Consider the following 71,771-nt stretch of genomic DNA (forward strand, 5'->3'; position numbering starts at 1 on the left):
TATTTTTACATAAACACAATCAATACTCTTCTGTGTACCTGACTAAAAAACTGGGCCCTTTATAGATGCTATAGTAAAGATGCAAGATTCTGTTTTTCTTGTGTTGCTCTATGAGGGAACAAGAGCATCAAGATAGAACAACACTGTACACAATGCAATGACTTTTTCTTAAAGGTCACCACTTATGGCTATTCCCTTAAGATGCAATGAGTAGAGGCAGTGGAGGTAGACGAGTTTAAATACCTGGGGTCAACCTTTCAAAATAACCGACAGTGCACGAGTGTGGTGAAAAAGAGACTGCAGGGAGGGTGGAGTGGGTGGAGACGAGTGTCAAGGGTGATTTGTGACAGAAAGGAAGCAGCAAAAGTGAAAGTGAACATTTACAAGATGGTAGTGAGACCTGCTATGATGTATGGTTTGGAGATAGTGGTGCTGACAAAAAGACAGGAGGTAGCAGAGCTGAAGATTTTGATTGGGAGTAACCCAGAGGGACAGGGTTATATCAAAGGAACAGCTCAGTTTGGAATTAGACAGGAGGGGAAATAGATATACTGAAAAAAGGGTGCTGAAGATGGAGCTGGAAGGCAGGAGGGGAAAAAACAGCATAAAGAAGATTCATAGATGTGGTGAGAGAAGACATGCAGAGTTGGTGTGACGGGGGAAGATAGGGTGAGATGGAGGCAAATGACCTGCTGTGGAGACCCCTAAAGGGAGGAACTGAAAGAAGGGAAAAAAGAAGATGAACTTATCTCCATTCCCCAAATCCAGTATTGACAATAAGCTGCTGGTTTCACAGTAAACATTTGTTCCAATGCAGAAACGCCCATAGTTTTATTCAAGAATGTCCTATAACCAGGAACTTTGAGCAAGGCATTACTTTGTAATGCTTAGTCCTAGCAGCCTGTAAGCTTGTCAACAACCTACCAAGTAAGCACTCACTGACCCTTGACCCATATTTAATCAATACATACAACAGAACAGGAGCCAGAGCAGAAAAGAGGCTTATACTAGAAGTAAAAAGCAAGAAATGACTAAAGCAGACAATATGACTGGGATATGGATGCATTTTATGCATCTGTCATTTTTATTGGAAATGAGTAATGCCACTGTATCAAAATCATTGATTTCAACAGGTCATTTACAGATGATGAAGGAGCAGAATGTGCTGCTCCTTCACCTCTGGACATCAACATGATTTTATTCAATTCACCCACAGCCTTCTTGTTGAATGCGGCACTCGTTAACTCCCCATTGATCCCTCTGTTCCAATACGGCGCCCGAACTAAATCGTCACCCCCTCAAACACTGCATTAGCGCCCGGGGCCAGGAACACACGCACGCACACCGAGTTTCGATTTACCTGATCTTTAATGTGAAATCAATGCTACGGAGGAGTTTCTGTCTTCTGCAGCTGCTGGAAAAAAAAGACGTACAATATCCACAGCTTGCAATTAGTGATATCTCGAAAATCAGATGAGGCAAGTCTGTCTGGGAATCACCGTCATATGACCACTTGAATAATTTCCCACTCCAGTCATCCTGGCTGTTTTTGGACTCTCTGCTATTCTTCTGAAATATTTCAGAGTTCAGTCACGTGCTGCATGGCACTCAGATGCACTCCAAAAATCAACCAAGCTATGTGTGATACCAAAGCTTTTACTTTTTTCCCCTCTAGAGGCACACACTCCATTAACCTCTATCCATTTTTTTTTAAAGTGCATTGGCACTTTTTACCCAAATAGTGCAGAATGCACTTCCTAGCAAGGATGCAAGTTTTACATCCAATGCACATTCACTTAAAGCTATCCTATACCTTCTAGAAAGCGCATACACGAAGCTTTCACTTAAAGAAAGACAGCATATTTAGAGTTACCTCTAAAATATTAAAAGCTAGAGATGACAAAACACGATGCCATGTGCAGGGAAACAAAATAAATAAATAAATATTTTGTGGCATGTGAAAGCTGCCCAGTGTTCATAATGAAAGCAGGATTAGTTTACTCATTAATGCATGAAGAATTCTAATCACCCCTAAAATGTAAGCAGCTACCACTGACTGTGAACAAACTGCAAGTTGTTAAAGCCAGGCAGCCCTTATGTGCACACATCTAATAAGCAAACCGCGATCACTCCTCGCGCCGCGGCTCACATCCTGATTGCTCCGAGCTGGATCTTGTTATAGATATCAGCGCTTCCCACTAAGCTACAAGTGGGTTGTGCCGTGTCCTTGCACTCGCCAGTAATTGCTTTGGTAATTTTAGTTTAGTTCAGTGTTGGGGTAATTAAAACAAATTGAGGAGATAGTGTAGACAGAGATCTCTTGTGGCTCCTTGCTCGGAGTGTGGAGAAGTTTAGTGAGGTCATATGTTGCGATGTTTTCAATTAAGCACCTCTGTACTAATGAGGGTGCTCGGGAGCTTGAATATTTATGCAAAACAAGGCTGCTAAGTAGCCAAAACATCTATATTTGATCAAATGTTGGCGTTTTGAACTCCACAAGTTCATTTTTTTCCTCTTATTTTTACCTGAACTGATCACAAAGACAAAAGCCTTTTGATGTCAAATGAAATTAGATAAGGTGACCAAAGGTGTTTATTTTGTTTATATTTATATCATGTAAAAAATTATACAACGTGTTTGAAAAAATAACTAATACTTTCTACATATTGTGACTGTTGCAATTAATTTGAGTAAATTACATTTTTCCATGAGCAATATTAAAAAGCAAAAACAAAAAAAACCAACAAAAAAACACCAAGGAACTGATGTCACATCATTGAATCTGACTGTGTCAGAAAAAGAGAATCTCTTCATTTAGTCTTACTCCACAACAACTCACATGTCCTAAAGTCAGCCCTGCTGACTCTCCATGATAGCAGCTTGTGGAAAGGGCGGGAAAACATCAGATGACCGCCAATCAGGAAGTTCAAACGCGGCCCCGCTGGAACTGTGTATCAGGAATTTACAGAAACAGCTGATGGGGTGCCGTTGCACATCAAGATGGCTGCTGAGCTGTTCCCAGCAGGTGGAGACACAGCAGGTTTAGCATCACGAGGACTACCACCAACACAATGAGAACCTTCTGCAACCACAGGGTGTTGTCCAGCTTCTGCTCCAGCCGTGAGGTGCAGGCTGTGACTCGCATTAGCTGGTGAGACAAAAACTGGTTGAATGACCTCGTTTATGCTTCTAAAGTGTTTTTCAAACAGGTCGTGGAAACATGTGTGCAGGGAAAACAGGAACAGCTAACTGTTACGGTAAGAACCTCTCTTTGCTGACAGAAAAATTTTAGAAAATGAAGTCAGCATGTTCTCCATGTGTCTGCGTGGGGATTCCAACTTCCTCCCATAGTCCAAGAGCATGCATGTTAAGGGTGATTCTAAATTTGCTGTAGGTATGAATTTAGCATGAATAGTTGTCTGTCTCTCTGTGTTAGTCATTTGTGTGATGAACTGGAGACCTGTAGTGGATTTACCCAACTTTTCATCCTACTCCAGTCTGTGCTGAACTGAATAAATGGATGGATGGATGAGTGTCTGTTGCTTAAGTGGTGTACACACAGGTAGACATGTGGCGACCAAAGACCAAGAAATGCCAACAAAATACAGGCACTGTTAGCAAACTAACAGTTAACTGTTCCCACGTTAAACTTGAAAGATACTGTTGATTGCCATGTGACAGGGATGTATATTCATTAGATGGCTACCAATGGAGCCAGAGTCTGAAAAGTCTAAAAACTGACCAAGATTTCTGTATTTATTTATTTTTTACACCAAAACTCACCGCTATATTTAACTCCTGCTGCTCGATTGGCATTGTCTCCATTGGGTTATCCTTAAAAGATTTAATTGCTGGTTTAGCACTCTCCAGAACATGACAGCGCAATCTGTAGGAAAGACAATCTAATTAGTGTAGGATATCAGGAGGATGCAATCATTGGTCCACAGGAGTACTGTGTGGCAGAAACATAGTCCATCTTCATTTATTTCCATCATTTTAGACTTCAGTTAGCAGCTGTAATCCTTGTTCTGCGCTATACCCTTTTTGAGCTCGTCACAATAGCACACAAACTAGTTTTCAACTTAACTGGCCCTACAGCTCAAAGCTGATATCCAGCTGCAGTGTAAGTAGGTGGAGTTCCACTTCCACCACCTTTGGGATAGGATCCACTTTAGGGAAGCAGCTGAATGATATTGAGGCTGTTACATTAGCAAACTGGCAAGTGAAACAGCTGGTAGTGAAAATGAGACAGGAAGGGCTGGGACTAGCAGGTTAGTTGTGAATTAACTAGAAAAAAATAAGTCAGACAAGGATTTCTTCTTTCTCTCAGCGAATTAAACGAGCACAGAATCTAAAATAAGCTGCCAAATATACTTGGGAGGCATGCCAAAGTAAAAGCTTGGCATTACGTGTGGCCAACACGTCACTGCAGACCTGTGTTCCATGATTTTGGTTTTCGGTACTTCTTTCCAGAACTGTGAAAGATCTTGTGATCCAGCATTTTCCATCTCTGCAGCCATAATCAGAAACCTGTCCTGTGGAGAGGCCTGAGAACCTGCACAAAATCAGGCAGAGAAAAACAAAAAAACAAAAACATTAACGTAAGCACAACTCACCGAGACAGCTGTTGAAAACTGAATAATTCGATTTTTGTTTCAGAAAATGCAAAAATTTTTTTTAAATTGCTCTTAAAATCAACAACAAAACTAGTGCAGCTGACTGATTTGGTTCAGACACAGAAACAGAAGGACTATGTTCACAGAAGCCAGTGTTAGATGTGACAGTTTTGGGGAGAAGAAACCCCCCCCCCCCCCCCACCACAGCATAAAAGCTGGGAAAAAAAGAAACCCAAAATAAGCTGCACTGGTTCCTCTGAGCGAGCTATGTTCAGCACATCATAACCTACAGCTGACATTTCGGTGCTTGAAGGGCACAAGCTGTTTCAACTCACGCAGCACTGTCAGTTGTCTGATGGTTTGTTTTGTAGAGATGATTCTTTTATCAGTCTTGAAATATGCATGTCAGGCAGGAGAAAGTGGCTGCCTGCACTTTAGGAAGGTAATACACTGAACCTCTTGATTATTCTGAGGTTCAGCATTTAGAAACATCTGCTGTGAGAAGAGTGCAGAGCTTAAGTGCAATACCTCCATGCAGTGACACAACTATGTCTACTGAAGCTCCTGGCTCACAGCAGCTGCTGCTCGGCTTCACTCTATACTTGTCGGGCGCCGTGGTCCGCACCTGTGAAGACATTAGAGGAACATTTAACAATGCTTTTTTTTCTGTCTCCTCAATTTATTGAATACATAAACGCAATAGTTAGTCTGTGAACTGTGAGATCAAAGGGAACTGGTGCATGAATTAACTGTAGCAAGTGCCACACGCTTTCAGACTCACCTTAAAGGCCACCTGATTTTTGACCACATTGTTCAGGATAATTAAGCTTTTCTTTTCAGTCTCTCCAGAACCAAAGCTGAGCTCCTCTGCAGGGCTGAACAGAGAGATAAAGAGTAAAAAAAACCTCAGAGTGTAGCAGGAACTACATTAGACCGCTACATAGGTGGAAACCTGAGACACAATTTTATTCTTTTTTATTAAAAATGTAGCCAAATGTTTTGACAATGGAAACCTCTAACAAATTACCTTTTCCAGGATTTTATTTAACTGAATGAAGAATCTGCTTCTTTAATTCACTGTAATTAATTGTTAACAATTTTATCATTGAATTAAAAAAGGAAACATAATAACAGAACACTGTGGTACTGAACGAGCATGGTACATCTAAACCAACCTTTACTTGTTTACTGTCCTCTTTAGCCAACCTAAACAAGTTATGTTACCGGCGCTCTGCTACAGCCCTTTTGAAAGTTTTATGACTTGTTCAACAAGCTTAGCTGCAGGGCAAAATCCGGCTGTTTTGTAAGTTATAAGGAGGAGACTTCAGCATGGGTTGTTTTTCCAAAGTCTGTTGTGTACCAGAATATCAAGAACACTGATGTTACTGCTACAGGAAAATATATTTAAAATAAAGCAATCTAACTTAGTATCCGGAATCAAGCTGTCCATCTTACTAGAGGGAGACCTCCTGATATTATGACTTGGATTAAAAAATATGAAATAAAATGAATCCCTTCTAGCATTTGATTTAGTGAGATTTGTATGACGTTGCAAAGGAAGGAACGAGCCATAGGAAACCTGTAAGGGGTCACGTATGCTTTGCTTGTCGTTAGCTCACACAGTCTAACTTGGTGATATATATATATACATGCAGCATGCGATTTGATGAATTTGGCCTTGGTGCACATTGCATACTTATTACAGCGGGATCATATTATCTGCTATGCATGTATAAAGCTTCTCAATGATGCAGCTTGGCTGTTTTATGAACTAAGACCGCTAAGAACAAAGATTTTTTTCCCTTTTTTTCCTTTTCCATGTCCCTTATGGTAGGGAAAAAGAAAAAAAAAAAGAGTAAAGCATGCTTGATCTCAAAGTGAGTCTTTGGGCTCTGCAAACCTCTGGCAAACACAAGATCAAAGACCCCTACTCTCTCCTAAAGCCCCCAGTCTCGAATGAAGGCTAACACAACTCCCAAACATAATTGCATTTAAGGCTCATTTTAATCTGTTTATCAGTATAATTCACAGCCCAGAGCTGTCAAAATCCTCACATCAAAGCTTTAGCTTTGTAAACACAGAAATCAACAGACATTATTCATGAAAATGAAGAGTACATGAAGAGTACACATTATATACGCAAAATATTTACCCACGAAACAACCAGATCATTATGGGATTGTTGTACTCCATACTGAAATGCATATCTTCTGAACTCAGCAATCAATTTGCAATTTAATGAAGGTTCAATTAAAATATATGTTCTGTTTGACAATGTGTAGGAGGGGGACTAGCACACCTTTCTTGAAGATAATTGATCATTTGCCAGTGTTTCTTACTAATTAGCATAACACCAATTCATCTCTAGTCAATGAGCAATTGACTGTCAGCATCCTTAATTCCTGCCTCTGTTTGAACAGATCAGTTGAGCTATAAAGGTACAAAACATCAATAATGACTTCAGATGCAGTTAATCTTTTTGCATATGGCTCTTCAAGACATAGACGTGCGAGTCAACTGGTTATACCTAGTTACACGTATATTACAGCAAATCTTCCTTGATGTAAGGGTCCTGAACAAGCTTTGGCATGTCTTACCCAAAGGGAATTGGCAGAAATATTGGAAACATGGGACAGACTCATAGATGAACCCATGTAAACTGTGTAGAACATCAAACCAGTTACCTTTCGGTGACCAGATAACACTTCTGGCTTTAGGTCTCCCAAACACAATAGAGTTGTCGTTGCAGAACAAAGAAGCTGGCTGGTCTGTGTATTCAACCCAGGTCCACATCAGCTAGACTGATGCATTCACAGCCAACCTTTGCTGTTTGCAGTTAAAACTGATTCTGGCATGTTTGCCCGGTTAGTGCAGTTTTTTTTTCAGGCTGCAGGGAAGAAGGCCAAGCAAATTCTGAAGCAGCTTAAACAACTAGGCTGGGTGCACCTGCAGAGAAGCAGAGTATGCTAGGTGCAGATCAGACCCCAAGAATGTTTTACGTGTTTGTTTAGGGTGAGGTTCATTTCTAAAGCTAGTATATTTTTAGTTTAGCTTGTGTGAAACTGCAATTGAATCGTGGTCCAGAGTAAACAAATAGAATTAATATTGGTCCATATTGGTATACTCTGGTGTGGTGTGGAGTTTGTGATAGCAGAGGTGGGAATTTAGCATGATTTACAAAATTACAAAAAATATATCTAGTATTACCGTAACAAAGGGAAGGAATCTGCAAAAGCAATATATGTATATGTATATATATAGTCCTGATCAAGTTTAAGACCACTTGAAAAATGACAAAAAAAATGCTATTTTGCATGGTTGGATCTGAACAAGGTTCCAAGTAGAGCTTCAACATGCAACCAGAAGAAATATGAGTGAGACAAAACATTTTTTGAGCATCCAATTTATTGAAAACAACACTTAAGTTTAGGACCACATGCCTTTAAAAGGCCAAATCTGTGCAAAAATGTGGATTCATTGTCATTTTCTGTCGGGTAGTCACACTGTCATGACGTTCTGATGGCAAAAGCAAAAACTCATTCCCTTTTTGAACAGGTCGGGCTGCTGAACTGCATAAGCAGGGTCTCTCGCAGTGCGCCACCGCTGCTGAGGTGGGATGCAGTAAAACAGTCATTTGGAATTTCTTTAATGATCCTGAGAGTTATGGAACAAAAAAAGTCAGGAAGACCCCAAAAAATTTCACTAGGACTGAGCCGGAGGACCCAATTGGCAATAATGTACCTTGATGGTCCTGATGGCTTCCAACGTTACTGATCAGCAGTTACTGATCAGCAGATCCCACCTGAGATTTTTTTCTGCGTGCCACAGTGGAGTGGACGCCATAATGGATAGAGCTTCAGGAGGTGCAGGGGCGTCAAACGGCCGCTGGCTATGCACAGATTTTGCAGAGAGCATCCCTCATGACTGAGGGCCCTCATCTGTGTGGTAACAACTGGGTTTTTCAACAGGACAACACTGTTGTTGCATTTTGAAGCGCTACTTAAGATCCAACCATGCAAAACGTGATTTCTTGCCATTTTTCAAGTGGTCTTAAACTTTTGATCGGGACTGTATTTCTGCAGAAATGTTAACCATGGAAACAGGAATGCCTATTAGCACATGAATGTGGGGATGCTCCATTGCTGGACAGTATCCTACTCAATGAAATTTAGTAGTTCATTAGGTCCATTTAAAAGTAGCTGATAGTGGAATTCCCATAGTAGTAACCCCCTCCAAGACATAATACCAATAATTATGGTATTATTCATCAAAAGAGAAAAAGGAAGCGCTGCAGGGCTCTAAAGGCCTGTCTGACAGGTGATCTTCATTAGGGTACCAAAGAAAGGAGGAGCTGCTGAGGCACATCATTTTTTAATAAAAATATTAGAACATAGAATATTAGTTCTATGTTAGGTTTTTCCCATGAGCTTTGTGTGATACATTCAGTAAATGTAAACACATAAAAAGCATTACAGTGCTGCATGACCCGATGGCTGTTCCCTGAATATGATCTCGCCATGTAGTCCACAACACTGATGATGCAGAGTGACATTCAAAAAGCTTTCCAACCCATCAGTTACTTGTCAGTCTGCAAGACTTCATGGTTACTCCCTTAAGGTGTGTTTGCAAAAAGCTAGTTTGAACATGAAATGATCTACAACTAAATGGCTGCAATTGTTCTGTCATTACTATTACACTGCTCAGCAAGCACTTAGCTACTGGGATTCTGTTACCTGTATTTTAACAAATTTTATTTGGTGATTCCTAATCTGAAAGCAGGTGCTATATTGCCACTGAAAATACACTTTCTACATGTTCATATCGACTTTTTTCTACCAAATTTGGCTTTGAGCGTGTGAAAACATTTTGAACGAACAATATCATGGAAACCTGAATACAAGCATGATGGGTGACTTCTGTTGGTTCTTCGCAAAGAGAGATGGGCGTTGTGCAAATTCCCTGCTGACTCGGCCTCAGGATGTCTAGAGGCAAGAACCAAGCGCACCCAAATGAGCGCACCAGTGATCATGTGCGCATCACGCAGAGGGAGAGTGAGGGACGAAAAGCAGCAGCAGAGCATGGCAGTTGTAGTATAAGCGCAAAAGCCAAGTGGCTGCTCATAAGGGGTCGTCTTGTTGGGGTTTTATCTCACATGTTGTATGGTCTTGAACAGTGTAGTATTAGAATACAAAGGGAAAAAACAGCAGATGTCGCCTGCCTGTGACAAAGTTATGGGAACTCTTAAATGGTAAATGGCCTGCATTTGTATAATGCTTTTCTAGTCCCTAAGGACCCCAAAGCGCTTTACACTACGTTCAGTCATTCACCGATTCACACACACATTCACACACTGGCGATGGCAAGCTACATTGTAGCCACAGCTGCCCTGGGGCGCACTGACAGAGGCGAGGCTGCCGGACACTGGCGCCACCGGGCCCTCTGACCACCACCACCTTAAATTTAGGTGTCCAAACTAATGCAATCTTGATGAGCTATAACCTACCTAACATCTAACAGAGAACCTTTGAAGGTGGTCAGCGGCTTCCTGGCACCTTTGGTCCTGGCGCTTGCATCTCCTTTATCGTTGTCCTCTGACCTCAAACTTTGTTCCAGAAAATTTACCTGAAAGAACAAAAAGCATTTGATTAGAGAGACACACAATTTTTGTCATGTGACCATTATCTGTTTTTTTTCCCCTAAAAATGAAATGTGTGACCTTTGGCATTCATACAGAGAAAGCCGTCATTGGATTCATGTACTGGCATTGATGAATAGTTTTTTTTAAATGCTCAGATAACGCAACTTAATATAATTTTGCATGGGAAATTCCTATGATGATCCCTGACCGTCGTTCCACTTAGCCTCCAGAGGGAACACACAACCACAATTAGCATGTCCATGAAGATGAGGAACCAAAAGTGATCCACAAACTTGTGACTTCTGACAAAACAAAACAAACGAAAGTAACTGAGGAGTCACAAGATGACTCATATACAGCTCATAACGTCAGCAAATTGCTTAAACTTCGACCCAAATTATTCACACAAATCTCAAGACCACACACCAGCTGACAGGATAGACGTTTCAAAATGGCTGCATAAATGGTAGTTATTTTAAAGTAGGTCAGTTCGGGAAATGGATGCTTCATGGTGTGTAAAACAGTTTGTGCAGCAAGCACAGCAGGTGAGGAATCGAGGGGGGAAAGGAAGGTGGGCAGGGGCAAAAGTGAGCAGACTCTACACGTGACAGTATTTTCTGTGACTCAGAGAGGAAGGGAGCTTAATTTCATGGCTGACCATCATGCAACTGCCAGAATGAAGACATCAACCGCTGATGAAATGTCTCAATTTATTTATCCATTTAAAGAGCAAGCTTAACAAAATGAAATGCGAGTAGAAAAATGTAAAACATAATCAAGTTTGAATTAAAAAGTGAAATGTTTTACTGTCTCATACAGATAGTGTTTAACAGTTATTTTAGTGATAATATCATTGGCATTATTTCTACTAGATCCATACTCATACAAAATCTCATTACTTGTTAAAAAGAAACAAAAAGGTAATTAATTTTGAAAATTACATTTAAAAGGAATACACTGCCATAGCTGGGTACAAGGAATTAAACTAAAATTACAGAAATATGTGATTTCTACACATTTTGTAAGGCACAGAAGGGACTGACAAATATAATAAAGTAAGAGCTGATCGGAGTGTTTTTTGGTGAAACAGTTCATATCAAGGCACAAAATAAGATTCTCTGTGTGATTAGCAATGCTAAATAACAAACTTAAAAAGAGATAGTGTTAGAGGACAAGACACAGACGGCTTTTGTGAAAAGCTGCCTCAAAGGCAGGCAGGATTAAAGATTTAGTGCTATGGGTTAATAAGTTGGTCTACTGTAATATAACAGTAATTACCTTGGCAGTTTTTTCAACTGAGAAGATACAAATAATGTGAAACTGCTAATGATCAGCAGTGAGTGTGCTACGCTTTCTCCACAGCTAATTAAACTGTGAAATGACTGTCCCACTTGGTTCGGCGTTTACAGGACATAGTGCAAATGATAAGCTTCTCATTATTAAGCTGACATGCCTTGATAACAAGGTCAGAAATGTTATGCTTTCAAACGGAGGGTCAAATCGAAATGTAAGGTCCAGGATAGGTCAAGGGATGAACATGTCCAGGGGTGGTGATGACATCAGGAGACTGTGAGGGAGGTGCACTCACAATAATTCGACCCACGTGAGTACACCTGCCTTTCCAGCCTGCAGAAATCTTCCGGACATTGAGCTCCTTGTGTAGGCGAAATCCTACACTTCCTTACCACATCCAGCCCTTGTTTCAAAACAGAAAGAAACTCAATTAGCTTTCTGAGGCCAAAAAGTTGTGCTAGTGATTACTGGTATCCAGAAGAATGCAGGTTGAGGTGCATGGTGCTGATGGAGGAACAGTCTTGTATAGTGACACAAGATGGTTGAGGAGCAGAAACGTCTGCACAAGCACTAAGGAATGCGCTCAGACGGGCTTGAAATTCCAAGAGTTTCCAACTGTAAAAACACAGTGATTCACTCATAGTATGGACTACCAGAAATCAGGTGTAGCAGAATTGAAAACATGATGAACCCTACTGAGCAACCTGCTGATGCACAAGCTCTCATCTTAACATTGTCCACTTCTGATCCCATTCAAGTGCTTTGCTTTTATTCTATTGTGCTTCCTTTATCTACCCAATTTGGTCTTTTTCCAACAGGATAATAAAGCAACACAAAAATAAGTGCTAAGTGGTTATTATGCAGGTGCTGTGGATAATATGCAAACCTTGAATAAAGATGCCCGAGGCTCAAAAGGGAGCGATGGTGAATAACGTTTGCAGACTTAATTTCTAATGGGGTCTGCAACCTTAGGCGAGTGTCAAAATTATGCTTAACAACAGCTTACATGAATTTTTAATTACCATTACAACAAATTACCTGTCAAAGTGGAACCACTACTCTCTCACCCTGAATATTCACAACACCTAAGAAGCCATATTCAGATATTTCCTCCGTGTGTGTAAAGTGTCATCTCAGAGTGATTGTGTAACTTTACTTTGTCAGGCAAGCCTCAAAAATATCTTCAACTTTTCCACAGAGCTGACGCAAATGTTTTGATATGAAACCGGCCACCTCAGAGGCCTGCAGTACAATACCAACGTTTGGGAAATAACATTACGCAATTCATGGGATCTGTGCACGTTTTGATTATGTGAAGTTTAGGCATCTCTAGTCAAAACAATGGCTGAGAGTTTGAGGTGATCTCACTTGTTACACTAAGGACATTAAAAAGCATCAAACTTGTGACTGGAAATGACTGTCTGATGTGTATATCCCAGCTCTGAAAATCTAAACCAGTGTGGTATTTATTAAAACACACTAATACAATGTAAGTGCAACTTTCTTTAACAGGCGCTTTCAGATAATGAGTATATGCTAAAGTAATCCCTTTGATAACATCCCATCTTCTTCCAGCCAGGCACTTTTTGCATGCTGCTCACTTGAAAATAAGCAAGGTTGACTTGGAAGGGTGGACTTAACACTCATTTGCAAAAGGTGCTGTACAAGAGGGAGAGGGAGGTGATGAGGGCTCCAACACATTCAGTCTTTGGGGCATTTCAGCGATGGTGCTCCATCCTGCCAGGGAGAAGGAATCCAGTTCCAGCATGGAGTGGCTTAAGCAACAAACTCAACAATCTTTTAGTTCCTTGTGTGGTTGACAAAGACTGCTGAGTTTGAGTTTGAGTGGTCCATCTGTGATGCAAGAGCTTTGGATATGCCTGCTGCCAATTACATTACAAGTCACCTTCACAGAGGCAATAGGTAGCAGCTCAATGTTTACAAAAATCAGAACCATTACCTGCTGGAAAGGAACCCAATTACATGTTGTTACCTTGTGTGCAGTTTAAAGAAACTGAGTGAAAGAAGGCACAGGATGAAATAATCAGTGACCAAACCTCACCTAATCTCCCTAGAAGCAGAATGCTTCACTACCCAAATCTAAAAAATGTTCAGAACTCAGTCTCAGCTGACATCGCGTACGTATTATTGTAGGGGCTATCTTACAATATAAAGCACCTTGAGGCGACTGTTGTTGGGATTTGGCACTGTAAATAAAATTCAATTGAATTGAACTTGAGAGCAGCTACTCTAATAACAACAGAAACACTAATCCTGCCAATTATATTAGCATCAGCATTAAAGATCACATTTATTTATAGGCAATCAGATGCGATCAAACTAACTACACATATACTAAGTGTTGAGTGCCAAAGTACAGACTTGCACAACACCCAGGGAGCAGTTTTACTTTATACTGTTGTGTAATTAAATTGTGTACAAAGTTGAAATTATTTTTATCCACTATTTTTTTTCCTTTGTTAAAAAAAGTATATTAATAACTAAAATGGAAAGAAAATGTACCTTTTTGGGCTTTACTACAACATCTGAAGTGAAGCTGGACTCAAGGGCATCTTTAACATCCAAGTCACCTTCTTTGCTCTCCCTGTCATCATCACTAACAATGGGCCCGTTGTCACAGATGGGTGTTTGGAAGTCATCGTCAGGAAGAGGTGGGTAACTATACTTGAAGGAATCCTAGAACATAGCCAAATAGGTTAGGTCACCACATGCATGGTTATTAAAGAGTAACACTTTTTCTAACAGATTAATCAGTAAATATGATTTTGGTTATGTAAACAAAGAAGCAAAGTAACTAAACTTGTGTTTAATATTTAAAAAAGTTAGATTTCTTCATCACTGGCAAGAAAACTAATGCAGATACAGAAGGGAATAAAAACAACATTTAACCCAGTGTTGACCTTAACGCTTCACACTGCATTTGAATCCTAATCTTCTACATCATGGTCCACTTAACATGTTCCACTGTTACTTTCTAATAGGTCTTTTTAGATTCTATACAAAATGGTAGCATTCACCTGATCTGCTCTGAAAAGGATGTGACTCGTGAAGTTTCCCATCACATGTTAGATTTTCTAAAGCCTAAAATCAGAGCCCAGAGGGGGTAGAAGACTCTAATTCCCTCTCAGACGACTTGAATTACAACCTGCTGAAAGATTATTATGGATTTTCTTTTGCTAAATCACACCCAAACCATGTGGCCTACCCCAGTTTTTAATATTTATCACACTATAATCCCACTGGAGTATTGACCATTCCATTGCTAATGCATCTTTTGTTAAACTAATTAACGCATAATTTAAAACCATTTTAAAAAGCCATAACATACCGTTCCACCCATGTGAGGTGGCAAGTACTCGGGGCCTATGTATGTCTGGACCTCAGATTTGGATGCAAACCTAAGTTTGCTGATTGCCTCTGGACCCAACCACGACTTCACAATCTTCCACGCAGCTGTAGCAGACACAAATGTTTTATTGTTGAGACGTCAGAATTGTAAAAACTAGTAAGGACTGCTTGAAATTTGGAAGCCACAGTCTTACCATTCAGAATCCAAGGCATATCCACTATTATCATTTTGGCTGAAATGATTAAAAAAAAAAGGAACAAGTTAGTAAGAATAATGTTTCAAAAGATTCAGATGACTTACATGACTTTTGTAACTTACATAAAAACTTTGGATAATATACTTTGAAGCAATTAATGATGTACTTCACAAACTCCATGTCCTGAAACACAAAGTGGAAGAAAGAAATTTGTGATTAATACCACACAAAAGGCTTAAAAAATAAAATATGCATCAACAAACCCCTTTTGCTGGGGAAATTTTTTTTCCCTCTCTTAACAGCCTCTACATCTGAAGCGACCCACTTAATATTATATGGAAATTCATTGCATGCTCCCCTTCTGAGTGATCCCCTGCTCAGCCTCTGTCAACCATTGTCAGAGAAAGTCTTAAGCACGTTTTTTCTCCATTTCTGAACGGCAATATTTTTTTTCACAAAAATTGAATCTTTTCCATCTAGCTTTTTTATGCCATTTTGCCATTACTTAATGGTAACACGCACATTTAACCCTCAACTTTTATCATTACACAATGCCTTAATTACACAATCCTGCAATCCTGCTAAAATCAAGTTACGTAAAAAGAGCTCCCAAATGGCTCAGATTACAGTGCATTTTCTCAACATAAATAATAAAAGGGCTTCTGATTAAAGCCCCTTAGACAGGCACAAATTTTAATCTCCAAGTCAAATGTTCAGTCACGTTTTAAACAATTTTAGATAAATATGAAAAATCTTAACCTCATTGTTTTATGATAATTTAAATTATCAGACAAACAGCAAATACGTCAATAGTAATAACCCCTATATCGCGGCTCAGCTTTACAATTGGCTAGAAGCCTCATTGCTATGCAGGAAATTCACTCCCAACCCATAATGAGATCATACTGGCTAGCTTTGCGCTGGCTCATACTGTGGTTCAACGGGCCTCAATAAAGCTGCTTTCCAAACTGATCATCTAATCTACTCATTTTATACAGGAGCTGCATAGCTATATATTCTTTTTGCCTTGTTTGTGTTGGTTTATTTGTCTTTAATTGAGCAATTTTTCTAGGAGAGAGCCAAGCCAATGAAATAAACTCGCTGACAGAGCCCTCCATCAAGGAGCCAATGCCTGTGACACAGCGAGCCTAAGGATTAGACGGCCCGCTCGAGCTGACCATCAGGATTTAAAGGTTACTTTAATCTCTAACGTGTAATACCATTGAGGAGTATCAGCCCCTGCAAGTCCACAGCTCAAGAAGCAAGAAGTATGAGGAAGGTAAACAACATTGCAGTGACAGTAACAGGAAAGCAACAGACTTATACCTTAGAGGAAAAGACTGAAAACATAATGTGAGTTTTGAAGACCTGGATTAGACTAGAGCACGAACTGTAAATTATTTAAACACAAAAGACTTCCTCTTAAAAATAACTTTATGGACTTACTACATTGCTGAGGCCAGAGTCCGTCATGTCAAACACAACGGTTAGAGGCATCCCAGGTTCCTTCTTTGCATACCTCTCCAGCCAAAAGGCAACATACTTTTTCTTGTCTATGACAGTCTTTGAATCCTTGACATGCAGCTTTACCTTAAACCAGACTAAAACACAGGAAACAAATTTTAAGTTATCATATTTCATTTGTATTTTTTTTTCTCAAATTGGGATCAAACATTTTTAGTGGGAAAGATAAAGTTTCTAACAAATAAAGGCTGAGCTGAAGAATCTCTTTTAATAGAGCAAGTGCATACAGAGTTTGTTGCCCTCTTTGTCGTAGCCATGGAGGTAGACAGCCCCAGTTTCGAACATCCATCTGGGAATAGTGCTCTCATTAATGTCTGAAACACACATGAGGACACTCATTACATTGTTATCCAGTGCTCTCATTCAAAGAATAACAATATGCAACATGACATTTTAGGCAAAGGGAAGAATCTGTCTTGTATCTTTTAGACTACTGCTGCCTTTAATTTCTTTGCCTCAAGGCGCAGAAAATCTTTAATTTGATTATTTTGTGTTACCCTAGTTATTAACAAATAAAACAGCATAAAGTGTATGAAATATACTGTGCTAAATTTCTGAATCACTGCATGGTCCTTTAAAGAAGGTCACTAATTTGCCACATTTTAAGAGTATTATGAAGTCTTGCTATTAAGGGACCTAGATTCCCAAAAGTAGGTCTTTCTAAAACTTCCAAAATTGATGGAAAATAGCAAATTTTCTGTTAATGGATATAAATTCACCCCAGCCCCCCCTTAAAAAAAAAAAAAAAAGGCGAAGTCCTTGAATACCTTGTAGACTTTACTGAAGGAAACTTTCTAAAAACAACTGTTGACAAATAGAATTTGCTATTTAAAAAACAGACAGTTACTCTGAAAAGTTCCTCACAAGAAACAGTGGGGATTGTTCTTGGGTGTGTGGAGAAACTGGCGTTTCCCAAACAATTATGTTCTGTCTGAACTAATGCCAGGGAAGCACAAAGACAAGCAGCGGTTTGTACTGCGGGCTTATAGACATCTCAAAATGGTAATGTCAATATTTTCACTTTTAGGAAGGGCTTATGATTTTTGGGGCTCAAATATAATATGCATGTAGCACTGGGAATCGAATATTTTCCTAGTATTGAAACTATAAATTGTAAGCATTAACAACAGTGAGGTTACATTGTTATACTGTGACATATTGCATATCATATCAGCACCTTACCATTTACCCCATACTCTTTTCTCCAATGAAGACTTTCATCAATCATTTTCAAGGCATCATCAACATTATAGATCCTCCATGTCAGGTAGCCCTCCACCAGACTGTCATCTGTCTGAAGCCTTTCCACGTCCCTGGGGTCATACTTCTCTGTTGAATCTGCAAACATTTACACGCAGACTGAATCACATGACAACTTCAAAATCGGTTTCAATTTCAAAGACTTAAACTTTCCCATTTAAAATTCTCATAGACCCACAATGTCCACATTGTGCCGCAAACTCAAATAAAGCCCCCAGGAGGCCATGGTGTGACGGCTTAGCCTAAAATTAGTCTAAAAACTAAACTGCTACTCGGGGCAGTAAAGAGCTAACGCTTATCTGGGCTCTGGGTATTCGGGTCAACGTTTAAGCAACAGGGCGTAAAGTAACAGTTAACTATTTAATGTACAATATCTGAATGTATGCAAGCTAGATGACAGCAACCAAAATGCATTCAAAAGCAAGATATGTTATTGTCAGCTTGCCCGCAATAACTGTGCTACCTTGGAGCAACTCATTGTTGAATCTCTGCCTTGTCTCTTCGATTTTCTTTTCAAGGTCCTGTCAAAACAGAGTTGGTTCAGGTTAGAGTCGTCTTTGGCTTTAATCGTATAGTCATTTATGACAATAAGTGATCAAAAATAAATAAATAAATAAATAACGGTTATCAGCGATACCTGCTCTCCTTCGTGTGGCTCAACTTCAGCCATGTTGAGCTGTCCACTGGTCTTTGGCAGTTCCGTGTACTGAAAGCGAGTTAGCTGACTGTTGTTTGTATGAATCAGTGCGAACTAACTGGGAAACTGACGCCCTGTCGTTGCCATGTTGGCTCTACCGGTTTAGCCACACCTCTTCGCGTGGCTCTTTGTTCGTAACCGAGGGAGTGTTGGATTGTGTCTAAGACCTGTTAAAAGCCTAACTACTCCTACAACAAGTCTGTTTAGATAAATGTTCCAGGTAGCGACACATTTCAACTTCCGTGTCGGTGCATGGCTGTTTCGCTTACAACTCTCACCCACAATGCATTTCGTCTGACAGGAAGCGTTCAGAGACCGTTGGCGCGCTACTTCGAGTGTGACCTCGGTGTAAACAAAAGTTGACACAAGTAAAATTAGCGTGTATTTAAACTTGTAACACCACCGTAATGAAAGTGACAGTTTCGAAGTTTACATTAACGTAGACTAAAGGTCTCAGAAGGCGGAAACGGACCCTTCTCTGCTGCATGATGGAGAGTGTGCTCTCGGAAGATTTGTATCGAAATCCCCATCGGCTCTCCCACTGTGGAAAGACTATCTCATTTAACTGCAAACGGGCTCCGGGCACAAATGACAACGAAGGAAGCGAGTTAATATTCTGCAGTCTTTCATTTGAACGGGAAGGGAACACGTTTCTGAAGGCAGCTGACGGAGCGGCTGTCATCAGCAGGAAAAGATTAGCTCATGTGGATATTGTGAAATGTAAAAGCGTCACGGACGCTCAGAAGAGAGCCACGGCGCCATGTGTTTTAGTGATAAAGAAGAGTGAGAAAAGAAGCAGTTTTCAGTACAGTCTTCTCACACTGAGCTCTTCAAACCGACTGGAGCCCTGTGTGGAGTTTAAACTCCCTTATCAAATGAAGGGGGCTGTGTATATTCTCCAGGGTCCAACTGTGTTGTGGAGGCATGAAGGTGGTGTCCTTTATACATCCCCGCAGGCAGAAGGAGTGAGACAGGTTCCCATTCATTTCTCCCACTGTGTTGTAGGTGAACTCCCTCTCCATAAAGGACAGGTGTTTGTTCTCGGACTGCAAAAGCTTCCAGAAGAGTCCACTAGCCAAACCCTTGGCTATTTTGTTGAAGATGGACAAGTGTTTGATGGCAGTGTGATTTTACCTCATCTATACATTAGCATCACACAGTGCATCTTGGTGGTTGCGGCTGACAGAGTGGATGGTGTGCTTAAATGTGATGTAGTTGCAGCAACATCTAATCGGCAACTTGTTTATTTTGAGAATGGAGTAGTAAAAGATGTTTGTCAGTTACCCTTTGAGCAACCTGAAAATATTCAGGTAGTTAACACAGGAAGATATGGTTCTCTGTTTGCTGTATCCTTTTGTGAGGGGCATGTTTGCACCATATGGAAGGAAACTTTTCAGGTAGGTTTCATGATCTTTTTACAGTCCAAGTCTCTTGTCTACCCCTCATTGTGCTTTAAAAGTTTTAATAAAGTCTACTTTGTTAAACCATCTTCTCCAGATAGCTGCCCTCTGGTCAAGTGTCACCTCCATCCATGTGGATGACTTCCTGGGGTGTGGAACAGACCAGATGCTGCTGGTTTTTAAGGATCGAGTTATAGCATTGGAAGAATTCCTCATCACTGACCTTTGTGGTGTTTCATTTTCTGTAAGCATATTTTTCTTCTTATGAGTGATGTTCTTCTTCCTATTTCCACCAATTTCCCTTTCGGGGGCGTGGGGGGCAAATGTGACAAGCCGATCTATCTGTGATGGATAGGCACCAGCAACACACAACTTTTGATTGGATAAGCGTTTAAAAAATGTAATGAATGAATGGAAGACTTAATGTTTTAGTTTACAGGAGTTTTTAGTTTAGGAGTTTTAGGATTTTTTTTAAGTATGTCTAACTGAAAATACATGTTTCAGCATGGCCAGGACACTGAAGCACCAAAGACATCCCCTCCTCCACCAGAGAACTATCTCCTTACACTTAAAGCTTTGGAATCAAGACTGCAGGTGAGTCTTTATAACACATTAATAGAGTAGGTGTAGAAGCACTGCAGTAATATTTTTTTGTGCTAATGGTCATACATTATATGGTCCAAAGTATTGGGTCAAATTGGCCTCTTAATTTTTGAATTCAGGGTTTTTCATTGCAACTGATTTCACTTGTGTATGAAATCAAGAACTCAGCCATGCAGTCTCCCTTTACAAACATGTGGGTGAATAAGGGGTGGTTCTAAAGGCCTCATAGAATGTGAGCAGGGTACTGTTATAGGATACCACCATTGCAATAGGTCAATTTGTGAAATCTCTTCCCTAGTAGATATTCTACAATAAGCTATAAGAGCTAACTGTATTGCAAAATGTATTGCAACGTGGAAACATTTAGTGGGGTCGCCTATTGCTAAAATTTGCTGACTCAAAAACTTCAGAGCTCTACACCTCCTCTGGCATTAACACCAGTATAAACGCTGTGCACCGGGAGCTTCATGGCATGGGTTTCAAAGACCGAGCAGCTCCTGTAGGTGTAATATGTAGATGGCCCAGTACTTTTTTCCATATGGTTTATGTATGTAATAGATTGCCTTCAGGGGTCACACAGTGGTGCAGTGACTAACAATGGCGCTTCACAGCAAGAAAATCCTGGGTTTGAAACCAGTTGCTGGCTCCCGCCTTTATGTATAGAGTCTGCTTGTTCTCACTGTGCCTGCATGGGTCCTCTCAAGGCCAGTGACATGCATTGTAGGTCAATTGGTGATTCTAAATTAGATGTTTGTGTGAATCCTAGTGAGAATGGTTGTCTGTCTCTATCATGTGTTAGCCCTGTGATGGACTGCTGATCTATCTGTCTTCACACCCAGTGACAGTTCGGATAGGCTCCAGCAATACATAACTGAATTGGATAACTGTTTAAGAAAATGAGCAAATTGATGAATGGAAGACTTTATGTTTTAGTTTAACCATACGAGAATGATGGTTACAGCATTCTATTTTATTTTTTTTCATCTGAGTTACTTCTGATGTGTTGTGTGATAAGTCAGTGTTGTCTAATGGTTTGTAACACTTGGATGTATTTCTATATGCATTTGTTATCTAGCAAAGTAGCAGTGACAAATTAAAGGAAAAAAATCAACATAAAGCCTCTTAATAAGGGGTTAGGTTCATCTGCCATCAGAACAGCTGCATTGCACCAATGCATTGATTCTTCAATTCTCTGAAACTTTACTGAAGGCATATACATACCATTCTTTAAAAATGAATTGGTGACTTTCATAATGGCGGTTCAGAGTGCTATTTCACATGCTAATCCCACTGTGTTTGCAAGAGCCATGTCATATGATTCAGATCATTTTTCATTATTAATGAACTGTTCAGTGAACCCTCAGGCCCTGTGGATGGAGGTCTTGTCACCCTGGAAGTGACCACTCCCACTTTGTACTGATTGTATTGATTTTCAGCAGTCTTTCCCTCCAAAGGGACTATTGGACTCAAGCTGTGTCAGCAAAATGCCCTTATAGCAAAACAGAGCAGCAAGATCTCGTCACTGTAGGGGTCAAGGGTTCAGGGTTTTCCTTTAATTTGTCGTCCTTTGTATATCAAAATTAGAAAAATATTTTTTACACACAGTTTATTGTGATGCTAATTTGATTTAATCCATACTGGCAGTCACATTTGCTGCATAATTAAAGACCTGATGATGGTATTTGTATGAGATGTTGACCCCTCGTGAACCTAATTTAAGTTACTCACTGTGTGTTAAATTTATAATGTGCCCTGTCAATCAGATATGATTTGTAATTTAGAGTGGATTGACTGTGCTTCAAGAGCTTCAGAGAGAAGTGACAGTGAAGGAAAGCGTTCTACGGCAGTCGGTCAAAGCCCTTACTGATGTGGTCTCAGAAAGAGAGCCTGTTCTCACACAGCATGAGCAGGTACTACAGTAATAACACATCATGCATGCTTTGTTGAAGTGTATTGAGAGAGTAAATTGTTAAACTTAAGCTCGGCATACACTGTGCAATTTTTTTCAGTCACGTTATTCAGCTCCTGCTCAAACTGTACGATTGAATCGCAGGGGTTAGAAGTTTGTAGGTCACGATGCAGGGTCCCACATTATACGGCCCGATGCTCTGATGCGACCTGAGTGCTCACACTGTGCGTCCATAACATGAAGCTTATAACACAAAATCTGTCTCTCGCTCTCCCTTTCTCTCCCTCTCTCTCCCCCTCTCTTTTAATATGATCTCCAGGAAGTTGAAGTGAACAAACTGTTGGCCTCTTAAATCGAACAAACACCCACAACAAATGCAGTGTATTCCCCAAAATAAATGTTTTTCAAAGAAAATTTTCAAATACTTTACATCCTTTTTTTTTCTTTTACCTGCATCATTGCATCTGAAGTCTGCTTTTTAAATAACATTCATAAAGTCCACTGTGTCTGTGCCTAAATGCCTGTTGTTCAAATTGAAACGTCTGACATAAAGTGCTATTGCTGTCAGTGCTGTCACACACTTGTCATTGCTGATTATAGTCTTTGCACTTTCCGTCTAGGAAGGGCTTATTGCTCTGTGGGACTCTGATGATGAGTCAAAGAACGAGGCCTTGGATGACAAGATTCACGACATCCCAGCGGTGTCTTCAAAACCTCGAATTGACAAGCTGTGGCATCGCACCACTGAGGGCCGAATGGTTGTGGGAGTGATACTAACTACTGACAGATCAGCGTAAACATGATTTCTTTGTTACATTTTTAAAAATTATTTGATGGACAAAGGTCCAAGGTTCTGAAACGCATTATCTAAACATTTAGTAGTGACGCCTCTGAAATCTTAATCTGCTTGATACCTTGTCACTCATAATCTGTTCGTGTGGTTGAGTGGATCCATGAGTGTAGGGTGAAGACAGAGGCAACAACAAACAACATGGCATTCTGTGCTTTAATCAAGTGACAAGAACCACAGTCCAGCTGTCAGACGGTATCATTGCTGTCTGATTAGATTTATCTGAACTTAAACAGTTGCTGTTTGCTGTGAAATAATGTGGAATAAATCACATTACTTTGCGCTCGATTAAATCAGTAAGAAACTCTAAACATTATCAGCACTAACTGGATAGAGATCCTTTTTTTGCCTCTTTGATTGCCCCTCACTACAAAGCAGATACAGGGTGACTAGGTGGTCACCATGGCAACAAGTTTTTAATATCTTTCCAACCTCCTTATGTGGGAACAAAAAGCTATCAGATTCCTCCATCCACCTGTTACCGATTTTTCATTTGAGAACATGTGAAGGAAAGCTACTTTCATGACGGTCTCAGGTGCCATTTAAGTCCCACACATTGCTGTTTTGATTGGTGTACTTGTACAGCTGATGTAATTTCACTGCCTGGAAATAATCAATTCACAAGCAGTCGCACATTCAATTCACAGACACACGCACACATCGTCTTTACTGTTATATCAATTTCCACTCTGAATAGCCACTATCTGTGTGATATCTGATTGTTAGTGATGTGCTATTTTTGTTCCAGACCAGTGACCAATGTGAGCTTATCCATCCTGACAGACACGGGCCAGTGCTCAAGGCCCGCAGTCATCCAGACCCAGAGCCAAGTGTTCTGGCTCCCTGCGGCCTGCTCCTCGCCATCATCATCCTCCTCCTCTTCCTTCTCTGCCTCCACATTCCCAGAGCCCCCAGCCAAAAAAAGCAAGCAGCACAACGCCATCAGCACCAATGATCTCAACGCATGCAGAGTGGCTGTGACTGCGGTGACCAAGCTGACACCTCTGTTGAACTCTGGCCGTGTCAAGTGCCATGTCATGCTCCATTACATCCAGACACCAGATGCTTTTTCCTTCATGAGCAACCAAAGACCAGTTGTGTTGCACTGTGGCCAAGTTGCTTTAGACATTCAGAACAATTTGCACACCGAGCTGCTTAAAACTCCCCAACTCATAGCAGGTAAAAGCACAAAGGTGTGCGACTTGTGATTTTACTCCTGACATGTAGATGTTAACAATTGTTTTGTTATTTTCTCCAGATGAGGTTAGAGAGGACTTCCTGAGTCTTTTAACTGTGCTGGATCACTGGGTCTTCCATATAGACTCTCCTGAATACAGCTTAGGTGACATAAATGGCTGGATTCAAAAAAGAGTGGGTTGTAAGAAGATAGAAGTGAGCCCTCAGTATCTACTATTAAATTCTTCAGGACCATCTGCTCTCATGCTGCTGAACTGGCATCAGATAACCCCTTTCCAGGGAGAGCTGCATGTCCATTCCAGGTAAATAAGTTTCTGATGGCTGATACCAGTAAGGCTGTATTTCTGACTTCTGAGATGTATAGTTACAATTGAATTATCAATTTGGAGATTGAAAGGAGTATTTCTTGTAAATCTTAGAATTTAAGGGTACCGCATGGACCAAATAAACAAACAAGAAGAAAGAACATCTGTTACCCACAAGGATCTGTCCTATGCTATTACATTTAGTCTTTCTATTCTGCTATTCCTTATATTTTCTTTTCTAGTTATCCAAAGCTAGATATTACAACCTGTAATATCACTGCTCAGTGCACTGAGCCACTTCTACTAGGGATTGTCGTGATGTATTAAATTTTATTTAAAGAAAAAGAAAGCATAGTTCTACGAGTAGAAGCCTCCACTGCTCAATTTATATTAACAGATTCAAAGCTGAAATAGCTTTGAAGTTGACTAAGATGTATGTCAGCATGATATACCACTGAATATCAAAGAGATTAAGATTCTCTGGAGAGCAGAGCACTTAAAATTACAAATCCCCAAAATAAACTCTGAACTAGCAGCTGGTTGTGAATCAGCTGACAAATGACAAAAAAAGATTTCAACAAACTTAACTTCTTTAAATGTATTGTGACATGAATTATGTAATAACTTGTGAAATGTCACCTTTTTTTTTTTTTGTTCACATGCAGCCAGTTACAGATGTTCCAGTTCTTGGACTCTCTGCTGGCGTACCTCCCCGAGTCCTGTTCCATCCAGCCTCTCAAAGGTGCTGGAGGTAAGGGTGCATCTAAAATGTTTGCCTTAGCGCTGGAAAAAGAGCTGGTGTCTCTCAGAGAGTATGCCTCATTACTACTCTGCGAAGAAGATGAAGAGAAGCTAAAGGAGAAGTGCTTTGGATATAAAGAAACCCCTGATGCAGGTTCTGTAGAGGGGCTCCAGAAGTGTAGAGCGATGTGCCAGAGGGACTTGGAGAGGAGCAATATGAAGTTGAGCCCCCTGGTGGATGTGGGGCAGTATCGTAGGCTGATCCAAAGCATGTCGAAAATCCAACTTAATGGGGATTTGGCAGCACTCTTAGACATTCAGTTTTCTCCACTAATGTGCTGCAGTGGTTTTCATGGTTAAAAATCCCACCTCTAAGTAGCTCTTTATTTCTTTATTGTGTCTGGTGTAATGACTAAAAAGATACATTTTACCACAAATGAGAACCTAGCCGCTCTGCACAGCCTCTTTGTATTTATGCCTTTCTAGTGTCTATTGATAAAAGCCTCAGCCCATTTCAATTGGACCATGTGGGATTCTTAAAATGACACCTTTATGATGCAGCCCTCTGTTTAATTTATTTTTCTATTTATGTCCTTTTAGACTAATGTGTTCAAAAATGCCCTTTTATGTCTGTTGCTGCCTGCAGCCACATGCTAGACAGAGATCACTTTCATCCAGGAGTCAGAAACAGTTTGTGTTATGAATAAAGACACCACATGATGGTTTTGCGATGCTTTATGCTTCTCCTCACTGTTTCTCCTCACATAGTTGACTGAAAGCTTTTAGTGGTACTTTTCCCTCATGGTTCGGTTATTTTTGATGCGTAAGGATGTAAAGAAAAAGAAGTCCTTGGAAGATGTTTCTGCTGCGATGCTGCACAGCCTGTCAGTGCTGTAGTTACGATGCCATTCATTCAAGTAAACATCAAATCGTACTCAAAACGGCTCGATACTTAAGGCTTGTGACAGCTTGAATAGTAGCGTTGGCTAAAAGGGAGGGCAAGAGGTTATTTCCTCCCAGTGGAATTTAATTTAGTTTGTTCTGGGAGCTACTCCATCTGTATGTAGTACTTTTTTTTTTTTTACACCTTTATTTTCTCTGCTTCATCGCGTTAAATGCTACCGCAGGATTCATTGTCACAGAATGGGAACATAATTACTTAAAGTGGGCCTATTGTGAACATTTTTGTAACCAGACGAGATTGGCAGGATTCACAGTTCGCAATAATGCTTGTTTAAGATAAGATAAGATAAGATAGAACTTTATTAATCCCTCGGGTGGGTTCCTCTGGGAAATTCGACTTCCAAAAAAAAGCACAGCAACGACCGAAGTTACAGTTACAGAATTGTTATATATATATACACACACACACACACACACACACACACACACACACACACACACACACACACACACACACACACACACACACACACACACATATATATATATAAATACAGAGACAATTATAAATAAAATATACAAAGGGGATAAATAGAATAAATAGGAATAAAAAATAAAAATACAAGTGAATTGCACATTTCAAGTATTGAGTCTATTGCACTGTTGACTATTTACAAAAAGTATTGCACAAGGTATTGTACAGTGAGGTGAAGAGGCACTACAGCTTAGTTGTTCCCCCCTCCTTTGTCCTCCTGTTTCCTGTTTCCCCTCCCTCTCCCCTCCAGAGAGGAGTTAAACTGTCTTATACTGGACATTTCTTTATAAGGCAACTCTCCCCTTCAAGCCATTATGTGAGCTTGTGCCTTAAATTATAATATTAAGAGCTTCCCTCTATCTTTAACATCATACAGAGAGAGAGAGAAAAGAGTCTGAGCGTTTAGCTTTTTAAAAAGGTTTAACCACTGTAAGCACAGTATACAGAAAATAAGGACAAGCATAATGTATCACATTTAAAAGATTCAGATTATGAGGGATTCTTTATGTCCTACCATTTGATGGTAAGACTGCTGTGAGCTAATGAATTGTTAATTGAAAATCCTTTATTTTGTTATTTTATGGTACAAAATAATCCTCGAACTTCAGCTGCTATGCAGGCTGATCATACACACCGGCACGTAGTCTCTCACATACAGAAGGAAGCCCATCCCCTTTTGTCTGTGATATAAACACCTCTGTCACTTCTAGCCCCGAAGAAAAACTTTGAATCCTCTACAGTAAATAACACCAGTAAATGGCTGGAGGGAAACGGATCCACATGTGGAAAGGAAAATTCAATTGTTTTGGTATTCCCTTAGAGCCCTGAGTGCTGCCACACAAATAAAAAACATGGTTTGTCGTCCTATTATTTCCTGTTAAATTCTATTTACTGTGAGTGGTACAGGACCTCTGCAGGGTTTCTGGCCTCCTCCTCCTCCTCACCTTAATCAGAAAATTTTCTGCTGTTATCAAACTTATCAGGCAAGGGGAAAACAAAATGTATGCGACCCATCTTGAGGCAATTTGCAGACAAATTGATAATGAACAGATTCCTACATTATCTGACACCTGTGCCGACGCCTCCCACCTACAGCGATTTTAGCGTGGAAGCCAGTTTCTACCAAAATTAATTAAGAAAATTAACCTTTTTCTTTCTTTTTTTTTTATTTTTTTTTTGAACGTTACTTGGAATTGAAATGCCATCATTTTGCTATCTAATTAGAATAATTTTCATGCTTAATTCCATATCTAATCTTTGTAATCCTATTTAAATGTTTTACACTCTGCGCTCAAAGTCAGCACATTTTTTTAAAATCTGAATTTTGAAAGTATTTTTGTGGATAATAATAAGCAATAACATAAAGATACCGTTGCACTGGAAAGCATTATTAAGCTCAGGTGAGTTTATATCTGCCACAACTATATATAACAAATAAGGATATGCCATTTGTTTACATCTGAATTACAGCTGACGTGATCCCCATGATGAATGATGCTTTTAACCATGCTTATACTGGCCCTCTGAGACGAAGGCACTGATTTTATGTTTGCAGTCGACTTATTGATCCGGGGTCACAGGGCTTTTTCTCTGGTAGATTCTGGAACTCACTTGATCAGCCAAACGGTATGGAAGGGCATTGATTATCTACAACATAATGCATCGTGCACACACACACACACACACACAGACAGGCTATATCATTCTGTATCCAGTGAGCTCCCATGTGAAATGACACTCAATTTCAAAGAGGGAGAATTCTCATGAGTTAGCAACATTTGCATTTATTGTTTCCATATTTAAAATATTTAACCTACAAACAGTCTTTTTTTGGAACATCTCACCACAGATAATTAGAGATTTCTAAAACCAGTTGCAGTTAACAGTATTTGTTGAGGTTGCACCTTTTGCATACAAATTGCTGACATAGCAGGCCCATTGTTGTTAAGCCCTTAGGCCTAATATTACAGTCTTTATAGGGTTTTCATGCTTTAGAATGGTCCACCAGGGGTGACTATCATGGCCAGTTTACAGTAATAAAACTGATTAAATAAACATAGTCACAATGCTGTAGATTTTCCTTTTCGTCTCTTTCTTATATCTCTTTCTGCATAAAAACATTAAATGATGCTAAAGAGAGGAATAATACTGAATTTATATCATGTGAACATCATCTGGCCACTTTTTGTTAGCTTTTTGTTCAATACTATGTTTCCCTAAGATAAGCAATTGAAAGGAATATAGTTGATGTCATGTTATTATTTTTTTATAGAAACAGTTTGCAGTGTCAGTTCATACACACTGGAGAGAAAAGACTACAGATCAATAGCAGTTTGTCACATCTCCCATTGATCCAATTTCGCATTTAAAATAGTGGACACCGCATATGCAACAAAGTCTTCACAAAACCATCCCTGTTTGTAGTTTAAGTGTAATCTGAGCATCATGTAAGCATAATCCTCTGAAGAAACCCTGAAACTCATTCCGCCTTACCAGAATATAGTAGAAATTGTGTTTGTGATTTAATGCAGTATTTATATCCAGGCTTAAGAGGCACCATTGGTGAAACCAGGCACAAGTGTTCTTAAGTTCATTAATTTCCTGCTTTCCTCTAAGTGGCCATATCAACACCGGTGCAGTTACTATGGCAACCTTCATGTAATGCCTCTCAGACCTCACAAACCAGCCTCAGTAAACCTTGCGGATGATGGAAAGTTCTTTCCTCTTATAAATTATAAGCTTCAAATAATTTTTCTTTCATAAATCGTTCTACTGAACTTGATCGCACGAGGGCTGTTTCATCCTTGCATATTCAAACAGCAGTAACACTGGGCAGTGGTGTAGAGCTCTGGCAGTGTAATGGCTGGTGTTTCCAAGTGCGGATTAGTATCGCTGATTAGTTTATAATCCCTGTGTTTTAAGCACTAAAAAGCAGTTGGATGATTCATGTGACCTTCTCAATAAACCCACCACAGCCCATGTATTCTGCACTAAATAAAAAACAGGGTTGAATGGATGCTAGCGCTGTCAACAGAATGGCAATTACTAACATTATTGGACACCTAATATATTAGTATGCTCTTGTGAAAAAGAGTGTGCACACATTTTTACTTGTAAAGTTTTGCATAACAGAGCATATTTTTTAAATAACCACAGTAACCACAGCATCAGATGAATAACAACATGTCATATCATACTGTCTTTTTTTATTTAATAAAACTTAAGACAAAATCCAGAAACTGTGTGAAAAATTACAGTACATGCTTACTGTTCCATTGAATTTAAGAGGGTAAGTAGCAGACTGATCATCAGTAAGTGTGAGCACATCTATAAAAGCAGATTTTTTGGCAGTTTGCTGGTCTGGAACATTTAGATGTGTGTTAACATGGAAGAAAGATACCAATGCCAATGAGGAGGAACACGAGCAATGAACCTAGAGAAAGAGTTGATGCTGCCCATCAATCGGAGGAGGTTTATGAAACATTTTCTAGGCAATTTATGTCTGTTATTCTGTCTGTTATTCTATTGCGCGAAAGTGGAAAGTTGCCAATCATCGCAGGAGTGGACATCCCAGCTAACTGCAAGGTCAGATCATACAATGAGAGAGAGATTGCAACAAACACAAGAGCTGCATCTCAGACAATAATGCACAGTGCCAAGTTTGGCGATAACCAAACACAGCATATCAGCAGAAACACCTCATACCAGCTGTAAAGCACAGTGGTGGAAAAGTGCTAATTTCGGCTGGTTTACAGCCACAGCACCTGGATCAGTGTGTCCACTATGAACTCCTCTATGTAGCAAAGTATTCTAGAGTCAAAATGAGGCCATCTGTTTGACAGGTACAGCTTGGCTGAAGCTGCGTCATACAATAGGAGAATAATCCTGAGCATGGCGGCAAACCAACAAAAGAATGCCTAAATGAAAAAGAATCAATGTGCCACAATGGCCCAGTCTAAGCCCAGACCTCAACATGATTGAAATGCTGTGGCAGCACATTAAGAGCGTAGTGCATAATTTAGTGGCCACAAACCTCAATGAACTGAAGCAATTTTGTAAAAAAGAGTAAACCAAAATTTCCCCAAATTAATACTTCGAGTTGCTGCTGAAAAGGGTTCTATAACCTCCTGAACCCCAGTGCTTCTCCATTTTCTCTCAGTTTTTTTAAAATAAATAATCGCAGTGCTTATCTGAGGTGGTGTTTTAATAATCTTAAACCTGGGAAATACAAGATAGTTGGGTTTTTTTCATTTTTTTTTGTCCTGATACACAAAACCTTCACGACTGTATATCCATCTGTACATATAGGACTAGGGTAGTGGTTGCATTTGTTTGAGCACAAATGCTGTAACAACAGGTGTAAACCATCTAACGGACATATTTGTTTGTAAACAATAAATACATTTAGGTATATAATTGCCGTTTTATGCCTCTGGAGCCGTGCCAGTATTTTCCCTTCAGCTAGTAGGCACGCACCAGCTGATGGAATCTCTGTATTACAGTGTGAAGTCCATTATCATGCATTAATGGAAACCTACTGTCAGATCATATCTATGTCACCTCAGGCCACCCAGTGATCCATGCCATGTGTCATCACCCTGACTTATCAGCTTGGCAAAGAGAAGTGGCAGTGTTTTCATTTTCTTAGATCTGCAACCGAGCACAAAAAAGTATTTTTGTGTGTTTGTGCCGTTTATTTTTTAAGGCATCCATCTTTTATTGTTGTAGAAGAAAGCAATGCAAACTATACTCTCATCAACAAATGGATGAAAATGTCAATTCAGAGGACTGGTCACTTATTTATAAATGACAGGAGACGCAGAAATAAAGTAAATATGGTGCACGGTCAATTTTATTGATGTACAGACCAATAAATAACCTTTTTTCATGAATAGCATTCAAGAAAAGAGTTTGTCACCACAGTATATAAGGAGTGCAAGGGTCATTAGCTGCTTTGTACCATTACTGTTATGCAGATCTGTCCTTCACTTTTCAGTCCATCTACAAACAAATATCATCAGCCAGCAACAAACAAGTGAAGGGAAACAGTCCACAGCGGAAGTATACAGAAAGATATTATTTTATAACAAACATAACTTTTTCCCATTACAATAAATATTTTATTTGTCTAAATCTACAAAAACATAGCTCAAATTCTAAAACTATACCTTACATACCTGGGGGTATTAACCCTGGAATTTAAAATAATTCACGTGAATACGGGCGTGTGATAACATTTAGCAACATAGTGCATGTTCACAGTTTGTGGGCTTACCTATACACTTGCTCAAAATAAGCCATTATACCTTTTTCATGTGAGATATATGATATTTTGCTAAATAAACTGCACAAGAATGAAAAGCAAAGTTAAAGACATCAACAAAAAGGTGACATCATTTCCAAATATTTATAATTCACTTAGAGAAAAAGGAAACATTGTTAAGTACCTTTGGATGTCTGGCCACTGGTAGAAAAGCTCAAAGGCTGCGTTCAGCTGTGATAGACCGCCCAAAAGGGGAAAACAGAGAAGCGTAGCACTTTATCCGACCAAATTGTTGACATCTAAGGCCTCAGGATTTAGTAAAAATGCAGAACCCAATTCCTGATTCCAGATTTTCATCTGATTTATTCATACCTATGCCTGAGACATTTACTGCTGCTTAGTTTGGTGCTCTGCTCGTATAGTTCGAAACAGTGGTTCTCAAAGTAAAGCCAGGGGATCCACAAGGGCGAAATTATGAGCTAAAGACAGATAGATTGTTTTCTATCATTTAAAAGGGATTGGAATCATTTGCAGCACTAAATTGGGTGCACCCCATGTTATATTTGGGCCAATAGAAACTCTGGAATGATTATGACAGATGATATCAATCTTATGTGAAACCACTTACAGTGCTGTGAGAAAGTCCCCTTTCTGATTTCTTACTCCTTATTTATTTCTTTATTTGCATATTTGTGACACTTGAATATTTCAGATCATCAAATAAAATGTTAGTGTTAGAAAAAAATAACCTGAGAAAAGACAAAATTTTATTTTTAAATGATTATTTCATTTGTTAAGGGAAAAAAAGCTCACCAAACGTACTTATCCCTGTGTGAAAAAGTAATTGTCCCCCATGTTAAATCATGAATTAACTGTGATTAACCACATATTTTTGGAAAACAACACAGAGAGCCTCATTCTGACACTGTTGTGTCTCCTTTTCCAATTTAATGGCAAATCCAAGAGGGGATTCAAAGGATAAAACATGGACTAATATAAGAGATGTAATGACTGAAGTTCAGTTTAGTTGGCTACACTCAGGCCTAATTACTGTGAGACCTGCAGAATCAATAAATCCCATTAACTAGTCAACTTCGCCTGACCAGGTGAAGTTGACTACTTGACACTCATGCCACAATATAAAGAAACGGATGAGAAACCAATTCATGGTTCCATTAATTACAATGAGTCATCCAGATCCTAAAACAGCAAAGGAGCCTCAGACCATGACACTACCACCACCATGCTTGACCGTGGGGATAATGTTGTTTTTATGAAATGCTGTGTTAATTTTATGTCAATATGTAACACAACAAAAAACCAAGTTATTTACTCATTGAAGGGTTTTTTGTTGTGTTACATATTGACATAAAATTAACACAGCATTTCATAAAAACAACATTATCCCCACGGTCAAGCATGGTGGTGGTAGTGTCATGGTCTGAGGCTCCTTTGCTGTTTTAGGATCTGGATGACTCATTGTAATTAATGGAACCATGAATTCTGTACCAGAATATCCTAAAGGAGAATGCCCAGCCATCATTTTCAGCAGGTTATGCAGCAGAACAATGATTTGAAACACACCAGCATGTCTAAAATCTGAATGGCTCAAATAATTATCTCAAACTCTTGACTGTAGTTCTTACTGCCAAGGCTGGAACAACCAGTCATCAGGTTTTGGCTATCATCGCAAAGTTTTGAGTAGCTATTTTTCCTTAATAAATGAAATCAGCATTTGAAAAATACATTGTGTATTTATTCATATTGTCTTTGTCTAATAATATTGATCTGAAACATGTAAGTGTGACAACTGTGTAAAAAAAGGACGGGGTGCTGTTTAGCTTGGCTTGTTAGCCATCTAAGTAGCAGACAAGCATTAAGAAACTGAGTTATTCAACATCATCCAGCGATTCTACCACATCAGCTAATGTGGTGTTACGATTGTTAAGGGCTTCTTGAAACATATTTTTTAGAGGTCCCTGGCCCCAAAAGTTATGTAATGCTATGTGAGAGCTATGTTTTGTATAAATAGGGTGGAAGTTCTATGACAGAAGTCCATTATAAAACAGTCCTATGCTACCTCGGTAAGAAAATTTGCAAAACGTCTTGAGGGCTTGACAGAGCTACCTTAGAGTTACCTTAGAGTTACGGATTCATGGAATGTTCCTCTGTTTCTTGGTTGTAGACCTCAAGGCTGAATCAATTCAAAATCATTTTGGTCCATCTTCTCCAGCATGTTAGTGAGTCTTGAGCTAAGACCTTTTCTCTATAATCTTCAGAAAATATTTTGCAGCAGTACAAGAACAAATAAAGCATCTGTGTCTGAACAACTGTTCACATTATCAAATCATGAACATTACTGTACGATTCATAAATATTGTACGTTATCCCTGAAAGAACACCACCATTACCACAATGGTGCCTCTCAATGCACAGTTTACCCTCTCATCTCCCTGTGCTTTCTAAGCATTTCTCAATCTGAGAAATGTAAAATATATGTTCTCAGCCGACGGCAAAGTCTTTACTTTTTATGGATGTCCTCATGCCGGATGATCTTGTAGGTAACCCAGTAGAAGACATTGAAGATGAGGAAAGCCAGAGGAAAAGCGGCCCGTGAGATCGTGTCGATCCTCTTGGCTCTGTCCACAAACTTTTTCCTCATGGTGTCTATGTCCTTTGAGGCTGATTGTTGAGGGTTGGGAGCTGGAACAGCATTTTTAACAGCTGAGCCATCCTTTGTTGGCAGACATTGGCTCATGTTGTAGCCGGCAAAATTAAAGCGGCCTTCACGCAGATCGTCATCCTGAAAAGTGACATGCACATGTGGATGAGTTTGCTAGAGCTTTTTAAAAGCCTGCAGCTCAGATGTTAGGCTTTACTTTGTAATGACTGAAGGTTTTTCAACAAACCCACATGAACATGAACATTAATCATGAGATATTGCACTTTCAAATTAATTTAAAATAAACTCCCAAGATAACCTGATGCACAGTGGCGAAAAAACATTTACAGAGATTGCTTCGGGAGATGAATCTTAATCCATCCATCCATTTATTTCCTTCTGCTTATTCAATACAGGGTCACAGGGGGGTGAATCTTAATTCAGACAAACAGCAATAAAGGTGCATGTGTTCAGCGCCCCTGACAAGTTTCTATGGCTATGATAGCAAATAGAGTTAGAGCTAATAGAAAGTCAGCAGTTTTGCAGGTACTGGGATAACAAAACAAGACCATTATTATTATGTTGTATTCTTTTATTCTGGAGGAACTATAGCAGTTCCTCCTGGGTTGCACATGAGACTTCCTTTTTCTCCATTTAAAAGATTGTCATTCAAATCAACAGCTGAAAGATGGTAATTGCCACATACTTGTAGTTAGAATATGTGCTTTTTGTGATGTAAAACTAAACTGACTCACACTGACAATTCATCCAGCTCTTTGGACAAAATTTGGTAGAAATTCATCCATCACATCTGAAATCACAAAGGCCAGTATCACGGTGGCCACAGTCAACAGTATGATGACCTACATAGACTCTGAAATATCATTTCTCCTTTCCTTTTGAAGTTTTTTCCCTTTTTGTCATACAGTCCAAATAAAACCAGTGTTTTATTGACTGACTTTATATGACCTCATGCTTCCTGCCTGCCGATCACCATGAGTGTTAAATCCCTGGAGTTTGGCTGATTTTATTCTGGGACTATTTTTCCGACTGAGCCTACTGCCTGCCCCCTTTCTCATGGACAGTCTGCCTGTGTATGACCCCTGCTCTGCCCATTAAAACAAGATTTATAGACTTTTATCCAGAGCTCTGTCCGATTCCTGCATTGGAGTCTGCCCTTGGTTCGAGCACATTATAGTTAGGCTGCATCTTTCTGGACTCATGAGCTTTATACCAAATTCTAAAGTAATTCACTTGGTAAATTTTGAAATATGAGTGAAAATTTTGACTTTTGGCATCTTAAACAAAAAAAGGGCGTGAGACTTTACATACCTGATCTACTGTGATTCATGCTCTGAGCCATACAAATGTTTTACAAAATTTAAAGCAATCCATCCAATAGTTAATGAGAAATTTTGTTTCAGACCAAAGAGGTATTATTGATGCTCATCCTCAGAGACACACTACTTCTTCTTCATCTTCTTGTTCTTGTTCTGGTTTCTTCCTTTAGGGGTTGCCACAGCAGATCATCCGCCTTCATCTCACCATATCACTGGCACCTCTCACACCACTACATCCATCAGTCTTCCCTGTAGTCATCATTTTTTCCTCCTGCCTGACAGCCCCATATTCAACACCTTTTGCCCAATATATCCACTATCCCTCCTCTGCCCACGTCCAAACCATCTTAGCTATGATAATCAGCATGTTTGATTTGGCAAAGGTTTTACATCAGATGCCTTTCCTAACACAACCCTTCCTATTTATCCCATCTTGGGAACGGCACTAGGAGTTCAATGGCTTGTGGGCCCCACCTGTCACTGGGTTCCCAGAGACAAGCTGCTAATGTGGCTAAAAAGTTTGAAGAGCAACCATGTGAAGACTTCGAAAGCCTACCTTGTGATTCCTTCTTTGTCTTCGCCTCAGGCGAAGGAACTCTTTCTGTTGCCTGGAGACAAAATTAACCCCAGCATATTCGAGCAATGCAGCAAATACAAAGAGCAGACACACAGCCATCCAGATATCAATGGCTTTCACATAGGAGACCTGGGAGAGAAAACAGATGTTTTTTGTTAGATTCTTCAAGCTGACAGCATTGGCTAACAGTTAAAATAAAGTGTGAATGTAGCCTTTAGCTGAGAACGCTATTTAATTTTTGTATTTCTCTTTTATTAATATTAAACTTGAGTTCTATGTGTTGTTGTCTATCAGTTGTTCCACAGCCACTTTCTGTGTTTTTCCTTTTATTTTGCTCCTTCAGTTAATTGTGACCTCTAAATAGCTGTAATTACAGATAATGTTTGCTAACAAGTGTGTCAGAGCTGCCAGCAGTGTCAGTGATTGCGTGGCTTTAACAGTAGCAAATAATTAATGTCTCAACCGCTAAAAGAAAGAGAACTGTGGCATTACTTTGTACCTGTAGTTCCCTGACTTTGATCTGGTTCTTTTGAGAAAGTGAAGATGAGGCTGAAACCTTTTTCTGCTCATCAGTGTGACCCCATCCTTTCATGACAGCTGATTAGCATGTGGAGAAACATCTCTGGTTCTAGAGGGCACTTAAGGCATATTGAATTGTTGTCCGTGCACTGAGGCTGTCAAAGGCTTGCCTTTAAATATTCATCAGCATACGTGTCTTTCATATGAGAATCTCTGACAGGGCTGAGGCCTTTTAGTGCTCATGTGCAGACTGATGTGTGACTGATCATCATCTGACTCGTGTTGTTTCTGCAGTACCTTTAACACTTGATACAATTTTTTTTGTTACGCCTTGAAATGACCACAGTTTATGACAAAAATGTTACATATTGTGAACTGTATCAGGCCCAGCTGTGCTTCTACAAAAACACAAAAATAGAGTATCTTATTCTCTGATGTATTACAGTGGCTTTCACAACAGCTCTGAGCTGTAGTTTAAACAGTCCACTGTGGAGAACGCTTTGATTTGCTTTGTTTGTTCTCTCAATTGGTTCAGTGTTTATTTTTGAGTTATAAATCCATCCTCTGTGTGAAATGTTGATGCCTGAGTCTCACACTAAAGGAGCAGCACCCATTTTCAGCTCATTGCACTGACTGCCTAAAGAAGAAATAGTAAAATCTGTTTGATCCACTGGTTGCTTTTGTTTCAAGGTACAGCTGGGATTCTAGGTGCCTACAGCTACATTAAAACTGCAGGGACCTACTATCTTTTTAATAAACCATGAATGCTTTCTAGCAGTGTCAGACAGAATTTATTCAAATGCCAATTACAGTTATGGTTATAAAATCTATTTTTTCCTTGATTGCATTAATTCAAATGATAAATATTTATGACAACCACTCAAACAATATAATTACATAATGGATGTAAACGTACAAAAAATGTAAAAACTCAGAAGTGGATTTATGTACCAGCGATCAGTCTTAAATAACAACATTTGATATTTAATATTTAAACTGCTATTTGACTTCATACTGACTGCATTGTCCATCCTCCGCTCTCCTAGCTGAGCGGCTAAAACCTGTCCAGGCTGTCATAGAGTCAGAGGGAGGGCCTCGAGTCTATCACAGGGCTCACCCAGAGAGACATACATCCAATTAACTTAACAAGCATGTCTTTGGACTGTGGGAAAAAGTCGGAGCACCTGGAGACAATCTTGCCAGCAGACATATATTTAACTTGCATATCCATAACAAACTTTCACTTTTAAAAGAAATATTAATCTCTTAGGTTACTTCCTGTGTGCTCTCCGTTCTTGCTTTAGAAAATTTACCCTGTGATATGACATGAAACACTTTGGCTAATCACAAGTCTTTTCAGACCAGATCAGGTGAGTTGTACAAATTACTATAAACAGCAAAGACATCTGTGGGAACATGGTTCAACGTGAGACGCTTATGAGAAATATCTAACAAAACCTAGGACTCAAGCTTCATATGTTTTTGCCACATACAAGGCTTGTGCTTATCTGCTGGAGGAAAACAAACAAAGGTTTTACCTTTGGAAGAGAAGCCCTGGACCCAGAGCTTTGGGTGGTCATGGTAAGCACAGTGGTGATTCCCAGCGCCACTCTGGCTGGAGCAGCATCCATATTAATCCAAAAAGACACCCATGAGAGGATGACAATGAGGAGAGAAGGAATGTACATCTGGATCAGGTAGTAGCCCATTTGGCGCTCCAGGTGGAATTTAACTTCAATACAGGTAAACTTCCCTGTTCATCAACAAGAAAACATATTTAAAAATGCAATTCAGCCATCAACCTGGGAGAAATGTCAGCTGTTTGAAACATAGACATAAATGCTGACCGGTGTTGTAGTGTTTGGTACAGTAGCCCAACTCCTTCTCATCCCTCATGATAAACTGAGGCAGGGTGAGTCCCTCCGACACCTGTACTGCACCGTTCTCCAGCCACTCAAACACCAAGTCATTCATGGTGTATCCAACTAGAGCCAGAGAAGAACGGGTGAATTTAGTAAGTAGATTCTCATTTTAGAAAGTGTAGCAAAAATCTGGAATATAAAAAGATCAGCACTTACAACTTTCCAGTTGCATCGTACAAGTTTGGACGTCCATTGGAAAGTTCTTCAGATCCATCGGGCACGATAGAATGAGAGTCAACCTGTAACATGACACAAGGTCACAATGTAAAATGTAACAAACAACAGTGTTATTTGATGTCAAAAGAAGGCTTATTAACACTCAAACTAGCAGCTCGACATGCGTATTGAAAAAAATCTTGAAAATTTAGATTACAGTTGGTACTTTTTTTTAGTTGTATCAGGTATTGGCTGCTCTTTCTCCTGTGTCATAACCTCCAACATATCATGTAGGATACCCTTCAGCAGGTTCCTATTACACTTTCATTACTGCAACTTATTGTTTCTGTGATGCATTGTGGTCCACAGTCTGCTCACTCTGTCATTTCTCTCATGAATGGAGACTGCAGCTAACCACCTTTCATTTTTCTTCTTGGCCCGCGATACCTTAACACCTGAGCACCACTCAGAGTTGAGCCGCTTTCTAAATGGACTCAGAATTGATCTGCTTTATATCGCATCGCTGCAGAGAAAATTGGATGTTGCATGTGGCTTTTGTATTGTAATAAAATGCAACACATTTTACAAGTTTTTTTTTCCCTTTTTGGCCTGTACTTGTGGTGGTATGGATCCTAAGTTTTCAAACATCTTTTCATATTTAATAGAAGACCAGCATGGAGAAAAATACCCCCTTCCTTCTCAGCTCTAAGTTTGGGCTTTACTTTAGATTTTCACCAGCGCCCCTGAGATTTACTTGTCCTCTTGCAGTCGTATTGCACATGGGAATGTGCTGCGGTTCAGAAAATTATATAGTTTCAAAGAAATGATCACAGTGAGATAAAAATCTGTTTCAAATTGCATGCTGCAGATTGACAGTCTTTGATGTTTAAGAGAAAGTGTAAGAAAGGCAGTAAGGGAACATGTCCTGCGGTAATCTGAGCATTCAGCAGAGATTTCTGCTTCAGCTACACTAATATCAAACTGTGTAAAAGGCAAGTTATTATTGCCGCTTCCTAATCTACCAGTTATTTTCCTCATTTTGTCCCTTTAGAGAACATTGGCGGTGAAAAAATGTCCAGAAACTTTTTTGTCCCAATATCAAAAAAATAATAATTATTAAAACATTTTCAAATAATGATGCTCTAGTGCAGTTCTTCAGCCTTTTAAAACCTGTGAAGTACTACACCTGATGCTGTAGAGGACAGTCCCATCCTTGAAGATCCTCAGCAGCTTGTTGTCTGTGGTGACATCATGGAAGTTGGCTCCTTTCTCGTTGGCGAAGAAGAGGTCAGGCTTCCATATGGAGTCCAGCATAGATGGGTCCAGGTCAAGGGAGGAGTCTGGGTATTTACTGTACGCCAGCCGAGGGTCATTCCACTTCTGCCGCAGGAAGATGTTCACTCTGTAATCCTGCGGAGATGACAGGCGGCTTTGCATATTTTGCAGCGCAGCGATTCGGGTTATGAGAATGCATGCTGATGGAAAAATGTCAATCACTGGGATCAGTTTTTAATATTACATAACCTTCTTTTTGACAAGGTAAATACAGGAAATTTTGTATTTATTTTCTATCCATGAAAAGTAATAAAAGGAAAATGAGTGACAAATGTGCAAAATTTATATCATTCAGCAATACCATCAAAATTAATCTTAATTATCATACATTTGTTCTCATGGCAACTTTCATGACTACGTATTGTTGCAAGCTGCATTCACAAGCCACTGACCTCACCATAACCTTTCTTATTCAAAATTATGCAAGAGAAGCTAAATGAGGTGTTTATCAGATGCAGAGCCTGAAGAGGAGGCATCTGACAGCACAGTTAGCAGTAGACTGAGTGTCACACAGCTCAATGTAATTGATATGTCACGATGATGAGAAGCCCTTATGTTGCTTGACATTTTATCAGCATATTGGCGGTTCCAAATATCTGCATGCCCGTCTTAATACTGTGTAATTTCCTGGCAACCGTACATGTTCCACCTCCTGCGCAAATTATCATTTTCCATTTATGATCTAAGTAGTTATTATCACTCATTACGATTTGATCCTGATTAGTTTCAGTGCAACCCTGCAGGTTTTATATTTTTACCCTTCAGGGGCTGGATGCCTTCACACCTCATGCATTGCACATCAGTTTGTTTGAAAGCCCCAGCCCCCCACTGTTAATTATTGGCTCTGCTTAAGTGACTTGTCAGGATTTGTTGTATGAAATAGTAAAACCAGACTCATGGGAGCAGAAACCAATATTTGACTGGATAGCCCGCCAATAAACTTTTTGATGGCAAAGAACTAAATCTTATTTAATGAATAGGAAGACATGGCATGGAAGGATGTTTTAAAAAAGGTCAGCAAGGCTAAGTAAAAACAGGATGATTCAGTCGTATCTCCATAGGAGAGGTCAGGGCTTTAAAACATGTCCAAACACAACGCTCAACTCACCATTGTAGTTTCTGCTATAGAACCAAAGCTGTTGATAAATATGTTGCAGGTAACATTAACTGGTGGACCTGCAGGTTGAGGAATAGATAACATATTGACACATTGTACAGGACAAAAATCAACCAAATACCAGAGGAACTCACCATAGTTGTCTCTGTGACAGAGCCGAAACTGTTGATAAAAATATTGCATGTAACGTTTACAGGGGGACCTGTGAAATGGAATGACAATGACATGACAGGAAAAAGCCTTAAACCATACGTATTATAAAGGATGACTGGGTTTCAGGTGGGGAAGATATTTTGACAGGAAAACGGAAAATATGCATTCACAAAACAAACGGTGTTTTGAACTTTTGTTTTTGAGGGAGCTTCGGGGCAGGAAAAATCTATTAAGTAGTAAAGGCATCACTGTGTCAGCTTAATGTTATAATGATGCAGTGATGTCTTGTAGGGTAATGTAGGCAATCTTTCAAGGTTGTCGTGCTGTAAACACATTTTTCTTGTGTCTACACAACACAAGAGGAGACATGCACATGCAGATAGGAGCATGCACACAAACACAAAAGTACCTTTGGCTGAATAATCAATTAGAAATCCCCACAAAATGTAATGTTAAGTACTCTATTAACTAAGAGTTGTTTCAGTATAAACAAAATCGCAAAATAACTGGTTTTGGCTTCAGAAATGTGATTATTTTATGTGACGAATTTTGATTTGGATGATGAAGCTGGGATTGTCACTGACATTCCCTTTCTTTTTACTAAACAATTAATTTCTAATCAACTGGGAAAGTCATCTAGAGTATTTTTTTTTAAAGTGAAAACACTCTCTGGTTGCAGTTCTACAACAATCTTTTCTTCTTTGTATCAAATCTGAGCAGTTTCTCTCCAACACTGTGAGTAAGAAGTGCCCGGCATGCTTTGATGAATAGTGTCATCTTTTTCTGTATAGAAGAGGCTGAGCTGAAATCTCTTTGCGAGGCTTGGCAGGTTATGTGCCATTTAAAGTCAAAGCAAATCTTTTTTCACTCTCTCTCTCTCTTTTTCTCTCTGATAAGTGGAGCTGTAAGCCCTTCCTAGTGCCCTTCCCCTGTGTTTTCTTCATCAATATTGCATGGAGCTTGGTATTAATATTTGCCTCAGTTTGTCGTTAGCTTGCTACATTTAACAGTGGAAGCAGAAAAATATGGCAGTACCTGCTGCTGACAACAAAACTCACGCAAAGGAAATCTAGGGCAACCTTCAGAAAATGAGTTCAACACTCTTCAAAGTGTGACTAGCAGGTTCAGAAGCAAAATCATCTATTTACGATGAAGTGAGCTCATGCAAATGTTGGGGGGGAGGGTTCTTGCCAGAAAATGTATGCGTGTGCATTCAGAACTCTGTGTGTGTGTGTGTGTGTGTGTGTGTGTGTGTGTGTGTGTGTGTGTGTGTGTGTGTGTGTGTGTGTGTGTGTGTGTGTGTGTGTGTGTGTGTGTGTGTGTGATCAGAATAAAGAATAACCGGAAACATAAAATCAGGCTTTTTTTCTTTTTGAAGGCTAGAAGTGATGCATCATCCCTCGGCAAAAAAAAGAAAAAAAAATGCCAGCTGGTATTAAGCAGGCTATCTTCCTCTTATCTTGAGTCCATCTCAGCAATAAACATTTTTTTCCCTTTGCCTCAAATGGGAAGGAAAGATCTGGGCCATGTGTCTCTGAGTCTGATTAGCTCCTGTGGTGTACTGTCTGACTGCTTCAGCTATCCAACAAGTCCCTGTCCACCTGACCCAGCCTGGAGTGGGCCTGAACGCCGCTGGGCTAGCATCTTCTCACTCAGCTCTGTTCCAGTGCTGTGATGCTGTGTCTGTCCTCAGCATCACAGCAGCAACAACAACAGAGGAAGTCAGTAGCCTGCAGCCTTGCCACGGGGGCACCATCCATCATTTGGCCTGTCATGGTGGCATCCTTGTCTACTGCAAGAACCAATTTGTTTCTTTGTGACGGAGATATTTACAAGCATCCGTTTTAAATGATGTTATCCTGATGGGGATTCTGCTTTACACATTTTCAGGAAATGAAAACATGCACGCAATGTTATAATGAGGAATTAATTTGTGGTTTCATTCAAGCCGGAACAATCATGTTACTGATGACTGAAGTGATTGTGTGTTCTGAGTCATTTTAGTGAATCATATAAGTAAAGATGCCCAACTTGCTGTGTTTCTAGAAATTTGTGGGGCGTGTGGAGATTATGTTAAAACATAAAGATCGTGACAAACAAACCTTTAAAATTCGGTCTTATTCGCGCATCATACCCAGACGTGCGACCCATGAGTGAGTCCAGAAAGTCTGATGGAGACAGGTTGGAGGATGATCTGGAATCGTGCTCCTTGGCGTCCACAACTCTGGAACGCACACATGGTGAGAAAAATCACTGGATCACACAAGTCAGAGCTCAGAATCGGGAGTTAAACCTTATCTTTCCCCTAGCAGCTGCCTTGCAGTGGTGGGCACGCAGAGCGAAACCAGAAAAAATGCGTTAATGCGCACAAACGTATCGGATGGGATTTCGACGTCGTGGGCTTCTCCTCTAAGAAAGGATTATTCTGTTGATAAAGATTCACGCACAGATACCACACCACGCTGTAGCCATGTTTTAACGCAATGTTGAGTTGCCAGAGGGGAAGGGAAAATACCATCACACGCGTAAACGTCTCTGTCACCATTTAAGTACAAACCAAATTTCCCAATACGAATATTATTTGTATTAATAATATTTTAGTTAGAGAATAATCTCGACAAAACAATCGATGATTAAAATCTTAATCAAGAAAGAGTTTTGAAAATAAAAGCACATCATATTCAATTACCAACTTTGTTCAGAAATTTCTTCACTGTCGCTGCTTTCATGTCGTTTCCCTAACATCGAAAACTTCTAACATCTAAATTTCCAAACTTTACTTGGAAGAGACAAAGTGTTTCACGGATATTGAATCAAACGTGTTTGATAAATAGACTCGCCTACCTGAAGTTGTTTGTCTCCATCACATATATGAATAAAGCTGCTAAAACCTTAATAAGGGAGCGATTCATTCCTGGTGGTTTCCCCATGTGCTCACTTTTCTATTTCTTCCATATGTTTACATTAGTCAAACACATAATCCAGATAGGGACCCCGCTTTTTTCCGGACTAAGTCGTGGGCGTTTGGGTCTTCTTTTGTCACAGGAATATACAGGAGACATTCCTCAACGCGGTTTCATGAAACTCCCGAAAACAGATTTGTCGAAGCGTAGGTGTGAAGAGACATCAGTCCAGTGGCCAGACGTAGAGAAGCTGAAACTCCAAGACGCATCAGCTGGAAGCTCTGCTTCGGTGGCGCTGGCTGAGATGTAAGAGCGGGCTTTGAGAAGAACAGCCCGTTGGCTTGCGTTGTTACTCATGAAGTGAGATCTTTCTCAGGTGGGGGGAACGTCAAGGAATGAGAGAGGAACGCCTTTTTCTCATTTCAGCACTTGGACAGCTCCCGGTTGAGTTACGCGCAAGCGCAAGGCTTAAAAGTGGCGGACGTGAGTTGGTTTTCAATAAGTCAAATAAACGAGGAAGGTAATCACTTGAAAGACACTCAGACATTGTCTCCATTGTCTTTAAATGACGACGCTTTTAAATGATAGCATTTACCTCACGAGATCGGCTTAATGGGGGAACTCTGGGAGCGCGCAGCTGCGCGTAAGAATCAACTGGTTTTAGAACATTTCTTGTGTTTTCTAGAGATGATGCACGGCGTTTAAGCTGAACGGTGGTGTGGGCTTCTAGTTAAATCGACATCTACTTAGGATCTGATTTATTACAAAGCAGATCTATTCTTCAGGGCTGCCATTATCATATTACATATTGTGGGTGTATAACATAAAACTGACTGTGTGACTCTCACTCCGTTTCTGTCTATATATTTGCAGTGTTGTTGTTTTTTTTTTGTTCCCACCCAAATGTGTTTAGAGCAACCTACGTCCTCACAGATATCAAGAGTGTAAACAAAGGAGGACGCACCAGCGAGATGCTGCTGGGAGAGTATTTGGTACCCCGGTTGCCCTGGAAACAGATTTCCAAGGCACATCATTGGAAATGCTGAAAGGTTGGCCTCCCAGAGCGAGACCGAAGAGAAGCTGACTGACAAACACAGACGGAGACAGCAGGAAATAAAGGCTACTACAGGGTGGCTGTAGCCTGAGGGTGGAGGAACTGAGGTTTAGAAGGCCGCCACACAGATTTGGGTGATAACTGTTCAATATATATGTATATAAGCTGCTGGTGGTGATGCAGAGAGTAGATAGGGACCTGGCAGTTTGAGGATGTGAGTGGGCTGTGAGGCTTTATGGACCACAGGCATGAATGACTCATTCCACATGAACGCACAGGCATGTGGTGAGGAGGAAGCAGCTAAACTTAGTGAGAAAAGAAAATATTTCATTCACTTCAAGCCAAGTGCAGGACTCCTGTTGTAGGATTACTGCCAGCACATCACACGCTTATTGCACTTTAGCCCGACACTTGGCTACTAACCAGTTAACAGATCATCTTAGCCCTTCTCAGGTCAAGCCGTCACTCCCCTCACCCCACCCCACCGCCAACCCCTTTAATGCTGTCATAAAAGTGTCACTTTGTATCTTATGCTCAGGAAGGCATGGCTTGCCATAGTCTGCAGATTTAACATTGATGTATCAACAGAGGTCTTGCGTATGGCTTGTTCTGAAGTATTATAAATACTGAATGATTGCATGAATTATTGAACAACTGGCACATGTACTGTTTTTCATAAATACTTTCAAGTTAAAAACAAAAACAAAAAAACAAAGTTTGTCTTGTCTTGTGTCAACCATTTATGTGGATAACTCCACTTGTGAGCGTGTCTGGTTCAAGGCAATAACACCTATAAAACCCGGTATTTTCTCTAATGAATACATTTCTCTCTGGTAAGAGCCAAAATCGTCTTTGCACTCACGCCCTTTATTTCCCATCTTTGAGACAGGTGCACTTGGCATGTCTGTGTAATGACACCAAACCAGAGCTTCAATTGGCCATTAGTTTCCATAAGGAAAGACTTCAGCCCAGGTGGGTCACATAATTAAAGGAGAACAAGTCAGATCTGCTTGTCACTGAGGCGAGAGAGTGTGTGTGTGAGACAGAGAGAGGTGTGGGCCTTTCTCTGTGAATAAAACAGGACAATCCTTTAGACAAGAAATGCCTGTCGGTCTCATTTATCCAGCAGTTTTCACATAGCTATTAAAAATTACAGGCTCGGGACAGGCGCTATTTTAAAGCTTCCCACCCACAACAACAAAGACTGGTTGCTGCTGCCTGTTATTCTTTGGGGAATTAGAGGTTTTACATCATCAGCTTTATTGTGATGTCCATAAGGATTTGCTGCACAATTTATAACTATGAAATTAAACGAAGGGGCTTCAACTTTATAATCTCTCTCCTATAGAATTGCAGCCAAAACTAATGCTTGTTTACTTGTTTACATTTATTATTGTCCATACAACTATTTATTTAGGAAGAACAAGTTCTGTGTTGTCTGGGTAGGTGGTCATTATTGATCCTCATCAGTAACTGCGGAGTTGTAGACTGACTGGAGAGCTCACCTGGAAACAACAAGCAGACTTTACACCACCCTGATGCTCATGTGCACTGGACTGAAGACAAGTGGGAGCTTCGGAGTATCCATTGCCTCATCGATTCTTTGTATCTTTATCCCACTTAATGACTTTTCTGCTCTATAATTCAACTCATGGAGCTGATCTCGGGGCCTAGCAGGGATACGGAGAGGTAACTTGTGGCTGGAGCTGTTTTAGAGAGACAACATGCCGGAGGAAGAATGCAAAGGATTTAATGAGGGGATTCTTGAAGACAAGCAAGGATTTGAGAATTCTCTAGTGCCAAAACACCCAACACAATTATCATAAGCTCTCTCTCACAGCGAAATGAAGCTATTTTGAGGTTCCTACATTCCACACAAGAGAATGATAAAGTCATTTAGATTATACAGTGCAAACAGTTTGTCTGCAACGCGGTCACATGAAACAATGTTTACTCTTCTCTAGGTATTACAGCTATGGATTCATATGAACCCCAAGCCAATAAAAAGCCTAAATTCTCATAAGGATGCACCTCCTTATAGGGTGTGTTATCCCTCAAGCTGAGTGAAGAGAGCAGTGGTGGTCTTCACTAAGACTCATCTGTCAATCACAGCGTTGCTTCATCAGTAGGAGCACACTGACAGCCAGAGAGCCTTTCTCCATCACTGAGCACTGAAGACCCACTGATCCACAGTCTAGACCCCCATCCATCCTCCACAGTCACTCCATGTCTACACATTTAAAGAGATTAAAAGAAACAATAAAATGCCACAATGTTTCTACAGGATGTACGCATCTTATCGAATGCACTGCTCAGTTTCTTAAGCAATTACTTTTTAAGCAACAGTGACTCCATCGTGTTTTACTTAGATCTACATGTCGGGACATCTCCCCTGAGTTCCAGTTTCTGTGCAGTCACCCGAGCATCAAACAGCTCATCTACATGTACTTTTTTCTTGGCCAATGTCTGCTCCATGTTGACACAAACTCATAATTTATCTATTTCTGGCTTGTAGGCTTGTCTCGCCGAGAGTTGTCACACTGGTTGTGCTGCTGTCAAAATGATGCAAGAATAAATTGAAGACTGAATGCAATTTTAGTTGCTTAACTGGTTTCAATCAAATTTTCCTTTTCACTGCCTTTAAAAAAAGATATTTATGGAGAAAACCGATGAGTGCTCTACTGAGTATTCTCAGTATTCTCTCAATGGGAAAACTTCTGTGGCAGAGATAGTGTCATTATGACATGTGCCATTTAGTGGTGTGTGTAAAGGTATACAGTTAAAAGCTCACTGGCAGAATACAAGATTTGATGTGCTCGCACAAATATTAAAATGATTAGCATGCAGCCTGTCAAATGGAAGAATGCATTAAAGATGACTTGCTTGTCACATTCAGAATCAATTTGAGCAGCATACTGTTCCGGAGAGGTTTGTCTGTGATGTTTCCTGCCCCAGTCGGGAATTTTAAATTTAAATACTGCTTAATGTTGAAGAAATACAAAGAGGCAAAAGACTGCTGACAGCCCACAGTAACATTGTTTGCCATTATCAAGCATCAGTGTCTTTCTGACTGAACCAGTGTCACGTCTCGTCTCATTCTCATCATGTGTGTCTTGATGTAAAACTACCAGAAAGGTTTACTCTGTCACAGCTGGGCCACATCTGAATTTACCTTGGAATTTTCTTTCAAAGCGGTCCCCAAATCTGACGACTGCCCAGCATGTCTTCATGCTCGAGTTCACGTCCACACTTCCCAAACCTTTCCTATATCGGTTGTTTCTTTTTCTTTATTAAGCACTAACATTTTTAGCAGATGCTTTAATGTGATTGGTTACATTATAGCTCACCCTTTACTGCTATATTTCAGATAAACACACTATTAAAGGGAATCAGAGCTTTCTTGGTAGTAATGTTAAAAATGTCCGTTCTAAGGACAATCAATATCCAGGCACAAGTATAACTTTCAAAATGTGGGTTGTATTATACCCCAAAAAGATTAATAATAATATCAACATACATAACCATAAAAATAGTTATTTATTTCTGTACTTGTTTAAGAAATAAGCCGGTAAACTAAACAAACCTACTCAAAAATAAGGCTCTCCTAAACAAATATTTTGTATTCTAGTGGAGAAAACATTTCAAAGGCAAAGTGGGGACAATGGCTATATCAAAGAAAAACAACAACAGAAACATAATTCTCCCCTATGCTGTTGCAGCAGATGGTTTAGTCCATTTGGGTGACCTCTGTGTTTAAACCAACTCCACCGTAGATTCAGCCTCCTCTGAAGGACTGGAACAAACCGCAAGTAACTCAGGAAAACAGTGGGAAATAAATAATGCAGCTTCTATAAATCAATGACAAAGCCTGCTAACAATCATCAAGGTCCTGACTAATCTAGGGACGGGGTTTGGTTAACAGCCAATTCCTCACACTTTTTAAAGAATTTTCTCACATGTTCCAAAACCCGAAAGCTGCTTTAAAATCCATGACAGAATATGCACACTAACAATGTATTCAAACAAACTACGGCTGATCTACTTCTCTCCGGTTTTTCAGAAAAAAGGAAAAAAAAATACTTTAAACTTGATGAATGCAAAGTTATTTCCTCTAAACCCATTGCCATGGGAACAGTGCTCCAACTGTCTCTTCTATCTACAACACATGACTATTGTCTTCTTCAAAAGCAATCTTACAGCATTCACAGTGTTTGTGCGTGCATGTGGGGGAAACCGCTACAGTGATGTTTTAGAGAAAATTAGATTCAAATAATTACGAGGATAAAAGTCGTTTGTTGGATTTTCTTTATATACATATATATATATATATATTTAAATTGCACTACATTTTGAAAAGGCAAAGCTTGGAAAATTGTAGTCATGTCAGTCACTTGTGGAGAATAATCATAAGGATGAAATGAGAGCCACAGCTGCAGAAACCAAAACATAATCTGGCTCACAAAAGATCAGGTTTTTGGTAACGTGCCAGAGAAAAAAATCCATATTATTATTAGAAGAAAGGGAAAATAATGACATTAGTTAGGCTCTGTAATTCCCCTATTTGGACTTCACACTCGGTTTGGACTGCCACAAGGTCAAACTCAATTTCAACTTGTAATTTCTATGTCTAAATTGTACTCATTGGCTGAGATATTTAGCACCTCCACAGAGCTGCCAGTGAGATTTGTGAAGAGGAAAAGGGAGACAGTGATGAAGAGGAAGAAAGGAAAAAGGATATTTTTGCATTTTCCCATTTTATCAAATCTTGAAATAATCAGTAGGATTAAAATTGGCAGATGAGACATTTTTGAAATTCAGAACACGATAGAAGAGGTTTTTTCCCTGATCGTGTTTAAACAATAAACAATGGCTTACACGTATACATTTATAATGCCACAACGTCTATGACTGTCATTGTTCATAACGTCTTTACACCGCTTTCACTACTCTGGCACCGTTATCACTTTGGAACCATTTTTAGCACACTGTGAGGCAGTAAACACAGTTTCCATGGAAACATCAGTGAGACACACATTGATAAGCGGATTGGAGCAGCTGTATTTCTCTGATGACGAATGAAACCTCAAAAGCTGAGAGGGTTTCAGCTGGCAAACACAATTAAACAGTAGCCCGTATACTGGGGAAGAGGGAACCACATAAGCAGAGGAATCTGTTTGATTTGTCGTTATGAGGAAGATAACAAATTATTCTTATCTGGTTTTGCCAAAAGCACCCTCTGGCTCTGCCTGCCTCGTCTCACCAAAATCCAGCCAGCGGGTCTGGTTTCTGTGTCTCGGAGCAAATGGGAAACAATTTCCAATTAGATTTTACTTTACAAATGATATATTGATCTGCTGTAGCTGCACTCATTAAGCTGGGGAGAGACAATGAAGCACAGTTTAATTTGGCATCAGTCAATTGTCTTTACCAGATGGAGGAGAAGACGGAAAGGTCAGGCGTGTTTTTAAAATAGTAACCTCCCCAGAAATCACATTATGAATTGTTTTAAGCGAGTACTGAGTACAATGATCGTGCAAATGTTAGCAGGAATAATTTGATTATATTGCCCACTTTGTGGGAGGATGCGCCACAGAATTAAACATACCTATTGTTTACTGTCACCCTACAATGTTTGACCTTCACTTTGCAAAATGATAGTTTTCTCTTTATCTTGAAGACATCTTGTACTGAGTTGATCAGTATTTGATTATTGTTCTTTTTTTCCCCAGGAGAAAACTTTCCAGCCCTTTTTAATAATGTATAAATATATAATTTTAATGAAACAATAAAGAGTATTTTACATTTCAGGAGAAGCTCTATGGAGGATCAAAACTGCCCATCAAAAATAGCTAATATCTTGTAGTGAATACATAAATATGCCATTAAAAACCTAAAACATTATTCTAAATAACATGTTTAGGCATTTTTGTTTTTATCAGACACTTATGACATTGATATTTATGTCTTCATGTGCACATTTATTTATTCACATGTCATTTATTTTATCTGAGTGATTACTTTGTTAACAATCTCTGGACTGGAGGCAGTCAATTTCAATTCATGTTATAAAATTTAAAAAGTTGACCTCATGAGAGCCTCCTCATTTGCATACTAGAATAAAAATCTATGAACATTAAAATAAAATATAAAAATAATTACATTTAATGAAGTGAGTAGGGGTAAAATGTGATAAATAAATAAATAAATAAATACTTTGGGTTATTTGACAAAGTAAAATAAACACACAAGGAATTAATGATAGATATTTTTTTAAATAATTCATGCATAAATCTATAGAAATATTAAAATAGGATTTATTAAATGATTTGTTTTACTTGACCAGTACTCTTCTCCATATATTTAATATTGTACACACAGAATATTTTATATGAAGAGCTTACAGTTACATTCTGTGCTATGTCTTCTAAGGTAATAACCTGAGTCTCAGCTGTTAAGAGGACATTTGGAGAGAACCTCCTGATAACAGTGCGAGTGATGGTGTCATGAGAGCCGCTTTGCCTGACAGCAGCACATCTTCCCTCTGTGGCTGTTGTCCTAAAAGTGTTGCACAGAAAATACACGAGCACTGACCCCAAAACATCTTTTTTGTTTTTCTCCTACAAAGCTCAGAGAATGCCACAGCTTCATCAACAGCATGCCGATTAAGGTGTACAGGTGTAGAGGTGAGCCGAAACAATGACAAACTGTTCTGAATGTTCATCAGTGACATAAAATAAGTTAAAGCACAGATAAAGCATGACACCTTTTTCCTAAAAATTGTCTAAAAAGGTTTGACACATCTTAGAAGCGTACATTTCTCATTCTGTGGCCGTATTGAGTGTGGATCAATGTGGGAGAGGCTCAGTGATGAACTCGCTCCCCGCTGGCAGTCTGATGGGTCTGTTTTCTAATGAAACAGGGCCTCCAGGGAAAGTAATGACACTCTACTGGCCTCTGTCACTGAGCAGAGGCTCGCTATGTTCCCTCTCTAGAGTAGTTATATAATAGTTAATGATTCAGGAGCACAAACATCCTGAAAAAAAGCCCTTTAGGCAGCAAAATAAATGCATGCATTAGGCGTGATAAGTAAGATTAGATAATTTACTCTTTACACTTCCTATAACAAATTACCATATTTAAATCAAAGGAATTTGGGTCAAAATGCTCAAGCATGCCAGAGAGCTACATTCAAAAGCTTCAGCTCCTTACTAATAAGTCAGATATATAATACACACAATCTTCTGTGTTATTGTGTCCATCATATGAAACCTGAAGTTCCCATGGTAAAGATGAGCTGCTGGAAAGAATACAAAACCCCCAGAAACACCAACATAAACAACATACTGTGGCAAATTTACAGAGTATGCAAATCAAATTCATGCAAACACTGGCATATTGATTTACTGTAATAATAAAGGAGAAGAAGTATTTTCTAATGTAATAGATTATTGATTGATTTCCCCAACCAAACCAAAGAATAAACGCTGCGGTAACGTCACGGAGACCTTTCAGATGAAAATCCGTTTGGCAAAGAAGTAATCACAGCACTGATGGCTTTTCTGAGAATCGTGTCTCGTTTGTTGAGGTAAATACAAAACCAGAGTGACACATTGCCATTTGAAGGTCACCAAACCTGCAGATGAATAACATATGAGAAAATGTAGACCTATTTATCTCTAATTAGGAGTGGCATTGTGTTTGTTGAATACAGCAGGTCGTTATGAGGCATTATTTTAATATAAATCTCGAAAGACGCTGCAATTGAGTTCTGGCATGATTGCCTTTGGGAACAGCAATAGTTTCAAAGATACACCACGGGCCGTTTATTCGAATGAGGAAGGAGGAAAATTGTATATATATAATCTGCAGTGATCATAAAAGATGTAAACGTAATCACAAAAGCAATCAATTATTTAAAAAGAAAGAAGTTGAAACAATTTGGCAGCAGATGAGCTTTGATCAAATGTAGCAGCTGACACTGTTTGAATCATCCAAGTGTGAGAAAAATGATCACATCCAATACCCATTTTTTTTCTTCCTTTATTTATTGATTGCATTTTACACATTTGGTTGGATATAACTTTCTTTTGAATAGTCTATCACCTGTTATTTTCCTGTGTATTTTTTGGGTATTTTCTTTACATATAAATTAATATTTTACGTAAAACTAAATGCTGGCATTTCACAATCCAGTTTCAGCTTCTTATTCCATGGATTTGTATTATTATTTTTAATCTATTTTGGAAGAGTTCAAGAGCAGGACAGAGATGTGAAGCACGCACTCTTGCCCGCACAAAACTACATGCTTTCATTCCAGACTCAGGGGAGACAACAGGAGAGCGGCTGCTTGGAGGTGATACAATTCAAGTAGCATAAGGCGCCTGTTATCCAATGAGTTGATAATTTCCCTCAGGTAAACTCGAGCACTCAACTTAATCTGTCAAGTAACATAACAGGAGTCCTCTGGAGAAATTTCACTTTCAATATTTGTGATGGGAAAAAGAAATCTTATTAATGTAATGTGTTAATTGAAAATGCCTAATAAACGAATGATAAATGGCCAGTAGGGCTGTATATGTGTGATTTCTAAAGGCAGCTGTCTGCTTCTATTATACAATCAAACTAATGAGGAACACTGTTGGAGTTAAACACTGAAATTAATGAGGTTTAACTCTTACTAACTCTTATTTGTCTGTGCTTTATTATTTTCTTAATAAGTGACATCTAAAGCCACGTTGTTATCTAGATAATCTCCTACTTGTCAAGCTGCCTTGACTTCGGTGTATAAAACATGCACTCCAACAACATCAGACACTGAGCAATGACACAGTTAAACGGTGAACCAGACTATTTATTTACTGCAGCATAAAATTCACCAGACAGTTTTGATCGTGCAACAGAAATAAAAGCACTTTCCTCTCTGCAGGAAATCAGTGGGACAGTGACAAGCACGCACAGAACCGGGACCCCGAAACTCAAGCTCACTGTGAGAGACTTTCACAGTAAATGAGTCAGCAGACAGGGGACAGATTTGTTGTCAAGTGTGACATTTTTGTAAACAACAGACTTTAATGTGAAACTTAAGAAATCGGATGTCTTCTCTGTGGTTCATGTCTTTTTTGAAGCAGTTATAATAAATAAATAAAAGGGGCAGCCCATAAACTGCTGAGTTTATACAAATGAGGATTTTTATCACAACAAGGAGAATGGACATGTCAAGATTTAGGAGAAATTCTACATTATGTTTTGGCTTCTTCTTCTGTACTTTGTGTCTCTGAGTCACCATAAAATAACGCACTAGATGGCAGCATTGTATAGACTTGGGTTAAGCTGTCGTCTATGTCGCCATCAACCCAGCTACCAAGAAATCCAAAGGTTTACCTATACAAATCTTCTTTTTTAAAGAGCTTCAAATAGCATGTAACATGTGGTCTAAAGCTCACAAAAATATGCTGTGATATTGCTCCTGTCCATGGCCATTACTGCCAAGAAAGGATGGGAGCGGTGGAGAAATTCAGCGACAGTTTCCATCAGTATTAAGGTCCTGTTTGCATGTCAGAATCAATAGGTCTCATATTTTATGCTTGTCTCCGCTTCTTACCTGGCATAATTGTGCTATCTCTATTTCATATGTGCAGCAATCTTTTTTTTTTTTAAAAAGCTTTGAACATCAGAAAATACAGCTGGTAGTTAATTTATGAGGAATGCTGTTGAGCCACAGTGACCCAATTATCTCTGGAGGCAGAGCCACGAGGGTGTGTGTATTGCTTTGGTTTTTCCATTCCCTGAGTTAAAGCTGTCTACTAAATCTAGCCACTCCTCTCACCCTCTAACACCACCACAAATCAAGGACAGCAGATGCAACACAGTTTGTCCTGCCTGTTTCTTAATTCTCTCCTTCCACACACGGGCTTAGAGCGAAACTAGTCTGGGTTTAACTTCCTGCTCTACTCCCAGCTGTTTTTGTGGCTACCCTCAGGCTTGGGGCCTCGGGAGCGATAAATTACATGAGCTCACTGCTGCTTACATGTTCTTCACTCCCGTCAGCCTGCTGGGGTCGGTCACCGCCATTGTCTATTTTGGCTCATAAGCACTGGTGATGCATTGTGTTTGCAGAGCCTCCTGCAGAGACTGATATGCTTAGAAAACACTCCCAAGACAAGACCTTTATTTTGTTAAACTTGATCAAGATATAATCAGAAAGTGTCTGGTCACGTGGGACTGTGGTTTAAAATAAAAACACTGGATAAAAATCCATCAAACATTCACCCCTTGGGGCACACGTGGGATCACTGTGGGCCCTATTAAAGCTACTTCTGGTTGCCCTCTTATTCTCAAGGGTTCACTACAGCAGGTAGCTCAGCATATTTCATATGACAGATTTTTTATATTGGATGTCCATCTTGAAAAGGATTTGTAACTCCTCCCACAATTGAACTAGGGATGTTTTAGCTGTTAGCCAAATGTGTAAACCAATACACCAAGTGAACCCAAATACTGGCATAAAATGTCAGCAACCTCGAGGCGTAGGCTGCCCTACTTGATTTGACGGATTTTTATAACACATACTCTTCCTGACAACCCAAGAGATTTGTTTGTTGAATCAGTTAACCTCTATCACCCTCAAATTTTTGTACGTATACTAAAACACATAAGTCACGTGTCTCTGTATCATGTTTCCTTGTTTTAAATAATTTGCCAGCAAACATGCTTATGTGAGCCCACAGTAGGTAGGTGTGGCTGAACTGTGGGGCTGTGTGGACAGGGAAAACCCAGGCTCATCACCCATACAAGGCCCACAGAAGTGTTGCCTTTTAGCCCCCTTATATGGCTTTTCTGTGGGCAAGCCTATAATGAAAACACTCATGACGACCCAAAAGAGCAAAATTCTTATGGGTCCCACATGGGTTAGCCTACATGAGTACCTCACTACTCCACCTGTGGGTTAGGCCATGCAGGCCCCACAGTAGTTTTACCCACTGGGACACTTAAAAAGCAAAACAAACAAACGGGATTGTCCCCACTGTGGGCCCGCATGGGCATATTTGCTGGAACCATGCTTTCTCTCTAAGTGCGCATGCTTCCAACTTGCAAGTGGGATTTAGTTTTATAGGCAAGCTGAATAGATTAGATTCTCTTGAAAGCATTTTGCGAGTAGAGGTAAACAACATTCTTCCTCCGTATTTTCCCTCAGATGGCAATGGAACATTATTTTCCACTGCTTTCCAAATACTAAACCAGATGTTGACTCCACACTAAAACCTCATATGTTGTTCACTACAGTTCCAGGTTAAAGTCTGAGGAACAGCACTAGAGTTTGTGAGTATCTACTTTCTAAAGCGAACAGAGCTTTAACATCATTCACACAGCTGGAAGGAGAATCTTTGGATTTCTCACCAGAGTAACAAATCTTTCCGTTTATTCCAAAACATGAACTCCAAGTGCACAGCTACATAGAGTACACAAGAGAGAGAGAGTTCAGTCAACATTATCAACAGCTGAAACAGTCTTTATTTTAAGGCTCAAAGACACTTTGTGTCAAGAGCCAAGTCTTCGCTTCAGTCTGTGTCAACACTGAAAGGACTGTGTATGACACACAGCGCCCAAATTTCAAAGAGTAACTGGACAACAATGCTGTCGGTCTCTGTGTTCAGTTTAGTCTTCAGCATGTGATATGCAAACCCTTCTCCGTCTTTTATACATGAACTAACAGTAAAACGTTTAGTGTGTTAAATAGATTATGTCTCACACACGGTTCTTTCAGCACTGACATAAACCAATCCAAATTGGAGTTGATACTTTGCACTTTAATGGTGCAGACATTCAAACCATTTTAAAGTGAACATGCTGAAAAACAGATCCTGTGTAACTTTCAAAATGCTTAAATGTCATCTGCTCGCTGAAGCGTGACTATTCTGGGAAAAGACTCAGGTGTGTCCATATACTGCAGATTAGTCCACAAAACTCTGCAGCTGGAACAAGTTTTTGTGCACTAATGTTATTGAGCCTTTTTTTTTAGTGTATGCTGGAATTGAATGTTTAAAGCTTACTCACCAGCTGAATAACTTCAGAAAAGAATTTGGAAAAACTGACGTAATCAATTAAACTGTCTTAACCAAACATTCATTACCAGACTGTCTTTCTCCACAGAGGGGAAACTTTGTAATCCTTTGAAAATTTGAGCAGGGAGTTTTGCCATTCAAGTTGTGCTATTCAACACATTAAGGAACGCCTTGCAGACCCAGATTGTTCAACCAAGTCATGTAACCGGCGATCTGATGCCAGCTTCACTCTCGGAGCACTTTAAACCGCCTCTCATTTTGAGCTCATTCACAGTGTCTGCCATTTTATCTGCGGTTTGTAACCATGGTGGCTGTTGTGTTTGGTACAGCGCTTCAGCAGCTTTTCTTTATTTGCAATTAGACGCTCGAGGATTACCTCAATTTGCCTCTGCTGACTGCTATCAGCCCTGTTTCACTGTGCTTATCCTTAATTAGGAACATAACATAAATTAGAGCAGAGAAAATTGCTTCAAGATTTAAGAAATGTTTGGGTTTTGGGCTGTAATTCCTTACATTGCCTTGCTGGTTAGAAAAACCTTAGTGTTTTGTCTGTAACATATATCTGAGGTATTATTGTCACACATCCAGGTCATTGGTGCTGAACAGAAAAACCTACTTCATGTCCAAATTACCTTTCAAAGTATTTTCAGAATGTAACTTCAAATTAAAATGTGCTTAGCCCAAGTTAGTATTCACGAAACAACCCCCTCAGAAATAGGAGATGTTAAACAACCCAATAAACAGTAAGGGTTTCTGAAGATTACATCATCCACCTACAAAGTCAAATTTCATATGGTGTGTGGATCACTTTGTTAGTGGCATGGCTGTAATGTCAAATAAAAGGGCATTGTGTGTGTGTGCTTTGTTTTTATACAGTCAGCCCTAATAACAGTTGCCGGCATACTGTCTGCCAGCTGCTGTGCCTGCTGTAACAGCCAGCACAGTGCTGGAAGTTTCCCATGCAGATCACCTATTCACTGACGTGCAGCCCATGTACACACAGATAAACACACAAACACACCACCCATACACACACAAAGTGATCGGGGCACTTTAGTCGTTTATGATGATGCAGATTAATGACAATAAACTCATGTCATATCAGCCACAAATGTTTTGTGTAGAGCTGAAGAACTACTCACCATAACTGTGCACGCATAAAGAAAAAAATTTAAAGGTTAGTGGAGCTTTTCAGTAAATGTGCACTTTAGAAAAAGAAAGTGGATGGTGAATTGAATATAAATTATATTAAGTGAGAAAAGAAGGATGATATTTTCCTTGTAGATGTGAAGCTGACCAGTTAAATATTTGCCTTTCGGCTACTTTTCTGTTTTCCTTGATGGGAAGATGCCCTGTTTACCATGAAACAAACCATTGAGAATTGCCCACTTGGCCACCAATGAAAAGACTGGATTGGATTAGGGGCTGCTCAGACCTCCTTGGAAACCGGATGCCAGTCTGCTGGAGTGATGGTGATGGTTTTGTTTCTTTTAAAGGCCCTGTCTTTTTGAGAGGCCACCGTTTATCTCCATCCACAGAACTGATGTTGAGCCGACCCTGTGTCTTTAAAATCAGAAGTCTCACGCAACCAAGCGTAGTTGCAAAACAAATACAATGTTTAATTCTTCATGCAGGCTTTATATGCATTTGGCCATAGATGAACTAAATTAGGGTGTTTCTTGTCTTTTAGTAGAGGTGTTGGGGTAAGTCGGAAATGCTTTTGTGTCACAGGGCTGGCTTGAAAGATGCACAAAACATTCATTTAGAACAATTTGATTTACGTCAGTGAGCTAATCATAATTCTTTTTTTATCTTCTCCCCCAAATAAAGATATAAATAACTACCCATTAGCTTTAAAGAGACCATGGGTTCTCTAGATTTCGTAGGGGTATACTTCAAGAACCTTACAAGTACCCTTGTCTGTAAAGCAAGCGATTAGCCATGTAACAGGGTACGGGAGAGGAAATCACTCCCCTCTGGTGACCTCTGGCCTCTCATTTTGACTCATGCGTCCTAATAGCTCGTTATTCTGTATTTTGGGGCTCAAGAGTAGGTTGTTATCATGATTGAATTATTTATTTAATCAGTTAATCGACAGCGTTGGCGATAACCCATCCACTATGCGCAATATGGGGCTTTATGCGCACAAATACGTCAAGATAAAATTGCTCACCGAGAGTAAAGAGCTAACTTTTTTTTAATGCTCTGCACTGAGGAGAGATGAGGGAGGGGGCAGGCTGAGTGAACTCCGTCCTCCCATCAGTAATCCCCTCTGTGGTGACGTAAGCCGGGCTGTCTCCAGAGGGACAGCCTTGAGTTTTGGAGCAGCCAGGCGGTCAGTGTGTGCATCCCAGGACGCAACATCAGTGTAGCTGGGGCTCAACTTTCAGCTGATAGCGAAACTTCAGACAACCAAGGAAAACTTGGAAAAATGGGTAAGTTTTACCAACAGATGTTCGCGACGGATGTAATGAACGCCTGTTGTTTTTTTTTTGTTTTTGTTTTTGTGATGACAGCATAGATCACACTTGGCTCTAACTTTCGAGGTGCACGGATTGTTTAAAAGTACGCATAAGTGAAATTTTACTATTGCTACTAGTGCCACAGAAGGACGTTGTTTACCTGACCCGGTTGCATGAGAATCGGCATTAGAGCAGCCTGCTGAAGCAACTTGTGGAAAGCGATTAGACAGATTAGGACTGTCAGGATTCCTGCAGTCAACTCTGAGCGAGTCTGCGGAGGTGTTAAGTCCAGTTCAGTTTTCTGCCTTCACTGTTTCTCTTTTAACTTTAAAAAAAAAAAGGGCCACAGAGGCTGAACTGTTTGGGGAAAACGTTTGATTAAAAGTTTTCACTTGGCCACGCCCTTCATTATCAGTCCTCGATTATCACATTGGTCAGCGGTGATTGATCACGTTGCGCTGATTGAGGTGAAAGGTTGTCATTGTTGTCCCGTCTCCCATCCAAACAGCTCAGCATGTTTTACTGGCAAAGCTTGATTAAAATGTACTGGAAGCAGCATATTGCATTTGTCAGACGCTCCATGATCGGCTGTTGTGTTGTGCCAGAGCTTGTAATTGCTATCTGAAGGGCTGAGCTGAGACGGTACCAAGTGTTTGCCATCTGTGCTCGCAACCTGGGGGTGCGGGGCTCCAGGGAGGAATGAGGGGCTCATGCCATGGATGTTTAATAACGTTAAAACTGTGATAAATTGGCAACACATCCAAAACAATTAAATGTTAGTTATGAAATGTTCTCAGCTTGCACTGCGCTGGATATTAAACAGCTAAATAATTGTGGCCATTAATGCCATTTTGAGCTGCTGGATTGGGTCTGTGTAACATTTAATACCATGTGTTGTTTGTCACAGTGCAGCTGAGGCCAGGGAAGGACACTGTGTGAGAATGTGTATCAGTGCTCATTAATTCGCTATGAAGCTATCACAGAAGCGCCTTTGTGCTCCTAATTTGGAGCTGCTCCTTTGTGCGACTTCAGTGGCTCTTAATGTAGAGAGAGAAGTTCACTGAATTGCAAGTTGCCTAGCGGATGCCCTGTGAACTAATTCCCCACAGACCCTTATTCAGTGTCTCACAGAGGACATTACTCTGCATGGCAATCAACCTTTATGCATTGTCCACTAGCTAAAGCTCTCATTTTATATTCAAATATGCTCTGTGGCCCTTTCAGAAAATACACGACAGCCTGTTGTGCGCATGAGGAGATTGATTTGGAGACTTGTTAGATGCTGTAAAAAGTCCCCTTTGGTTGAATCAGAGAAGTGCTTTGTGCTCCTCTCAGTGATTTGCTTTGTTTCGTGTCAAGAAGAATTGCAAACACAAAAAGGATCACATGTAAAAAGCCTCGAATAGATATCATGAACCGAATGTGTGTAAGACTACGGAGTGTAGCGGTCATAGAGTGGTTGTGTAACTAAATGTCTAATTTGGTTTTTCTGGTGAACTCCACCTGACATGTTTTTCAGAGAGATCCTCCTCTGTCCTTGCCCCCGAATGATTTTAACAGTGAACTGGGTTGTGTGAAGACTGTGGGAGGATGACTTGGCTTTCCTCCAGCTCTATTCAGAGGAAGACAGGAAGACATTTTCCGCAAATAACTTGATAAGTTCTTGGTGTTAGTTCTGTGACTATTACCCCAGCGAGCAGTAGTTGGCTGCTATTAGCTCCCTTGATAACTAAACAGGAAGAAACTGTAGTGTTGGCTCTGCTGATTATTTATCATTGAGCCAAACATCTAAAAGAAGAGTGCTGGCATGAAGATGACAGACGTCTATCACGCATGTGATGAACACGCACTTGTTTTTAGCAAGAAAAGCATGTCATGCATAAATGTCCGGTAAACTTTCTTTAATGCAGATTGTAGGCCTTGAGCTATTGTGAACAAGTATGTCAAGCAAAGATTATTTTTATTTTTCACTAAATTTACTGGTCGGATTTAAGACATGTTTGGAAAAACATTTTCGCTTTTGCAGTTTATTTGATTAACATAACACAGTGTCTGTTCTTCTTGGAGCCTGATCCTGATAGCAAAAAAAAAAAAAAGAAAGCAACTTTTTTTTTTTTCCTTCTTGTGGAAACTTGTGAAGCTTCTAGTCTCCGTGTCCTGTTTTCACTGTGGAGGCCTTGTGGAAAAGTTCATCAAGGCTGGTCGCTAAACAGATCCAAATGTTACGTCATTGTTATTGAGAAATTCAAGAAAAGAAGAGATAATCATAGCAGACAGTTTTAAATGTGTCTTTAGTTAAATTCTTTGCTGTACTTTCATGGCTCAGTTTGCACTGACTCACATGAACATTTAACGCTTTCAGGAAGTTTCCAGGCTTAAACAGAATCGATCCTGTGTTTTGATGACCCAAAAACACGGGAGCTGGGTGTGACTTGTGTGTGCTCTGTCTACATCAGACCTAGGATGCTGTTTGGAAAGTGTCTAATTACACATCAGCAGTGTCACACATACTGTCACAAACCCATGTGGTGAACTGTGTGCGCTGTGACCTTGCGTCCGGAGTCTGAGGAGGGAAAAGACCCTTAAACTACTAATCCCGTGCCAGCAGAGATGTTTTTTTGCACTTTCTGAACCAGAAACTTGTCAACTGATGGTTGAGCAATAACAGAAAGTTAGATTTCTATTTTGCCCCTAATTTTAGTTGAGTCACGGTCTATTCCCAAGATATGCACAGAAACACCCCCCCCCCCCCCCCAAAAAAAAAAAAAACCCCAGAGGACTGTGAGAATGAGTCACCGCAAAGATGTTCAAAGAGTGCTAAGAGCAAATTTGAACTTTGCTGTTTTGTGTTTGCTTGTGTAAGCCAAAGCATTCTGCTGTTAATTCCCATAGATTTTCACTGTCTGAAGTGCAGCTCAGTCTATATAAAGTTTGTTGCTCAAACATTACAACTAATCCCACATTTTATATCACCATCAGAAATTAAATATCCCTTTGTCTTCAGCTTTCAATCTTTAATTACTGTGAATACCCTGCATAATGAGGCAGTTGCTGTCATAGTTACATGATTTCTGGGCTGCTTTCCATTTGGCGACGCATGTGACTGAGCATCTTTGGTAATTGTACAGCGGTTGAGGCCCATGAAGCTCACAAAAGATGCCTTTTTAGTGCAACCAAGACTCCATCTGTTGTCCCCTTTTCCTGGTTTAATTTGTGCCCTCTGATATCTCCAGTTCTTCTCATCTTCAACCCATTTATGTCCCTTTTTAGTTGCTTTTAGTTTGCTTCCTGACAGCCAGGTTAGCCCAGGCACTCATGTTAATTTGTTGCGCTAATAAGTCCTTCGACTACAAAGAGAGCCATTGACTATTGTGACACTAGATGTTAAGAATAGACGTTCATGAGTGGGGATCCTTGTTCAAGCATGTCCCTCGCCACTTTTTACTAAAAGCCTATTCACAGTAAAACAGAAGGGGAAGGCAAGTGTATGTGTGTGTCATTCTGCCATATGCTTTAAAAACTCTATGGCATTGAAAATACTCTCTATGTGCAGGGGGGGAAACAGCTTTTAAGATATGCACAAGCAACAGTGTTGGAAACAAAATATGCCAAGGATACAATCTGGCCTTTATCTATTCTGCTAGACTTCAGAAAGACACCCATGATTAACAAAGTTAAACTGGAAATGCATTATGCTGGCATTAGTGCATGTATGCAGAGTGTAGAGGAGATATTTGCCAGTGGAGTAGCAATCTGTATCAGTGTTTTGTTCAGAGTCAGATGACTGTTCCAGAAGGCCTTTGGGAGATAATGGCTCGGGGAAAGCAAAGAGACGCTGCAGCTGATGAACATTTACTCATTGATCCAGTAGGCATTTGGCCCCAGTGCAGCATTTTCTGCTATCTACAGTAAACCACACCATACTGCTCTAGATGGCCACATTTTCCACAGCACATTAAAAACAAAAACACTCATTGCATGTGGTTTGATACACTTTCTATGTGTCACATGAGCAGGGAATTGAAATAGTCAACAATGCTTTCCCAGAATAATCAATTATCAATGCGAGTTATGGGTAAAAAAGTGAATTGATTGTAATGCAAGTGAGGTGGAATGGTGACTGATTACTTTACACAGAATAGTATGACTAAGCCTAGATATCTACGCTAGCTCTGAACGGTGACCAATGAGCTCGGTGTTTGGAGCCATGGGTTGATCACTAAAATGAAATTTTAGAGCAGGACATGAACTCAAAGGACAAATTCAGTCTGTGCTTTAGAAGCTGTATTGGCAGTTAAATATGGAGATGCCAAACATACAAAACGGAGGGCTCATGCGTGCAAAACACGGTTGTCTTGAGTTGTTTTGACAGAGGGCTATTTTTTTGTCTTAACTAATGTTTCAGGCATGAACATTTTCCAAACAGCATGTGAAACCCATACTTCTTGTCTTGTCTCTAAAGTGTGACTTCTCACCCAAACATTGCTCGTGGAAATTTGGAACGGCTAGAAACAGTTTGCTTTCAGGTGCCATAGCTACTTTGAGCACTCCACCTTTGAGAGATGTTGGATTTTTCCAGGCTCACTGAGTTTGTGGTTTAAACAAATTTATCTTGTTTAATAAGATATTTGGACTATGTAGACATGTTTGGTTGATCACAAGTGTCTTAGCCTGCTGTAGCTTTGGAATACTATTTCCATTCCATTTGTCCAAACCAGTACAATTAACTGAAAGGTGGCAGTGGGGGACTGAACTTCAGATCTATATATATATAGATATATATAGATAGATCTATATCTTGAGTGTATAAAAGATTTGAGTTAGCAAGTGTTAGAAAGTGTACCAGTTAAGGACACTTAAGTGCAAGTTCCTTTTCTATGTTCTCTCCAAGGAGCGATCACTATAAAACACCCATTAGTTAGTGATTCTGTAATTAAAACCCTCACAGTTGCTGTCTTGGAGCCAGAAGTTACCATATTTGAAGGAGTGGGTGAAGTTATCATTTAGCTAGTGAGCTTGGTTGGTGAGCTGTTTCCATAAACCATATGGATGCCATGCACAGGCACACATACCTGATAATTTTAATCCTAAATAACAACTAATAAAATACTAGAAATTAACTCATGAAAAACTCAAGTTATTGACTGCTTTTAAATGCTGTAACTTTGGCCATTTTAACATTTGAAGTCTGCATTTGTTGACTTTTTGAGCCAGTGTTGTGGTCATTAGAGGAACTGCGTTAGGTTTGATTTTCAACCTACAGAGGTTATCACTTGGGGGAAAAGCCAATGTATGGTTTTAGTGCTATTTGCTTGCCTAGATTGTGCCAAAACTAGCAAACCAAATTTTGTGGAACTTAGTGAAGAGGTATGACATTGGTTACATTTTTCAGTGTTTTTACTTCTCTTAAACTTGGAAAGCAATTGGGAATAGGCTTTTGTGGGCCACGGTTTAAATGTAAAACTACTTAGATGAATTGAAAAGAAATAAAGGTGCCTCCAGCTAATTTCACCGTAAGATCATCTGTCAGGAGTGAGAGTTGAATATATTAGTCCGCTTTTCAACTGTGGGAGCCTATAGGGTTGAGCTGTTGGCTGTGTGCCCACTGAGTGTATTCAACCCTCCACAGATAGGCCTTTGTCCTCAGTGCTTTTACGCAGCTGCTAAACAACCGTAAGACAAAAGCATCTGGGGTACCCCAGCACACCAATGAGAAATGCTCACCATATGAAGAGCCTTGCCAGACAGCCTGGGACCACTGGGATGCAGCCAAGTGCTGCGCTTGGGATGAATTAAGCAGGAATTTAAATGAATACTCATGCAATCCTTTATGACTTTTTATTGGCCTTTTAGAATTATGTGTAAAGTCATATTTAATATACCGGTATTAAGATTTTTCCATCGTGCTGCTGTTGCAGAAGAAAATCTTGTTCAAGCTGATTATCAAAGCTTGTTGCTTTCATGTAAGATGCAGGAGATGCACATGACTCCTCTTTGCTAATGTTGTTTTGATTGGGTGCCACATGTGATAAGAGGAGTCATTCTTTACTGCCAGGAATCATTTTCCTGACCAAGTGAAAGATTTCCAAGTGAGAGTTTGCATTGTCTGCTTATTATCCTCCAGAGAAAGGCATGATAGACGGGAAGAGGCACTTCTGCCAAGCAAATGAAAATCAGCTATGGCTGATCTTTTATGAAGCGACAGCTGCAGGAAACCCAGTAGCTCGGGGAGAATGTCGGGGAAGGCTTTTTCTTTTCACACTCAGACTGATTGAAGGTTTGAAAAGATGGATTTCAATTTGACTAAATTACTGAAGTTTAGATTTGACATTAATTTAACTTGAACTACACAACTTGAGTCTTTTACCATGTGCACATTTCATTGTTTTTCAAGAAGCCAGTCGTAGCTTTACTATATGTGGAAAAACAATAGAGAACAGCAGCTTTGGGGTAGAGGAAATCCCAGATGTTTCTGTCTGAAAAACAGCTTGACCTTATAACCACACGCAGACCAGAGGAGAGATCAGTTCGCTGTATGAATATTATAGCTACACCACTGAGAGGTCTCATAAGTCATCTTAGCTTTTGGCCTCTACCGTATGGGAAAACAGTAGTGTAACCATAGAGCAGCAGAAAGTGGAAATAATGTTGGAAAAAAATCCTATTTAATGTACAGAGTAAACTTTAAGCAACTGAACCTATGAGATCTCATGTGTTTATGTGTGAAAAGTTTATGAAATACTTGGTGTATGCTTAACATGCCTCATATTTGGAACTAGACCCCCTAGTCACATGGATCACATTTATATGTGTTGCATTTTCATAGCCAATATTTCTGCTTTTATTGTTGTAATTTGACTTGAATGTGTTCAATAACATGTGAGTAACTCATCTGGTTTCCTGCTGCACTGAGAGCTCTCATATCTCCAAAAACAAGGTGCCAAAAAAGTACAAGAAAAGCACTTTAGACAGTTATTAATCTCTAAAATAATGCAAAGTTATAGAAATGAAAAGCGCAATATGTTTAATGATCAATTACCAAAGCATTATGCATTATTGGTTTGCATAGAGCAAAACATAATCATGGGATAAAACATTGGAAATGGTTAGTGTTTACTCACAGATAATAAGATAGCGTCACAAATGGTGCCATAGATAATACGCTGAGACGCATTGTAATGTCCAGTTGGATCAACAGGATGTTGCAGGATGCTGGTGGAAAACTGCTAATTAGTGCTTAAAGCAATAAAGTAATGGACTGACCCTTGCTCACAGAGGTCAGCAAGAATGGAGTGTATACAGTTACTAGAGAGATTAACTTCTCTTCCTTTCCCTTGATACTCTGTACTTACTGCATATTGTTAAGCACTTAGCCCACATAAGGAAGAACACATCTCTGCGGGGCTGGAAGTATCAGATTCAGGTTGCAACCAACTTTCACATCCTTCCAGGATTCAGCCTAGGATGTGGGACTTTGAGACAGTGGAGGAGCCTCATGTAACAATGGTATTAAAGTAGTATGTGTTCTGGCTTCTCTGTTGTCATAGTGCTCACAGTGAATCCTGACATGAAGGGGTCTGAATGAGCTGAAAGAAGAAGGTTCCATCTAATAAGGGTTGGAGGGGGCGAAGCAAGAGAGTTTGAAAAGGGTAAAGTCTTGGGTCAGGGGTTGGAGGTTGGCAGCATGAGGCGGAGGACAATAGGATTGGTGGGAGTGATGCAAAGCAAGAGGTCCCAGCCGCCGGGGGAGACACGGAGGAGGGTAGGAACTGTGCACAGGAGGCAACCCCAGAAATAGCTGTAGAGTCTCGTCTGCTGTCTTCGTGTTTCTTTATGTCTCTATTGTGTCCATGTGCGTGTGTTCATATGCGTATGCTCTATGCAACAAGTAGGAATACGAAAGTCTCCAGCCACGGTGCTATTTGCATCACAGCAGCTGAAGTGTGAGAACGTTTGTGTTGTCAGGTCCTCACCAGTTTAAGAGGGACATATGGACCGTGAAACATCAAAAGGGAAAATCTATTGCTGCTTCTAGACATCCTTACAAGATGGGCTTGATTTTCCTGACAAATATCCTTTGAAGTAATACTCTAAATTTTGTGTGCATCAGCATTTTCCATTAATCTCAAAAGATATGCCTTTGTCAGTTTAGTCATGCATCTGATCGTCAATAACTAAAATAACTGTAGCTGCTTGTTCATTTTCAGGAAAAATAATTTCATTTATTTTAATGTAATTCATATAATTCAATTATACTACTTGTAATTATATTACATATTACAAATAAAATGATATTTGCCAATGTCTGGCTAATATTTATGTCTTGCATGTTTTGTGTACTGACTAAATGTTCAGAGATGAAACGTTTTGGGGGTTTTTTATAACGGGGATTTCATTATTTCCTGGTACAAAGACACATGCAGATGACAGCAAATACAAAATAAACAAACAGAAGAAATATCATCAGTATCATCAGTCATCAGCAGAATTGTTCCAGAATTTCACTACCATATTAATTTCCTTATAATTAAACTTAACTGCTGTCTAGTCACTTAAGTAACAAAGAAAGCATCTTAGTAGTTTTTATTCTAGGCTAAATATAAACATGCTTACAGTGATAGGCATTGTATTTAAAGGATTAACACCCCTAAGAGAAGTCCTGTGGGATTTATTTTTAATCTTAGCGCAGTTTAATGGACCTTTCAACTAGCTTGGTTCGATAAGATTAGTAGTATACACCTTTGGAGCCATAACTGCATTTAGTCTATAAGGAGAATCTTAAAGAAGCTGCTGCTCAAGCCTAAGTGATGAGCTCAGTGATTTTGGTTGTGGTTTTCTGCCCTAGCATACTGCCATTTTCAGCAAATGGCAGCAAAAGATTGCCTGGAAGACTTGATTAGGAGTAGCTAACAACTAAACATGTAGACATTTTTACTTAAGGTTTGGCAGAAATCAAAATTAGTTTGAAAAGTAGATCAAATATTGTGATTAGAATCATTATTTTATTTTTTACTGGGGCATCTTGAACTACTACTACCAACTGCTCTTGGTGCTCAACTAACTTTTTCTATTTGTTTTATTTTGTCTTGATTTCTATGGTAATTTCCTCTTGTAATTTTTAGTTTCTGAATAGTTCAGATTTTTGCGTATATAAAGCACTTCGAATTAGAGCCTGACAGATTTATTTATTTGCTAATCTGTTAATACCGGCATTTAGAGTAGCCAATAAATTGACATTTAAAAAAAGAAGTAAAGACGGACTGGGAAAAACACCCTTCAACCATGTTATAATGCTAATGCTAATGCTAACATCAATTTATGTCATTGAGATTACATTGAGTTGAATTTAACTATTAAAATGATTATTTCTTAAATCACAACAGCTTGTTTCACCTCCTCCTGAGGAGTCAGGTAATGAGAGGCATGCACTAAACAAAATGTTACTTTAGTGTCAAAGCAAATTGCTTAATGGTGTTGTTATTGTATCATTTGAAAACATGGAAAACCTCAACAGCTTTTTAAAACTTTTTTGTCATATAAAAATGTTCTGGGGAACTCTTGGTGTTCTCATTACTCCCTGGAATATCCGTCTAGGAAACTAGATAATGGAGGTTGGAGTTGAGACTGGACATACCTCTTGTTGGTTGACTGGGTTCATAACTTGATTGAGGCAGAACACAAAGATAGCAAAGCCTCTTCCAGACCACAGATATCATTAAAAGTTTTAGTGCACGCTGAAAGAAGAACAAACAGTAATGCCAGCACATATCGTTAAAATATGATGTGTATGTGTTTCTGTATCATTTTATCATTGGTTTAAGGTTCCTGGCACTGATTTACTGTTTTGACTCCAGACTGAAATTATAAAATTCTTAAGGATTTGATACTGTATGGAAATTGTTGTCTGTGCGGCCAAGCCAAGATAACAGTAGCCAAAGTACTGTACGCTAGAAAGCCTGGATAATACAAAGAATCTGTGTCTTTTACTCTACCTCCAACACTTAGGCCAAAACCACATAGGCTACGGAGGTGCCAGAGAGTCAGGGTTGTGTAGTCACTTTTAGAGGAAAAACATGGCTGCCAGGCTTCTCTGAGTGAGTGCTGCTCCATATCCAGCCCTGACACGATAGTAACACAAACATGCAATTAGAGAAGTGCTGAGTCAAAGACCAATGGACATTGTTTGCTTGCAATAAATACAGAGAGAAAAAAATAAATCTGGAATCTGTACGATGGCATTTATACCAAGATATTAAGTATGTCTCTGACAGTGTTATAAATTGAATGGCATGGTTGAGTTTTTGCTACCGTGCTGCACAAAATATGAACAGCTGTATTCTTGTGGTGGAATTCCTGCGTGAGGAACAATGCATTGGTCCATGGGATGGTATTTTTAAACCACCAATGAATGCAGGGATTGGTTTTAAGACCTTATTTTTGAGGTTGGGTAATGGTTGGTTACAGAAACGAAGTCTTGTGTTCATAAGGTCAACAAATTAAGGCTCAACTTCAACAACATCTGGTAAGAATATCATCTTAAACGCTGTTTAAATGAGATTGCAGAGTATCTTTGTTTATCAGTCATTGTGTTTAAAGGAACCTATGGATTGGTGCCATTTCTGACATTTAAAAACCCCAGGATTTGGATTATTATCAAAGGATTAATTGATACAAAGCCCTAGACACAAGTTGTCTTTGGATCTTACTAATTACTACAGACATTTGGAATGACAGAAAACATCCAAGACCAAGATGTTATTTAAGAATTGCACCATTAAAGAATTTGATAACTTTCAAATTTGAACCCGCTCAAACACTGAATGTATTAGGGGGGAAAAAATTGATTTTCATTTGTTCAAAAAAGCCAAGAGGAAGTAAAAAAAAAAAAAAACACTGTGGTTTCCCTGTTTTGTGGGGAGCATGTCTTTCTATAATGAGTTTTGGTTAAAATCATTTTTTCCACTGAGGTTTTTTTTTTTTTTTTTTTTTGTAGAAGTAGTAGTAGTAAAACAACTCAGAGCCTTATATAGATTGAATTGTCTCATGTAATCATAATATGGCAGGAGCAGATGTACTTTTAGATACAAAACTTTGGATTTTCAAATAAATCATATGTTTGATTGTTCAGTAAATGTCAGAGAATTTGTATGGCTTTTGTTTCTCTGTAGACTCCCAGAGCAGATGAAAATGGGTCAGTAAACAAATGAAT

At 39.6% G+C, this 71,771-nt stretch overlaps 4 protein-coding genes across 8 annotated transcripts in view; 2 read left to right on the plus strand and 2 right to left on the minus strand.

The window, feature by feature from the left end:
• Positions 1 to 2,574: 2,574 nt before the first annotated feature.
• Positions 2,575 to 18,893, minus strand: mospd2 (motile sperm domain containing 2). Its single transcript, XM_026143934.2, has 15 exons — positions 18,535 to 18,893; positions 18,361 to 18,418; positions 17,820 to 17,975; positions 16,865 to 16,951; positions 16,560 to 16,714; positions 15,236 to 15,296; positions 15,111 to 15,149; positions 14,897 to 15,021; positions 14,071 to 14,244; positions 10,120 to 10,238; positions 5,398 to 5,491; positions 5,145 to 5,241; positions 4,435 to 4,555; positions 3,784 to 3,886; positions 2,575 to 3,148 (listed from the first exon to the last, which is right to left on the minus strand). Exons 1-15 carry the CDS (start codon positions 18,565 to 18,567, stop codon positions 2,996 to 2,998), a joined length of 1,575 nt encoding a protein of 524 aa, XP_025999719.1. The 5' UTR covers positions 18,568 to 18,893; the 3' UTR covers positions 2,575 to 2,995.
• Positions 18,894 to 18,899: 6 nt separating this feature from the next.
• Positions 18,900 to 36,807, plus strand: fancb (FA complementation group B). Of its 3 annotated transcripts, none has more exons than XM_026143932.2 (9): positions 18,900 to 19,991; positions 20,092 to 20,238; positions 20,499 to 20,588; positions 22,379 to 22,507; positions 23,127 to 23,299; positions 24,105 to 24,535; positions 24,615 to 24,855; positions 25,524 to 25,609; positions 36,473 to 36,807. In XM_026143932.2, the coding sequence occupies exons 1-9, from the start codon at positions 19,080 to 19,082 to the stop codon at positions 36,673 to 36,675; spliced, it is 2,412 nt and encodes an 803-aa protein (XP_025999717.1). In that variant the 5' UTR covers positions 18,900 to 19,079; the 3' UTR covers positions 36,676 to 36,807. The 3 variants fall into 3 exon arrangements, with proteins under 3 accessions (XP_025999717.1, XP_025999716.1, XP_080147031.1); XM_080290905.1 differs by lacking the exon at positions 36,473 to 36,807 and having other exon boundaries at positions 18,933 to 19,524; positions 19,600 to 19,991; positions 25,524 to 26,335; XM_026143931.2 differs by lacking the exon at positions 36,473 to 36,807 and having other exon boundaries at positions 25,524 to 26,335.
• On the minus strand, positions 34,671 to 45,375 carry glra2 (glycine receptor, alpha 2). Of its 2 annotated transcripts, none has more exons than XM_026143935.2 (9): positions 44,926 to 45,375; positions 44,184 to 44,305; positions 41,920 to 41,987; positions 40,663 to 40,886; positions 39,477 to 39,559; positions 39,246 to 39,383; positions 38,937 to 39,151; positions 36,859 to 37,008; positions 34,671 to 35,103 (listed from the first exon to the last, which is right to left on the minus strand). In XM_026143935.2, the coding sequence occupies exons 1-9, from the start codon at positions 45,009 to 45,011 to the stop codon at positions 34,822 to 34,824; spliced, it is 1,368 nt and encodes a 455-aa protein (XP_025999720.1). In that variant the 5' UTR covers positions 45,012 to 45,375; the 3' UTR covers positions 34,671 to 34,821. The 2 variants fall into 2 exon arrangements, with proteins under 2 accessions (XP_025999720.1, XP_025999721.1); XM_026143936.2 differs by lacking the exon at positions 41,920 to 41,987 and adding an exon at positions 42,063 to 42,130.
• Positions 45,376 to 60,374: 14,999 nt separating this feature from the next.
• Positions 60,375 to 71,771, plus strand: part of gpm6bb (glycoprotein M6Bb) — a 28,606-nt gene continuing 17,209 nt past the window's right edge. Inside the window, exon 1 of one of the 2 annotated variants that reach the window (XM_026143675.2) lies at positions 60,375 to 60,535. In XM_026143675.2, the coding sequence (XP_025999460.1) occupies positions 60,532 to 60,535 (4 nt within the window). In that variant the 5' untranslated portion in view covers positions 60,375 to 60,531. The remainder of the gene's footprint in view (positions 60,536 to 71,771) is intronic. The other variant, XM_026143674.2, reaches the window with a different exon arrangement.

The sequence above is a fragment of the Astatotilapia calliptera genome, chromosome 16 (assembly GCF_964374335.1).
Source record: "Astatotilapia calliptera chromosome 16, fAstCal68.1, whole genome shotgun sequence".
NCBI classification, from domain to species: domain Eukaryota; kingdom Metazoa; phylum Chordata; class Actinopteri; order Cichliformes; family Cichlidae; genus Astatotilapia; species Astatotilapia calliptera.

Coding starts and splice junctions, on each gene's coding strand:
- mospd2 (XM_026143934.2), bottom strand. CDS start 18,567: ATGGCTGAAGTTGAGCCACACGAAGGAGAGCAG. Junction 16,715..16,864: donor CAAAGAGGGCAACAAACTCT/GTATGCACTTGC, acceptor CCTGTGTTTTAG/TCTGGTTTAAGGTAAAGCTG. Junction 3,149..3,783: donor AGCAGGAGTTAAATATAGCG/GTGAGTTTTGGT, acceptor TTGTCTCACCAG/CTAATGCGAGTCACAGCCTG.
- glra2 (XM_026143935.2), bottom strand. CDS start 45,011: ATGGGGAAACCACCAGGAATGAATCGCTCCCTTATTAAGGTTTTAGCA. Junction 41,988..44,183: donor AATAAGACCGAATTTTAAAG/GTTTGTTTGTCA, acceptor CTCAACCTGCAG/GTCCACCAGTTAATGTTACC. Junction 39,152..39,245: donor TACCAAACACTACAACACCG/GTCAGCATTTAT, acceptor GTTGATGAACAG/GGAAGTTTACCTGTATTGAA.
- fancb (XM_026143931.2), top strand. CDS start 19,080: ATGATGGAGAGTGTGCTCTCGGAAGATTTGTATCGAAATCCCCATCGG. Junction 19,992..20,091: donor TATGGAAGGAAACTTTTCAG/GTAGGTTTCATG, acceptor CATCTTCTCCAG/ATAGCTGCCCTCTGGTCAAG. Junction 22,508..23,126: donor TTCTCACACAGCATGAGCAG/GTACTACAGTAA, acceptor CTTTCCGTCTAG/GAAGGGCTTATTGCTCTGTG.